Source organism: Petromyzon marinus, chromosome 14 (genome assembly GCF_048934315.1).
Source record: "Petromyzon marinus isolate PM22_M1 ecotype Great Lakes invasive population chromosome 14, UKy_Petmar_22M1.pri1.0, whole genome shotgun sequence".
NCBI classification, from domain to species: domain Eukaryota; kingdom Metazoa; phylum Chordata; class Hyperoartia; order Petromyzontiformes; family Petromyzontidae; genus Petromyzon; species Petromyzon marinus.
In genome coordinates, this window is record NC_133680.1 from 9,138,582 (window position 1) to 9,206,350 (window position 67,769).

Below are 67,769 nucleotides of genomic sequence, written 5' to 3' on the forward strand. Positions count from 1 at the left end.
GGCGGGTTCCACGCGCGGACTCACCGCTCTCACCTCCTGCTGCTGTGCGGCCCGGTTCCTAACAGGCCACGGACCGGTACCGGTCCGCGGGCTGGGGATCCCTGTTGTAGGATAATTATTGCCAGCAGAGGGCAGACTCGCACAATCAGGTGGCGTTGTGAATACTTTTGAACCACGCGAGGGCGCATTGTCATTCCAACGCGGGTTTAAAAAAAAAAACATTTTAATGTCGTACAATTAAGTTCGTGGAAAATATAAATGGACTTTGATCCGAGGTGGCCGCTGGAGTGGCTTCGGGCAGAGCGCTGAGCTGGCTCCGCTGGGTTGCTGTGTTCGAATCCAGACCGCTGACCGTGATTTAAACGTAGTGAGCTAATGGTATCAGCCTGGTCACCAATTACTGCGCACTAAACGTATCACATTGAATTTGATGTTAATATGTTGGTGTTAATGTCATATGGCGATCCCATAAAGTTTATGGATAAGCGTCAATGATACAAGTTTTTTTTTTCAGAAATACTGAAAAATCTCTTCTGCGAGCGGTTCTCTGACACGGGGTCCACTGCTCTTAAAGTTTCTGAATGGATTATACATCTCGTGACTCGAACCCAATCTAGGCAATACGAATGAATGGTTCAACGATGTTTGAAATTTCGTAGAACACGACTTAAGCTGCTGCAGATAGTCGTAAGTGTGCGTTTGTTCAATCACATTCTTTGTTGAAGAACTGTACACGTTCTAATAACGCTAGACTTATGTATTGCTTATTCACCCACACTGGACGTTTGTGAATAGGGGCTTCATTGCTCATCGGAATTCCTCCAGTCTACGGATTCTGGTGTCAAAAACAGGGCAGTGTGTACACGTATCCCTATCGCCTCTTCACGTACGTACCAGTGTGTATCAATAGGCGCTCGCTAACAGCACTTGAACCAACAATCCGGCTAAGTGAAGTCTGTAGATAATAAGTCGGCACTAGCAGGGTTAAGTGATGACATTTGCACGACCCATAAGTTGCCCCTTGACCTCTCGGCGCTTGCTTGAGCAGCTGGGAGGAGGGAGGGCTGTAGGGGGTTCACGTGTAAATGCGCAGCTCGCAGACTCTGAATATTTACACTGGAGGAATCCGGTGAGCTATAAAGCTCTTTTCCGCAGATGGCCAGTCGACCAGAAATTGGTCGCTTAGCGCCACCGCTATTGGAAGGGCCTCTAGGAGAGAGCCCATTCTAGAGGTCATTTAGGCTCATCTCCCATGCTGGACAGACGTCTGTGAAGAGGCGTCAGTATCCACACGTCACCCCACCACAAGAGGCCTGTCAACCCACAGCCTGTGTTGTTGTGTGCCTCGTGATCCTGCGAGGCGGTTTAAGACGTGTGCATTGTTTCACTGGCCACGTCGAAAAATCCAACTGGCGATCCACTGGATTGCAATACAGTCCACATCCTGCGCTCCTGTAGATGGTTCCGAGTTCAAATAAAATACTTGTGAAAGCAGAACTCTTCTGCATCTTCATCAATAAAATACAAATGTTTAGTCCATCATCCTTTTGGTTTTCTAGACCAATGTAAAGTGGGATTTGTTTAAGCGTGATAACTCTGGACCGGGTTTGTCCTCCCTGTGTCTCATCAGCAGAGGGAGTCTTGTTATACAAATGCTTCTGGGTTACCAGATCTTATTGACAAAGGGGACTCGATTGCAATGATGGGGCTCCGTTAAACTCAAGACGATTACCGTTTGAGTAACATGCCGATTGATAGCATTTGCCCGTAAAGGCAAAGGCGGGGGGGGGGGCTGATGGGACTAAGGCACATTGCGTGCGCGTGTGTGGAGCGGCGAAGGGAGCTCAGCTGTACACGTGGTTTGCAACTCCAGTGCGTCGCTGTAGGGGGCTCGCCCGAGACAATCCCGGAGGGGCTGTGGGCAACTGGCCGTGGGGGCGAGGCTCATGCGCCACGCAGCTCATTTCCGAAACGCTTCTCTTTGCTTTGTGAGCCGGAAAAAATAAAAAATCGCCAAGTGAAGTGGCTCCAGTCGCCTTTAATCTCCCCACGACCCCGCAACAAACACCGACGAGGAGTGGGGGAGACATTTCCTTACCGAGGGAAGTGCCAGATCCTCTTAGTAGCAAAAGTAGCTACATATGCAGTAGCTACTACAGATGTACTACAGATGTAGTAGCTGCTACATAAGCTACGGGCCCCGCACTTTCAAGGGTCCGCGCGCTAAATGCTTTCAATCTATGAATTCCGGTTCAGTGATTCTGCACTTGCTCTATTACTGTAGTACTATACTGCCTTCAACTTTTATGAACGACTGGGTGTTTAAGGTTAGCGATTTGTCGTATTATCTGGCTGTATAGCAAATGAAAAAAATACAATGACTATACTATGCAAGTTAAACATTTATGTGTTTGAATATTAATGTTTTGTTTCATTTAGGGCCCCTTTATAACATATGCTACAGGCCCCGCACTAGCTTAATTCGGCACTGACTGAGGGCCGAATGGGACTTTGAAATAGGTTTGACGGGTAACCATACATTAGCCCACGCACCGTAACGTTATACGTGAATAACGCTAGACGTCATTCGGGGCTCATTGTGTGTCCAACGTTGTTGAAAATAACCCCGTCTAGCACCAGATTAGTGTGGCCAGGATGCTTGCAGTGACGGATAGCTGCCGTTTCCCGGACGATTTGGAGGTGGCAGGATCAGAGCTCGTGAACCCACAGGTCGTATGAAACGAAAGTCGCGGGACGGATCTGGCACCAGGGCCGGATTCAGATTTTGTAGGCCCCTGGGCTATAGGTACCGTGAGGCCCCCAGTAATATTTTCAAAAGGAAAACAAAGTGAAAGAAAAATAAAATGTATTTTTACAAGACTAACAACCAATAAAATTCAGCATTCACAAATGAAATAACTTTTCACTTAATCTCTGGAGGCCCTCCAGCTGGCAGAGGCCCCTGGGATGCAGCCCCTAAAGCCCCCCGTGCCTTAATCCGGCCCTGTCTGGCACCCATGGCCGAGATGGGTTCCCCCAGCCCTTCGGAAACTTCATGATAGGGTTCACACATTTTGGGCACGGTTCCTCTACCAATTCGCGAAGGACACGTGCGCGTCCAGTATGACAGTGACGACGTGCTGTGAGTATCGAGACTTGTAGGAGGGTCTTGCATTGTAGACCGTGATTGGATAAAGTCGTAGCCATCCCCGATTTGCTTAACGTAGACAGTCGTTATGACAAGCGACGAAAACGATCTACAGGGAATGATTGAAGAGCTGAACAAGGAAGACCGCAGAGACGAAAACAAGAGTCGTGCACAGTAAGTTCCCTAAACAAATCAATTATTGGAGGGACATTCCCGGAAAACAATGGAATATGCATAGCTAGGTAAATGATTAAAAGCGGATCGGCATCATCGTTAAATAACAATGCGAGTGAGATAAAAGCGGGTTGGACAGCTTTTGTGAAACCAAATTTTATACATGAAACGCAAAAGGCCAGTGTGCCTAGGACATATACGAGGGCGCATCGCCTGCCGTGACATACGGGAGCGGAAACATGAACACTGCCAAGGAAAATGGAACAAATGCCGACAAGTACGCCACCGAGACGAACGAGAGAGAGAGACGCGCGCTGGGGAAGTAAACCCGGAGCTCAAGAGACGGAAAAGCGGAACACGAGGATCGCAGAGCAGCACAAATTAGAGACCTCGTGCCGAATCATGAAGGCCACGTGTGGAGTGTGCAGTACACATGGTGACGTATTCTGGTGACGTAGACTGGTGACTGGTGACGTAGACTGGTGACTGGTGACGTACACTGGTGACGGAAGGGCAAGAAAGCAGAGGGAACGTTCCCGAGAGGATGACCATCGAGGAGATGGTTCAATGAAGATAATGCTCAATTGCAGAAGTGAGATGCATCGTGGCATCCCCAAGTGTTGGGTGTTCTCCGTTCGGCAGTGGATCCACAGTGGCGCAAGTCACGTTGTAATAATGGGTTGACGTAGCAGTCCCGCTCACCAGAGGCCGCTACACTCACGACAATTGTTGAACAAAATCGATTTCTTTCACAAAATCCGCGGTCATGGCTCCTGGCGCGAAGGTGGGGGAGAGGATTGTAGGACGCCCCCCCCCACCCCCCCATGTCAATGCAAACGTTGGAGGTGCGTCTTATAATCCCGTGCGTGACCAAATTTTGACCAAACTGTATTGACCATCGGACACGTGTTTGTTTGAGGTGCGCCTTACTTTCGGGATCGTTTTACAATCCGGAGAATCCGGTCGTGGATTTTATTATTGTGTCTCCTTATTGCGTGAGAATAGCCAAAAAGCGCACTCCGTTAACGTTCGTTGTACAGGGTATGCACTGTTGATTGATGCACCCAGCACTCGCTGATTCTCTCCACAGTTACTCAACCGGTGGTCAGTCGCCACCTTCTAACTCTTCTTTCGCCAATACTATGGCTACTGTGTCCAGCAAGCATGATAAACAAAACAACCACGAGCGTCGCCCTGTAAGGACACAGGTCGTACACCACACATCATATACACGCATCACAAGCAACGTTGCTTTCGCACATCCCATCAGCAGCACGGACATCTGGGAATGCATCACGTCAGCAGCATTGTTGGCTCAACATCAGCGAAACAGAAAAGCCATCTCTCTGCTATTTTTTCGGGCAGTGGTCGACGACTTTTGGAACCACCAGTTCGTCGTTCTGCTTCCAGAAGTTCTTCCTGCACTCTTGCTGAATTCGGGCTGACTCGTGCACCGCCTACCACAACTGGACAATGTCGTTCGTTACGAGTTGCTTGACGTTTGTCGGCCTGTCCTCAGCAACCGTTATAAACAAAACACAAATGTATTTATACTGGAGGAATCCGGTGAGCTATAAAGCTCTTTTTCACAGATGTCCAGTCGGGTGGCCTAAACGTCAGGACACCGGGTAACTCTATTACATTAAGTTTAACACTGGCATTCAAATATTTGATTTGCTTATTATTTCAGTTAATATTTTTTATCTGTTGTCATTATTAATATATATTATCATTCTTCCTGTGGGGTCACTTCAATTCCCTCGTTCACAAAACTCAAAGACGACATCTGTCATCTTTAAAAAAAACTTTCTAAATTAATTTTAAAAGATAATTAATGCCTGCATTAGTGTAAACGGCAATCAGTTTGAACATTTGTTCCAGTGAAAGTAAATCACACAATTCGATGTATTTAAGTAAATATAATAATCCGACGTGTGCTAACTCTTTTGGACAACCATGTAGAAAAACGAAACAAACCCGGCATAAATTGAGAAAAAAAAATGAATGACGTTGCTTTTCATATTCGTGTTTACGCACGGAATAAACACAATGCATGCCGAGGGGACATGATGCTTGTTTTTTTTTTACCGGAGGGAGGAAGTTGTGTGCGCGCGTGTAGCTTGTGGAAGAATTGTGCCACCCCAGTACTTCACTGGGAGGGAGGAGGGGGGTAGAAAGCGTGAGTAAGCGAAGCGTAACACAATCACAATTATATTCACCAGTCTCTCACTTCATCCAGATCAGTCTGGGAACGCCGTTCCGGGAAAAAAAATGTCCACGCCACAGCCATGTCGTCTTTGTGTGTGTGTGTGAATTTTGTGTATGCTCATGCTGCTGCGGTTGGCTTTTTTACGAACATAGACCACGATATGAATAGTGTACAGGGCTTTTATAGATAGGCGGCAACCTTGCCTTACGCTGAAATAATCCCTACTCTAAGCTAAGCCTTGCAGCGTTCCGAAACGTATCGAGTGAGACATTAATCCCTGGCCACATGCATTACTATACTCTTGTGGTTCTTTCGGTAAAGTCACGTGGGTAGAAATAAAGTAAAACAAATCATGACGTTTCGAATGCAACACAAGCGATCCTCATCAGGTGGGACAATCGCAAGCAAGAAAATTCTGAAGTCGGCGGGAGAGCTTCCGTGGCAAGAGGTTGATATGCATTACTGTTTTACCGCGGTATACACATTGGCCAAGAGCTGGTCCCCGCACTGCGTTGTAGTGAACTTCGTGAGAGTGGCGGGCCTCATCTGTTGACGCGTGGAGTCCCATTAGCGGTGAGTAATGTGGGTAGAGGGCGAGTCCCTTGCCGGGCGCAGTTGTTCCCACAAGAGCGATCGGTGCTCTCGTGTTTAAGAAACCAGAGGACGGCCCGTCCTATGGGCAGCATGACGTGACTCTCCACATTGTCAGCCTCCAATAAAACCTGACACCCAGTCACCAGAAAGTCCACAGACGCTCTCCACTCACCAGATAATCACACTCGCCACTCACCAGACGCGCAACAGATGCGCCGTCAACAACTCACCTGACAGAAGACGCTCACCAATAATCACACCACTCACTGAGATGCCCTGGCTATCACGGTTCGTAAAGTCAAAGGTCGTCGCATCGTTAAAAGTTATATTCAATACCACAGGTCCCTGGATTTGTTACGGTCAGAAGGTTCCCTCACTGCACCCCGCACGACAACAATCACACAAGTAAACGATGTGACTGACACAAGGACATGGACAAATACCGTTACTCATTTGGAGGGGCAGATCCTCCCACCGATATGGTGACGTGACACAGCAGTCGCGTGATTTTTCACCAGACACTCACCATTCGCCTGCCACGACGCACCAGAGGATTCACAGATACCGCTCACCAGACATTCGCCAACCACATCGTAGACTCGCCACTCGCAAAACACCACCCACCTAACACCACTCGCGAGATACACGCCACTCAATCACACTCCCCCAATGCTCATCATTATCCATACACTCACCAGACATTGTTTCCCAGTGGGTGTCAAAAGATCCCGTGGCGTAATTCGCAAGAGCAGGCTATCGTGTGCGGGCTCCGTGGTCCACATTGACCAAAGTTTAAATATAACCCGCAGATTGTGGGTGATGATCGCTGTGAATGTTCACAGCGATCATCACCCACAATGCAAGACCCTCTTTCATGTACAGGGACTTATTTACTTGGCAACGAGTTAGGTTCCAAAGGTACTGTTCGTAAGTCGATTTGTTCCTAAGTTCAACTTTACTCCTGTCGATTGCAAACGTGTTTTACGGCATTTACACTACACACGGGGAATGGCTTAAAAAGTTGTATACATCTCCTGACACACTCACCACTGACTCCCCTATTACTGGCGTACACAGACTCACCACGACACGCAGCGCAGTAGCGCATTGTATCCAGCACAAGACGCACATCGCATTGCGATTGGCAATCGGCAACGTTTCGGGCAATGGCAATGTAGAAGGGCCATGAAAAAAACACGTGTTATTGACGAACGTGTTGAGCTTTTGTTCGTTGTATTTATGCACCACTGCCGAACCCGTGCCACTTGCTGACCCGCCCCAACTGGACACGTGTGAAGAAGAGCGTCATCGCTAAACGGATGCCTCCAGTTTTCAAGAAGATTCTGATCGATTCTGAACCAAGCATCGCCAAACAATTTACAATTAGCAGCCGTAAAGTTTTTTTTTTTACACCTCAGTCAAAAGTCCTAGGTCGGATATTGCAGTATGTTAAATCCAATTACAATGACCCCTGCATTTTTCTGATCAAGCCCTGGCTGAGTCCTTTCGGACGAACGCTACTCGAGTAAATGGTGTGGGGCGCCACGGTGTCTGGTATGCAGAAGGTCGTGGGTTCGATTCCCGACCTTGACGTCTGCTGTATATTTGGAGTTTGAATGGTCACCCCGTGATCGTGTAGATTTTCGCTCCGGGTCCTCCGGTTTTTCCCTCCACGTTTAGAAACGTGTTGTTTTTAGAATATTCGACAGCTAGAAATTTTCACATGATGATAAGCCACTTCGTTGCGATATCACTTTTGGCCAGGTCCCTTCTTAAAAAGAGCTATGCTTGCTCAGTGTGCAGCACCTTGTAAAATAAAAAAAACTATATATTTTAGTTTAGTTTAGAGTGACAGTCAATTTAACACGTAGGCTGTCGCGACTAATATCATCCATAAAACCGGTGCTTTTGGTTACCACCCGACACATTTGCTGGCGGGTTTAACGGCACATTTAAATATGTACGCGATCATACAAAAAAAAACTATTACGAGTGACAGTCAATCCTTCGCATGCCTATGGAACCCTCCCATGGGTTCGTGTATTGCTCATCTGCCTCCTCATCCGTTCGCCTTTCATTTGCTCCCCCCCTTCCACCCCCGTTGGCTCCGTCTCTTACTACTGGCACCACCGTTCCCCCAGTGCCGTAAACCATCTTCGTCAAGGTCACTTTGTCCCAGGTTAAGCTCCATATGTTAGACGTGGCTTTTCTTCAAGCCCGCGTGTCTGGTGTATACTGATCGAAATGAGCCCTTCTGTCCGTCCTTCGTGACGCCACTGAGTCGAAGGAATGCTGCCACAATACCGACAATCTATCCTGCGAGCGGTGTGATGGGATACTGTATTCACTTGACGATCAGCATTCAAATTAATCGTATTCATAATTGACTGATTTATCCAGGAAGGCCACACTGAGCCGCAGGAGGTTCTTTCATTGGATTCTAAATGTTAATATATTTTAAGCCAATTAATGACGACTGTTTACTATATACAAGTGGGCGGGAACCAGAGCGCCCGGAGAAAACCCACACACGCACGAGGGAGCAACACGGCCTCCCCGTACAGACGGAAACAGATGGCGACTAGTCCACCTGCTGTAGTGCCTTCTCCCGGCGAGCCAGGGTATGACAACCCCATCGACGCCCACGGGAAGGGAGCTTCACAACATTTTGTGCGGCGATTCACCAACCGTCGCTGCCTCCACAGTGCCGGATTACGGGCCACGTGCATAGCCACCACCACACGGCAGAATTCACGATTCAAAGTCACGAGACAACTCGCCGCTAACCTGACAACCACTTACCAGACGCATCAGCATCAGCCGCCAACAATAATCGTACCGTCATCATCATTAGCAGCAGACATATGTAGTATCAACAACAGCAGTATAAGTAGCAGCAGCATTCCCAACATCATCACGCATTCGCATGCCTTATCTCAGTTGGGAAGCGCGCAGCTCATTTGCACGGAAGCTGTGTTTCTCCCCCCCCCTCTCTCTCCTCTACAGTCTGCTACAGTCTACAGTCCAGCATCGAGGCGACACTACTGCATGAGTAGAGGACACCTCAATAGATGAGGTGGCGCAGCCCTGCAATTCCTTACTCACTGCTGGCGGCAGGGCAAACACGAGAGGGAGCCCTAGAGAGCCCCTCTATGACGGTATGTCCCCCCCCCCCCCCACGCTGCTCACACGTCCTGGAAGGAATTTTAAACGATTGCAATATATATTTTACCAGGTAAGGCCCACTGAGCTATATATATAGAGCTTTTTTCGGAAGCAACCTGGTCACAAATGATAGCTCAACGAAGTGGCTTATCATCACGTGGGCATTTATAGCAGCCAAATGCTCTAAACGCACGTTTCAAAATGTGGAGGGCAAACCCGGAGGACCCGGAGGAAATCCACGTGACCGCGGGGAGAGAAACACGCAGACTCCAAATATAGATCAAGCGTCGGGGTCGGGATCGAACCTGCGACCTCCTGTATACCAGGCGAGGTAGTTAACATTTCGCCACCGCGCAAGAGGTGGGAGTACCCACGTTGTGCCCCACCACACGCTACGGTGTCTCCATCGCTACTGATTGGTGGACAGAGGCGGGGGGAAGGACATTAAGAAACGTGCATTGTTCAATCTGTCGCGCCAGAAAATCGTATCGAACCGGCAACCTTCTGGATTGCAATATTGTACATATCCATGCCCAACCAATATATTGATTTATTTTGAACTTCTCTAACACCGTACGTAGCCCAACCGAGCTAATCGGAGCTGCGGGTGGAAGGATAGACTAAACGTAAAAAAGCGGTTCTAAAGAAATTCGTTTTCAATCTTGACTATTTTAAAGTGCATTGCTCCAATGGCTCCCCGAATATCGGAAGAGCATCCCAGACGGCCACAGGGCATTTAGAAGCGCCGCGCGATGCGTCTTTGTTCGATGTCCAGCAGCCAAAAAGCCGCCGCTGCGAGGATGAGCGGAGTTCGCGTGCTGATGGTTTATGCCCTCATCGAGGTATTGGTAGGACACGAACTGCTCCAAACCCTCATGCAGGATAACCCCCCTTCACCCCCGGCGTGGTGGAGGGCGGGGGGGAGGCAGTGGCCCTCACCTGCACGCGTGCCTCACCACCCCCGCGGCACTCACACAGCCACCGCGCCCCACCGCGACTCGAGACCTCCCTCCTCGCGTCCGGAGCGTTTCAATTGGGTGACCCCCTTGGAGCCAATCATCTCGCCGGGCTGCAGGGCGGTAAAGAGGGACGTGCGCGTTCCTCCTCCCCGCGCGCTTCAAAGTGGACGGCTCCTGCCCACCGACGGTGCTGGCGATGATGGCATCGGCGCATCGCACGAAACGGGAGCTCTGAGCGCCGTTCTGCGTCGCTGCAGGAAGTGGGGTGCGCCATCCACGCTCCGTCAGCATCGCGTAGCGCAGTGAAGACCCCGGCACGAGTAAGGGCACCGCTTAAACTTGCTCGCTCTGCTGACCGTGGTCACCGCACGTGGATGGAGAGAGGGGTTCTTAGGTGAACATCACAGGGGCGCGTGAGGTGGGGGGGGGGGGGTGGCAGATTCTGTAGCGTTACGCGCAGCCACGCCTGCGAGAGGAAACGAAAAACACGCGCCCCTGCAGCTGAGACAGGCAACTCAAGGAAACAAAAAACGCACGAACAGCGAGCGACGTCCCCATAGATATAACCGCTTCATCACCCGTCCCAGGAGCTACCACCAACCCCGGCCAGAGCGTCCTATCGAGGTGAGTGTTTATGCAGCGAGCCGTGTGGTGGGCCGGCGGGTCGCGCACTGCGATCTAAGTTAGATTTACGGTCCGCTGATCACAGACGTCAGCTGCGAGTGGCGTCTGAAGCTGCGGCCCTGGGTCTCCCCGAATTTGAATGAACCTTAAATAAGTATACCTGGTGCGGACAATGGGGAGACAAAGGCGGCCAGGCGTGGTGGCGGCCACGCCACCACCCCCCGGTGCGCCTTGGCGCTCAAGCTCAACTGGAGACTCTATTCACGTGAGTAATTAATGAGACTTACCAACAATGGCTATGGTAATGCGGCATTCAAAACCACGCATAGGCACGTGTTAATGATGGACCTGAATTGTGATGCTAATGGTAGTCACAGCGGCGCACGTGGCGATGCTACGGGGATGGCGATGAGGCGCAGGTGGAAGCTGCGAGGATTTGCCGTCCGGCTACCCCCTGTCCACGGCCTAACACCAGTGATGAGTCCGGTGAAGTATGGTCGAACAGCTATCGCGGCCGACACGGCATGGGGAGGCCTTTATCCACTAGTGGATCGACCAAGCGCAGTGGATCGCATTTTATTATTGATCCGGCACAATTGTGATAACAATTATTATTGATCCGGCACAATTGTGATAACAATTATTATTGATCCGGAACAATTGTGATAACAATTATTATTGATGCGGTATAATTGTGATAACAATTATAATACTGAAATATGTGACGTGAAGAAGGGCTATGGCCAGAAACGTCGTCGATTATATATACTTTTTTTACAGCAGTATTGTTGACTAGTGTGTTGCGTTTTACGTATTACTCGTGCTTAGCTTGATCACCAAATAACGTCTAAAATATAATGAACTGGCGGACTTTATAGCAAGGATGCAGCTCTCTTGCGGGAGTTGGCGTATCGAGGACGGGGTCTTGAAAACAAATTGATGGCTCACTGCTTGATGCGGCATCTGCCTCCCCAGTCCATCATGACAATTGCTCCGATAAGCGCGATTTGAGTGACAGTGCCACTCTGAATGCGCCGTGGTGAGAAGGGAGCGCGTCCTGTCCGCTGCTTTAACGTGCGATTTATTTTCTCCACACCGGGGTCGAGAGATGATCTCGAGTTATGTACATCGCTATGTAACTTCGCATTGATCTGTGACCCCATAGCGCAGACAGAAGGCGCTTCCTTGCCTGTCGGGAGCTGCGGTTCGCTTAAGAGAGCCTGGCTCCTGCTTGATGAGACACTCAGTGTCGAAGCCGGTTCAGGGGGTTGCTTGTCTTGAGCCAATGCTGTTGTGCGAATAATAATGATAGATTTTGCATATGGAGAAACGGGTATGTGAAGGAGAGACAATTTCTGTTTCTTAAATGCTATTTTTTTGTGTTCTCCAACAATGACTACAATGAATAATTATTTAGAGGTGCGGTATGCAAATACGTGCGTCACAAAGTACTGCGTGTGACTTCCAGCCGTCCGTGGCCAACCGCGCTCATCCGCACCTCCGATTAGCGCGGTTGGCTACGTACGGTGCGAAAGAAGTTCAACACACACGCGTACATGCATACGTTCAATGAACGAATTGGGAACGTTTATTTGTTTTTCGAAAATATCTTCATCCTAAACCAACAACATCAAAGACAAAGATCCCCCGTGTCGCCTTAACAGACTGTTGGGGCAAGTGCTGTTAGCGAGCACCTATGAAGGCCGGCACGTCACACGAAGGGGTGGGTGGCCAACACCACGCCCGGCCGCCTTTATCTCCCTATTGGGGATGTTTACACATCGCACCAGGTACTCATTTGAGGCTGAGTCGACCTAGGGGATGGCCCAGAACCTGTTCAGATAAACGTCACTTGGTGTTGGCCGTGAGCGGGAATCGAACCTGAGTCGCCTGGTTCGTAGCGCAGCGTAGCGCTAACCGCTACACCACCGCTCCCCAACATCATCATCATCATCATAATTATTTTTAGCCCTTTGTCAATCGCTTGTGCAGCGGTGCAAGTGGAGTGCACGTTCAAAGCAGCCGCATCACGACCAACCCTTCCACACGGCGCCGTCTCTGTTTATGCACACAAACAGTCCGCACCACGTGCAGAAAGAATCACGGTCCGAATAGTGAAGCGCTGTAGTCTGCATTCGTTGCACAGAGGAGCGATAACAAAAAGCGACTCCACCCCTCCCTCTCCTCCCTCTCTCCTGAGCCCTCTAGTCGTAGCCAGCAGACCTCGACAGTGGCACGTCGCTCCTGGACAAGTCGCTTGCTGCCACACGCAAAAGGATAATCTACACGCGATAGAAAGAGCATTGGGGGTTTTTGTTTCGTTCGGAATAAGTCGTCTTATACGTCGCGTATCACACCAATTCGCTCCAGTACGGTATCATAGTTTGGATTTATGAGCACTGCTATAATTATCACAAAAATATAAACTGCACTGCCCTTTGTTAACCTTCTGCTGGATGAAGTAATTCATTGACAATGATTGAAATATACGTGGCCAATTAACGAACTATCATTTAATCAAATTAATGAATTGAAGGCATCTCAATGCCGTGTCTTTTATTACGGTGGATGCTTTGCCGTACTTCACCACGCTGGCTACAGTGCAGGTTCCTGAAGGGGAGGGGCAGTCAGGACAAATTCAGATGTCACTCATCGTCACTGATGTGAGCCGTTGTCTGGAATACATTTTATGGTCGCCCGGTACGTAGCGCGGTGCGCTAACCGCTGCGCCACCGCTCCACTTTGTTGTTTGTTGGACGGCTTTGTTCCGTGACAAACGCCAGCAGTGAAAAAAGTAAAGCAGGAGCGAAAAAAATCCACCCGTCAGTGAGCGGCTGCGAACGGAAATATGAATCGGTTAATATTTCTGTTCTGCGCTGAACTCATAAAAGGATCAGAGGGACACGCCGGGGACGATGCCGTAGGGGAGTTGACGCGCACACGGGACTTGCGGTCCAGAGGTCGCCGGTTCGATTTCCCGTGGCGGCAATTGAATCGATGGGCAGGTTTCCTTACCACCCCCTTCGCCTCCCCTTTTATCTCTGTTCACCCATCCAGCAGCACACACCAAAGTTAATAACACAAAATCGGCCGGTGGATGAGTTTGCATGCTGTGCTTAGTGGGTGTAAAGCGTGGATACTCACACCTCTTGGAAGACGTCTGGCCAACGAGACTCTAAGAGGGGCTTCTCCAGAGCTTATTGAAGTTGATGAAGGCCCTTCTCTGCCAGCAGTGGCGTGAGCAAATCATCTCCGGGGCTGTACGTTTATCTTCGCCACAGTGACCCCATAATAGAGCATCGCATTACAGTCTATCTATCTCTTCGCAATAAAGGTTTTCATTTTTTACGACGTGCTGTACAGCAAGTCGGTTGTTAACCCATCTCTATATATTTTGAGTGGTTGTCCGCTTCTAAGTGGTGATTATCTCCGGGCATATCTGAGTTTATACCAACGGCTATATGCTGCAAAAGCACGGTGTCCATTTATAATCCACGGTTGATTTTTAAAGAAGCAGAAGGTTTTTTTGTTACCGACTAGAGACGCACGGAGAGTTGAGTTGACCCTAAATTGGGATTTAAAGTTGCAACAATTTCAAATTGAGCCACGGGCTATGGAACAACTCGCCCTATGCCAAGGGAATGTGGAATTTTACTTTGACTTTAAACAAAATCTCAATAGTGCAGTCGTGCACTTCCGTGAAACGGCGCTTTGGAGGCAAGGGTTGGTGGACCACGCAGAGATTGGTGAAACTCCCAAAGCCGCTCGGCTGCAAGGTGGTCGGATGGAATGGGTTCTTCACGGGTTCTTGAATCCATCTGTGGGGAGCTTTAATTGGCACGTGTTGGTTGTCTCTAGATTCTCACGATTCCTCTCACTAGCCACAAGGTAAATTAGCCAAGCACCACAATCGTAGGACCCTCCTGATGATATAGTTTTGAGTCAGTGAGGCTTTTCTGGATAGATACAGGGAGTAATACTTACGTATGGCCCTTTGACAATCCACTGCTGGCTGAAGGCCTTTTCGTTCTGTGTCGGTCATAGGGCTAGTTTGATCATACTTTACCACGCCAGTCAGTGGGGGTTGGTGAAGAGCAGGAGCTCAGCACCAGTACAGACATCTGATGCCACTGATGTTAACTGTGGCCGAGAATCTAACTGAGGTGGCCGGTTCTTCGGGCAGCACGCAAACCACTGCGTCACTCCACCGCTCCACCCGGTTCTACGGTGGCGAGATGTTAACTACCTCGCCCGGTTTACAGGCGGTCGTGGGTTCGAACCCGACTCTGACGCTTGTATATTTGGAGTGTGCGTATTCTCCCCGTGGTCGCGTGGATTTTTCTCCGGGTCCTCCGGTTTTCCCTCCACATTTAGAATCAACGTGTTTTAGAGTATTTGGCTCTTGCTATACATTTCTACGTGATAAGCCACTTCGTTGACCTATAAAATTTCGGTCAGGTCGCTTCTGAAAAATTGCTACATAGCTCAGTGGGCTTTACCTGGTACAATACAACTATTTTAGTTGATAGCTTTTACAATCATGAATTCAATATAACAATTTACAGCGCTTTGTCAATCCACTGCTGGATGAAGGCCCTCCCCACGCCATTTCAATCACGAGGGTTATTCGACCATGATTCACCACGTTGGTCAGTGCCGGCAGGTGAAGAACCCAGAGGCCTGTCCAAGTTTCACTCGTCACTGACGTTAGCCGTGTCCGAGGATAGAACTTCGTTGCCGCTTTGAGCACGTACGCATGTCACAGCCCAAGTCATCAGACAGATCAACTTCGCAGTGTTGCGATAACAATGATTGCGTCATATTCTGCAGCAGCACCGCTCCGACAAATCACTCGCAACAATTCGCTTCATCTCGTCAGATCTCGGAAGCTAAGCAGGCTTGAACCTGGTGGGCGAGTGCTTGGAATGGGCGAGCGCCGCCTAAGAGCAGTTTGTTGAAGGCGCGCCTTGGGAGGTTGCACTGTTGTGCCGGGCAGCAAAGGGGCAGTGTAGCAACAACCCAATGTCGGACGGTACTTTCTATGCTCCCGCGTGTGTGGCTTTGGGTTTATTTTGTTTAACTATGTGAGATCTTCAGAGACCATGATAAGCCTAATATGCTATAGTCATCTCGGCCATGATTTCTGCTGTAATTGTGGGTGACTTTCAAATTTGGATTTTTTTTTACCACGACACCAGCACACAATGGCCTAACCCTTCCGAATTTACATCGAGGGATCTTTAATGTCCACTGTGAGGCAGGCTGTTATAAGACCCGCGGTAATAACCAGGGCGGCCGCTGAATACGAACCGTGAACCTCTGCAACAAGCGGCGAACGCGCTATCGCCAGGACTCGTCACCGCACCAAGTGCGACCAAATAAAACACCGTAACTCGCACGGCGCGGGGAGGCCCTCAGCCAGCAGTGGGTTGATCATGACCGCTGATGATTGCGATTCCTTTTGCAGGCGGGGCCCCCATGGAGGTGATGGTGGAGCACCTGGCTCGCTGGCATGGCAGCCCCCAGGGCACGGGGGTGCTCGAAGCACCCCCGGGGCTCTCGCATGGATATGGGGATGCGAACCCGCTCCTGGGTGCAGCTGTGCCGGGGCAACTTCACGGCAACCTCCATCATCACCACCACCATCAGCAGCAGCAGCAGCAACAGCAGCAGCATCAGCATCATCAACACCAGCAGCAGCATCAGCAGCAGCAACAGCAACAACATCATCATCAGCAGCAGCCCATGCCGCTGCACAGTGAGGATCTGGAGGTGTTTGTGGGGCTGCTGGATGCTCAGGGACATCCGAACGTGTCTGGGGCGAGTGCGGAGTACAGAGCAGCGACTCACGGTGAGAGACACGGGGAGAGATGGACACGGGCAGAGATGGATACGGGGAGAGTGGGGCAGGGGGAGAGTGACACGGGGAGAGATGGATACGGGGAGAGATGGACACGGGGAGACATGGACACGGGCAGAGATGTATACGGGGAGAGTGGGGCACGGGGAGAGTGACACGGGGAGAGATGTTTACGGGGAGAGATGGATACGGGAAGAAATGGACACGGGGATAGAGGGACACGGGGAGAGATGGACACGGGGAGAGATGGACACGGGGAGAGTGGCACGGGGAGAGATGGACACGGGGAGAGATGGACACGGAGAGAGATGGACACGGGGAGAGATGGACACGGGGAGAGATGGACACGGGGAGAGATGGACACGGGGATAGAGGGACACGGGGAGAAATGGACACGGGGAGAGATGGACACGGGGAGAGTGGCACGGGGAGAGATGGACACGGGGAGAGATGGACACGGAGAGAGATGGACACGGGGAGAGATGGACACGGGGAGAGATGGACACGGGGAGAGATGGACACGGGGAGAGATGGTCACGGGGAGAGGGAGATGCGGCAAGTGGGGCAAGGGGAAGGGAGAGCAATGTGGGGAGAGGGTCACGGGAAGAGGGAGACACGGGAGGCAGACAACTTAAATAAAACAATGCATTCAAATGTAAAGGCGCAGCCCCGAAATTCTTCGCTCACGCCACTGCTGGTGGAAGGGCCTCCACTCGAGGGAGCTCTAGAGGCCTCCTCTTCCACGTAGGCCATCCATCTCTGAAGGGATGGGAGTACCCACAGTTTAACCCGCGACTGTCTGGCGTAACCATTTACACTGCTGGGCAGACTCAGTGGATTTCAGACATTTGCCTATGAACCGACAACCTCTGTTATCCGTATTTCCTGTTGTCTTTTCCTTCTGGTGTACATACACAGCCCAGTCTCAATCCACTGCTGGATGAGGGCCTCTCCCCACGCCGTGAGGGTCGTTAGGGTTATTTGGTCATACTTCACCACGTTGGTCAAGGCGGGAAGTATAAACGTTGGACCATATATGTAACAGACAGTATAGTACAACAGTTGCGGCATTTTAAATGTGCGAAGTAAAGGCCTGCAAGCCTCACAACAAGCAGGTGATGTCGTCTTAACATGCAAAGTATGCTGGCATACATATTTTGCAGCTATATGTACTGCTTACGTGTCGTGAACATTTAAACTAAATAAATAAATTCGCGTTTCTCTACGTGGCAAGACGGATACGGATTTGTTAATTAAATTTCCCCACAAGGCTCGCGATCATTGTGCGTGCACATCAGCGGCGGATGTCGCAGCTGCGACACTCGCCAGCGCTGGTCCGTCAAACGCGCTTCGCAGTTGAGAGCAACAACACTCAAAGACAGACGCTCAGAATTTGACACCGACGTTCGTAACACGGAGATTATTACAGCGAGACGAATGCACATCACTGGGCTCTCGCGAGCTTAAATAAAGGACGTGCAGGACTTAAAGCAGCTCAGTGGACTCTCGTCTGGTTGAATACGGAACGTGAATAAATAATGAATGTCAACGGGGTATCGTGGTTAAATAAAGGATGCTGCACCTCAGCGCGCTCTCGTGTGGTTAAAGGACACCCAGAAATGATGCATCTCAATGGTCTCTGATATGGTTAAATACGGGACATTAATGAATAATAAATCTCGACTGGCCATCGTGGTTAAATGCGAGGACAATGCACGTACAGTCCATCTCAGCGGGGTCTTATACGCCTAGATTAAGAGCATAAAGCCACGATATGATACTCAACACGTTTGGGGCACGCGTGAGAGAGACATTGAGGAATGAGGATGGATGAGTCTCTGGACACGAGGCAAGGGAGGCACTGCTACTGCTGCCTGGCCTTAGCATTCCCGTGTAGGGGACATAGCTTGCTGCTGCTGCTGCTGGGACAGCGTAAGGGCACCGTTGTCGTTCTTAAGCAGCACGGTGCTGTCCTTCACAAAAAAATGGCACAAGTTGAACAACTCGGGGACAAACACATTTCACGCTATACTCTGTGGTTCTTTTGGTAAATTCACGCAGGTAGAAAAATAATAATAGATCGCGACGTTCCGATCGCAACGCAAGCAATCGTCATCATCGATGTCACTCTCCCCGTGCCCCACTCTCTCCCCGTATCCATCTCTCGTCATCATCAATGACGAGAGATGTTTGTGTTGCGATCGAAACGTCGTGATTTATTTAATTTTTTTCTGCCTGCGTGACTTTACCGAATAAATCAAAGAGTTTTTGATTCCCGCAGTCACGAAAGCTTCAAATCAAGATTAAATTGTTGCACGCTGCATGAAAAATAATAATAATAATAACAATAATAGGTTTTACTCCTTTTTGGCAAAAAATAGGAGGTGTTTTAAGATGTTCAAACACTAAATAGATACCTTTTGTAAAGGAATCAAGTACCGCATCAGCGACACGGCGATCGTGCAAAGGAAAATTAAGGTCCCGCGATAAACGGGATTGTACTAACAGTTAGAAGTAGTGTTACATAGAAATCTGAATTAAATAGATTATACTCTATCATTATTAAAGTCCCTCGTGCCATTTTTCACTCGTCTAATTTCACCAGCCACCGTGAACAGCCGCTGGCATCACGCTGTGCCGCAATTTGCCTCCCCAGCGCTGATGCTGGTGCACCGCGCCTGGTACAGCGCTCACTTTAGTGACCGAGTCGAGCGGTTCACAACGTTCGTCAACCGATCGATGCTGGCCGTGAGCGGCCAATCGGAACGCGCGTGGCCGTCCTCGCTGGGTGCAACGTGACGACGATTTGCCCCACCGCGATTCCACTCGACTCGGTCCAAACACGCGCACACTCGCAAATGGGGCCGTCCATAAATGACGTCACGTACCTGGGGGGGGGGGGGGTTGGGTGGTCAGACATTTGTGACGATGTGTGCCGAAGGGGGGGGGGGGGGAGTGTTTGAGAAATGTGACGTCACATCAAAATGCGCAACTTTAAATAAATATAGAGACAACACGTTCTACTTAAATAGACTTTTTAATAAATGTTTTTTTCCGACAACAACATCAGAGCGTAGCGCCACATGAAAAACGCACCACAATGACAATAGTTTAAAGCGATTTGAAGCGTGTTTTTTTGAGGGGGGGTGGGGGAGGGGGCAGATCTTTGTGACGTCATATTTGAGGGGGGGTCTGACTTTTTGTGACGCCGTGTGACGAAGGGGGGGGGTCACAAATCGTCAAAAATCGCGTGACGTCATTTATGGACGGCACCCAACCTGTGATGTTGGCGGCGGCGGCGGGTGAGACGATGCCAGGAAACGAGCGAGCAGCGGGACAGCCAGGACACGCGGTGGGACACCCGGGGGCTCCAAGGCAAATTCGAAGGCCCTTCTTAAACTGTTGACAAACGACGCTAGCCAGCCGAGCGCCCTGCGGCGAAACCTCCACCCCCCCCACCCCCACCTCATCCGCGGGGAGGTCTCCCTCCCTTCGCTGCGGTGCAGCAGCAGCAGCCAGCCTCGCGTCTCTCTCATCCGACATTCCCTCTCAAGGCTGGCCCGAGCTATACCTCGGCGCTCTGTCGATTCGCGTGAACCGTGGCGAGTTGTCGGGCGTGCCTGCCGAGGGAGCCTCTGTTCGGTGGGCGCGTGCGCGCCTCTTACTCCCTCACTCGCACGCGCGCCGTCTGATGCCGCTGGCACGCAGCATCATTACTCTGTTGCCTTCCGTTTGTAATTACACGTTGAACTTTCGCACCGTGCGCGGACAACCGCGCTAATCGGGGGCGCGGAGGCTCACCCACACAGTCGAGAGACCTGAGCACCAGTATGCCGCGTGCTACATTTTGTCTTCATTACTTTTGGGGGGTGGCGGTGTGTAGTTGTTGTTGTTGTTTTTTGGATGCACGCAGGATGTTACTTTCCTCGGGGTGCAGATGTTGGCCAACTCCGCTCGCTCGGCTGCCTGTCGTCGACTTCTCCTGTGCTCGCACTTTTCCCAACTTTTGCCCGTTCCCCCCCACCCCCCACTCGTTTAGCACAAATTACCTGGCTACAGTACACTCTCCGCTCACCAACTCCATCCTCAAGATGTAAATCATCCTGCCAGTCACGAGACGTGACGAGATCTCGCTGTACAAACGTAAGAACAATCCTGTATGATAGTATAACCATCAGCAACAACAGGCGAGATATATCCACTATTGGTGAGATTTATCCGCAAGCCATCATCATCATCTCTTTTATGGACTTGTGATGCAACAATCAATCTCCTTCCCGCACGCGAGCGAATTTTAATCCCTCCATCTCAGCGTGGGGTCCCTTCCAGGACGCGTTGTCTCCTCCATTAGCTGCCGTTCCATAGTTCTGTCTCCGTAGCGAACATGTTTGTACCGTTTCACTGTGGAGAAGTAATACGTATTTGTTTCTTCCGGACACAATGTGTCTACGTTGAACTTCTTTCGCATCGTACGTAGCCAACCGTGCTAATCGGAGATGCGGGGGAAAGACAACAAACTTAACCCCAAAATTCAGTTTTAAATCAATTACTTTTCAATCTAAAATTTAAAATGCGTAGCCACAGTGGCTTCCTAACATCGGAAGGAAGAGCGTTCCAGACGGCCATCTGAAAGCGTGCAATGCGGTGACCGTCTTTGTTCGATGCCCAGCCAAGAGCCGCTGCTGCGAGGATGACCTAGTTTTGTGAATGATTACATCTCGCGGTATTTAATATCCACTTTACTAAGGCAGACAGCACACTTAGTTAATTCTCAGTAATTTGTGGAGTCCTAAGTAAACATTTATGTTAAATCTTTAGTCACATCTCGTTGATTAACTAAACATGGAGCGGCTCTGTAAAGGACTTAGGCATGAGGCCCATCGCTGATTAACCAAGAATGAAGATGACCAAAAGGTTTTTAATTTAATTTGTATGCAATGCCATTCTACTTGTGCTGTTCGGTGTTACGAGAAGAGGTGCCCACGAGTGCAGTCCAGAGGACATAAGCAGATTTGACCAAACTTACGAAACCCCTTCGAGTGACATCTTGTTCACCCCAGGAGGAGCGCTTTCCCATACATCCCGCCGTACACATAAATGTCCACCGTGTGGCCATCAGTGATAAATGTAATTCTTAGAGTGATATGTTTTGTTGAAATGGAGTGAAAACTTAGTCTGCTCTAAGTTTCGTGGTGGGCACTTTATGATGGCTGTGCCGAAATAAATTTAGTTTTTGTCACTTAGTTTGGGTAAATTCCGTGCAATGAGCATTTCACTGTGGGCTAGGGGACATGGGAATGTTGGTACCCAAGTGTGGATGAGAAATGATCTCATAAGTTTAGTGAAATCTGCTTTTGCTCACTAAATAGGGTGATGAACTCAGGATCTCCGTGGTGCAAGATCAGTGCCCTTAGAGTCTCAGAGGGCACGAGTGGGATTCGCCCTTTGTGCTCTGAAGCCATCAGCTGGATTTACGACTTAAACATCAAAGAGAGAGAGAGTGTACTCGGCCCTCTTGTCCACCTAGACAATGACCGCAGGTTTTCACTGACGGTCGCGCTGCTGGTGATGCCCCGTGGCCCGTGTGTTGCAGCTCGTCTGGCCGGCACGGCCCACCCCATGTGCAGGCCCCAGCTGCGATTTCCGTGGCTGCAGGAGAGCGGCGGCAACTCGTCCACTCCTGCTCCTCCGCACCACCACCTCCACCCCCACCACCACCTGCACCACGGCCACCACCACCACCACCACCTCAGCCACCTGAATCAGCTGAGCCACGCGGCCGTCACCACCGCCTGGGCCCTGCGCGAGCCTCTGGCCAAGGCGCGGCCGTCCCCGTACCCCCACGCCACGCCGCTGGCAGCCCCGCCCGCCCGCGGCGAGCGGGGCTTCCCGTTGCCCCCGACGCCGCCAAAGGAGGGCGGCGGCAACGGCCGTAACGGCGGCGCCGGCGGCGAAGCCTCGCCGGACACGGATCCGGGGAGCGGGGCCGAGGGGGCGGGGACGGCAGCGGGGGCATCGCCGTCCCCGCGGAGCGAGGGCAGCCCGGGCCCCCTGGGCCTCGAGGAGCGTGGGGAGCCGGCGGGATTCCCCGCCGCGCTGGGCGCCTACCCGGCGTGCCTGCCGGGCCACCCGGACGGGGACGACGAGGAGGGGGAGGCCGGCCGAGGCAGGGGCAGGGGCCGCGGTGGCATGGGTAAATAGGAAGCCATGCACGCACGCGCGCACACGCGGTTGTCGAAAATATTCCAACCGTTAATTAGATTTTTCATTCCAATTCCGAACGAAGGCCTCACCCACATCGTGTCGATTTCTGGGCCGGTATTTGACCGTACTCGCCCAAGCCGGTCAATGCGGGTTGGTGGTGAATGGTGGTGGGTCGCCGGCCAGACGAGATGCGACGTCGACTCGCCACCGATGTTTGCCGTGACCGGGACGGGAACATCTATTTTCCACCACAAAACCGAGCCGTGTGTGGGGACAATGCCAAGTCAGCTCAGAAAGCGCCAGGTTCTTTTTTTAAATCCACGAGCCATTAGCCCCCGTGCTCCCCCGGCGCTACGTGCCCCCACCGAGCTAGATTTGCACATCTTGGTAGGCCGTGTTATCACGGTTTTTGGTTCCAGCTCGGCATGGCAAATAGCCAGTGGAAAAACCACGCGTACCACGAGGGCCCCTGTGCCGGCTTGGCTCGTGACAGTGGAAAGAGGAACACGTGTTAGTTTAATACGTCCTATCATTATTGTTGTTGTTGTTGCTATGGAGCATTGTGTAATGCAGTATACAGCGCCTTTGTCAATCTACCGCTGGAACTGCTCAGGAGTGTTAATGCCAAAATAGTTTGGGAACATTTGCAGTCCTATATTTGAGATTGAGATACTGAAATAGTATGAAGTAATATAAACAAACGATCATGACGGAGTGCAAGCGTCACGGATGTAAATGTTCTTAAAAGTAGAAATCTTGGCACAACTAGAATATATAACGAGAAAAAATTATAACGGGAAAAATCCGAAAACCAGAATGTCAGAGATTGGGCCCCCATAAATTACGATTGTGATTACACTCAACGCGCAGGTTCAGCCAAAGATTCGAAATTGCTTTTTAAGTGTCGTGCTCAATAAACACCCACAGATGTATGCTCCCCATCATCTGTGAAGAAAGTAATTCACCTTCCAGATTCTATTTTCATGTAACACAATTTGTACAATTTAGACCACCATTCCAGATTCTGTTTGCTTATTTATGAGGGTGCTACTTGAGATGTTTGACCAATCTGTTGTTCAATACATTTGGTGTGTGGTTGGAAATCAGAGTAGCTGCAACAACAACAACAAATACACACAAGCCAGCGTAGAATGCTCAAACATTCACATTAAAAAAATAAGCCCACACCCTCCGTTCTGTACCACAATATACGAACGCTCCTCCTATATGTTACAGTTAAAAGTCTCACATAAATTCAGCCTTACTGGGTAGGAATGTCAAAATCGAGTGAAACAAAAAAACATCCTTATTTTATCAACGCAGAGAGATGACGCATGAACGAGATGTCTTTGCTCACGGCCCTGCTGCAGCATCACCCAGCTCACACACAGACCAACGTTGGGCACAGGAAGGGAGTTTGCAGGAGTGTCAAGTGGATGATGTGCATCGTCACTCACGAAGATAAAGCCCCCGCCCCCCGCTCCCATATACAGCCTTAACAGGCTGTTGGAGCAAGCCCTATAAAGGCTGGCACAGTGCACAATCGTGTGGCATGGCCAACACCACACGCCTGGCCGCGTTTGTATCCCCAATGCTGATAATGACACACCTGCATCAGGGACGTATTTAAGGCTGAGTTGACCTCGGGGAGGCCCACGAACCTGTTCAGACATTTGCCACTGCGATGTCGAACTCAGGTGACCAGGTTCGTCGCACAGTGCGCCAACCACCGTTTCTACACAAGACAAAGATCCCCCGTATAGCCGTGACAGACTGTTGGGGCAAGTGCCGTTGGCGAGCACGACACGCACGTGTGCAAGATGTCATTGTGTCAGCCTTGGCTTGCACTGCAGCACCACAAGCCTCAGTCCCCCCGTCTCGCCCCCTCCCCGTGCGTCAGAGGGCCGTGAATGCGCCAACTGCGGAGCTACGTTCACCCCGCTGTGGAGGCGGGACGCCAACGGACACTACCTGTGCAACGCGTGCGGCCTCTACCACAAGATGAACGGGCACAACCGCCCGCTCATCCGGCCTAAGCGCCGACCGGTAGGCACCGCGCACGCACCCACACATGCCCACACGCACGCTCGCATGCACACACGCATGCTCACGCTCACACGCACGCACACACGCACGCACACACGCACACGCGCACGCTCATACGCACACGCACGCACACATGCACGCTCGCATGCACGCACACACACATGACACACACACGCACGCTCACACGCACACACACACATGCACGCACGCTCACACGCACACTTACGCACACACGCACGCTCACACGCACACGCGCGCACGCATGCAATCGTATATGCGCAGAGAGACGCGCAGACACATGCGCACGCACTTGCACACGTGCACACACACACACACACAAAGACATATACGCACGCAGAGATGAACACATGCAAGATGCAAACGCATGCATTGTGTGTGCACACAACAAAATCAACGTTCGGCTTCCGTCTGTTTCCTCTTACAATGTGCGTGAGTAATTGCTCGTCGCTCATTTGGGAAGCGCAAGTCTTGATCCCGTTACTGAATTGATCCAGACGTGTCAATGCAGTGAAATCTAACAACGATAACAATCACCACGTTTGTCAAACAACACTGAGGGCTTCAAATCAATAAAGATATAATAGGCGACGTTCCGGGCAATGGCCCTACTGCGTAGCACACAAACGATGCAGTGGTGTTGTCAAGCAGACCCGTTCGACGCTGTGTTCCCCTGTTCGAGCAGGTGCTGTTAGCGAGCACCCAATTGCAATCTTCAAAGTCCTCGTCCAAGGGTGGCGTTCCGGGGCTTCGGGCTGCGTGCTGAGCATTTCCACCGCCGGGGCTTTTCCCCAACGTGCCAATGTGCGGGGCATCGTCAGGAGTCGCGTGTCATCCCGCACAACGCATTCGACCATCCCGTGACGTGTCGCCGAATCTCTGGGGGGGGGGGGGGGGGGGTTGAGTGAGCGAGTGAGTGAGTGAGTGAGCGAGCCTCTCCCCCACCTCCCCGAACGTTTTTTGCCGACTCCGCCACTTTGCGTGCAGTCGGCGGCGCGGCGCTGCGGCACGGCGTGCTCCAACTGCCAGACGAGCGCCACGACGCTGTGGAGGCGCAACGCGAGCGGCGAGCCAGTGTGCAACGCGTGCGGCCTCTACTACAAGCTGCACAACGTGAGGCGGCCTGCTCGCACGCGCACCCGCGCACACCCCCGGGTTCACACGCACGCAGATGTGGTGCCGGTGCACGACGATTTGCCCTACCGCACGCGTGTGCCCCGGTAAAACGGGCGACGTCGGGCGAACCGTTCCAACCGCTTCAAAAACGTTGGCCCGACGTTGCGCGGTGCGTAAGCCACTGCACCGCCACTCCCCGCAGTACCCGAGTACACGCAAATCCATGCCTCTAGTCGCTCTGATGTTAACAGGCAAATGGTGATCAGAGCGACGAGCCCACGGAGTCGTGCGGTGCTATTGACCGACACGCACCGCAGCAACGACCATCTGCCGCGACCAATCTACGGCCAATGCCGTGGACATCCCCCTCACGTTCCTGCGATGCCGCAATCCATCCGGGTTCTAAACGCGAGCGGATTTCGCCGCTCCATCTCCCCGGTGGACGTGCTTTCCTCGGGCACTTTCCCCTCCCTCGGCCGCCAACCCCCATCCTCATCCTTGCCCATTGGCCGCCGTCACCCCTTCTGGCGTCGCTTAGCCACGCGCGCGGTTTGTTGTCCTTTCCCCGCACCTCCGATTAGCACGGTTGGCTATGTACGGCGCGAAAGAAGTTCAACGTACATTGCCAGTGGCTCTGCGCGAACCGTCGGCTGATTTTTTTTAAACTAAACTATTTTTTTTATTCTACCAGGTAAGGCGCACTGAGCAAAACTTTTCAGAAGCGACCTGGCCACAAATGATAGCTCAACGAAGTGGCTTATCACGTGGCGATTTATTGCAGCCAAGTACTCGAAACGCTTGGCGATGTTGATTCTAAAATGTGGTGGGGGGAAAAAAACCGGAGGACCCGGAGAAAAATCCACGCGACCACGGGGAGAGAGACAAACAAACTCCAAATATACAGCAGGCGTCAGGGTCGGGATCGAACACACGACCTCCTGCATACTGAGACGCCGCTGTCGTTCCCCCCTTCCCCGCCGCGCACAGGTGAACCGCCCAATCACGATGAAGAAAGACGGCATCCAGACGCGCAACAGGAAGTCGTCCGGCAAGCCGGGCAAGCACGGCAAGAGCCGGCGCTCGCTCGCGAGCCCGGGCCGCTCGCAGACGCTGCCGCTCCTCGCCGGGGCCTACGACAGGCCCCGCGCCATCGCGTTCGGCGGCGGCGCCCTGCCGCCGGCTCACCTCTCGTCGGTTCACCTGGCGGGCGCCGCGCACGCGCTGCCTTCGCTCGCTCAGCTGCACACGGCCGCATCGTCCCTACCGCTCGCTCCTCACCTCCACAACCATCACCTGTCGCACCATCACCTCTCGCACCATCACCTGCAGCAGCAGCAGCATCAACAGCAGCAGCATCAGCAGCATCTTCTTCACCAGCACCAGCAGCAACAGCAGCGTCATCATGAGCAACATAATCACCTTCAACACCAGCAGCATCATCATTTGCAGCTTCATCAACAGCAGCTCGGTTTGCAGATGCCCACAGGTATGGTCTCGGCTCTGGGCTAGTGGAACTTTGCTCCGAGTCTCTTGTTGAGGATGATGGGCTAGTCTTGGTCACGAGGCTACAATGGCGTAGGCTGTTTGATATGGGCCCTGGTGTGAATAATCACCATGGGGTCCCCTATTAAAACTCTCCCTTCGTAAGGCCAACACCTGGGCCCCTCTGGCCTGTGGGCCCCGGTGCAGTCGCACCGCCTGCACACTCGATAGCTACGCTGCTGGAGACTACGGAGATGAGACAAACCGGTGTCTGGTGCAATTATCTTTTGTGGTGTTGATGTGACTTTTTTTAAAATGATAATCTTTCCACCCCCCACCGCGTCTTCAACCCTTTCCAAAAAACATTTTTAACACTGAAGAATTTGTTTACTTCACACATATTGACATTCTATTTTGTCAATGTGGTTAAAAGAGAAAAGGTGCAATTTGTGCCCAGTCTCATCATCATCATCACCATCATCGTCATTATCATCATCATCATCAGCCATGGTCAATCCACTGCTGGGTGAAGGCCTCCCCAAGCAGCCGCCACCTCTGACAACCCCGCGTTGCAACGATCCACCCGGCCCCTGCACCCGAACTGACTTCATCGCTGCGTCAGTGCCGCAAGTGCCTTTTTCTGCATCCCTGGTATAAAATCATCGCAATTCCCCACTTGAAGAACTGTGTTAAACTCTAAACCGCTGCTCACTATTTTGGAGCAGCCCTCTCAATGCAAGCTATTAAAAATATTGACGAAGAAACGCAACGCATTCGTCAATAAGACTGTGGCCTTAAAAACATCTAAAATCGGCAACGTTGCAGGCAATGGCCCTTCCTCAGCACATAGACAGGCCAAATGAGTAGAGTGAAGGTTTGACGGCTGGAGTGCCACATCTGGTTTTCAGCGTACGCTGCAGGAAAACGTACTTTTAATGTGAACTTTGGTGAAGCTGTGGACACTTGAGGGGGCCATTTCTCAACGCTGCTACTGCTGCTGCTTGTCGTCGTTTGCTGCCAGAACGAAAATGTGAAAAAAGAGGGCTTCATATTTTCTGGTGAGCAATCGACTGCCCGCCACGACACATTCATTAGCTGCTCGCGAGATAACTGTTGGCGACCATAAATTGGACGGAGCTGCTTTCCGACAATCGCAACAACATATTTGCGTCTGGGGCACGACACTACTACATTTGAAAACGAAGACAACGTTCCTTATCGCTGTGCCGCGTAAGCACGGTTGATAGGCGACTACATGGTAAGATAAAATTTAAAAATAAACATGATTCAACTCGACAGACCTCAAGGTCTGCTTGACTAAATCTACACAACTACAGAGGAACCCTCCTCTCAGTCCGCTGGTGGATGGACTACTTCGTAAACCGCTCGAAAGTTTGGAAATATATTCACCAATATGGTTCCTTTTTCTATACCTTATCTCAATGTGTTTTTTTACTTCCTTACCCTAATAATAGTGAAATGAAAACATTATACAGCACAGTATTTATTTTGTACCACCGAAGTTTAACCCTGGCACCCAATCACCACTATGGTCATTGGTCGCCAAAGACCAGAGCCAACTCAATCGATTGGGTGGCGGTGTGCACGCAGCAATCAGTGAGGTTAAAGGCGCAGCCCTGAAACTGCCTGGCTCACACCCCTGTTGGCAGAAGGACCTTCACCACAGGAAAGTTCTATGACAGCCTCACTTAGAGGGTCGCCTACTGATCCACCTTGGCCAGTGTTGGGAATAAATTCGGATTTGCCCGGAGGTAACCCTCCCACTTACAAGTTGGTTAACGTAAAAAAATACGTAGAGGCATGTTTACAACGTTGTTGCTGAACAGCCTGTCGTCAAACAGAACTCCATTACATAGAGATAGGTAGAACCCAGTCAAAATGAACAGGTAGCGACTGCTTTGTGTAGATCTCTACTGCAGGTGGAAAGGCCTCCACTCTAAGGATCTCTGGAGGGCCTGTCGATCGACTATCTATGGTCGACAGAGGCCAGGGGCATTTAAGAAGCCGACACCTCGTTTCATCCGCTGCACCGGGAGTTTGAACTGGAGCTCTTTGGATAGCATGTTCAGTGTGCGCTGCCCATCGCACCATGACAGCGTGCTAGACGACTGGCAACGATAGCAGCAACTGCCATGAATCAAGTGAGATGCAATGAAAAATCGCGTCTCTCTTGCAAGGGAGACCCAAGGGACCGGTATATACCCCGATGCGAGCTGGGAGAAGCAAAAGCTTGGCGTACATCCCGACTGCCTTGATTAGCTCTCCAGTGTGTCTCACGGCTGTTCCCACAATGCCGTTCGCCATCGATGTCCGACGGTGGGACCTGGCCCACGTCGGACATCGATGCCGAATGACATCACGGTGCAGCCAGACAATGCGCCGGAGAGCCGCAACGGAGCACGATCGCGAAGGGCTAGGCAGTAGTACAACTGCCTGAAAAGTCCTAAGCGGTAGTACGACAGAGAGAGCACGTTCAGCACGAACCAATCGTCGGGGACCAATAATTGATTACGTTGTGTGCAATAAATTAAGTGCCTTAAAAAAACCCGATGTATTATCACCCTGGCGTTGCCTTTCATCGGACTGCACAAACTTCGGCAATAAAAAAGGGCCCTGCCTTAAGTTTGTTGAGTCCGCGTAGAGCTTGAGGTTGGGTTTTTTCACCCACTTCAAATCTTTCACATGCCGCCTCTTTCTACGATGTTTGTCTTTTTGGTGTTCGCCGGCCAAAGGCTGCGCTCAACCTGTCTCAGAACACCAATAGAACACTCGGTAGAAGCGCCCCATTGCCATTCGCTCGGTCGCCACTGCTAAGTCACTGAATGCAAAATGACTTGACGTTTAAACGGCGGTGAAACGTAAACCAACTCAAAGTTGGCTCGCTTTTGCGGCAATGTATTTCTTCTGGTCCTGAGATATGTGTGGCCCAATATTTTGTACGTTAAGGCACGTGATGCTTCCCCAAATGCTGCGATTCAAAATACATTTTTAGTAAAAAAAAACAAACACGTCTATATTTTGCCAGCATCAAGATATTGAATGATTAAAAAAGGCTTTATTATCCTTTCTGGCGTAAATACAGGAGGTTGTTACATGGCATTATGTCTGCGTAACCGCACAACGCTTTGGTAACGTACGCATTGCCCTTGAAACGTATTGGCTTGCCTCACAGAACAGCCTGTTTTATGGCCTTGTTTTACCAGCGCTATAGACCAAAGGCTGCCAAAAGGAGGAAAACAGTCCAAAGACAATGCGAATGCCAAAGCATTCATAGTTCGCGTTACGCCGTTATGTCTTTGGAACCCTTATGCCAGTATCAAGATATTGAATATTCCAGGAATGGTAAAGCGCCGAAGAACGGTCGTGTGCTGAAATTGGACGTGCGATCAAAACCAATTCAAATAAACGAAGGCGGTTGTTTTCATAGCGGGCGCTTTTGTTTTCCACAAGTGTCGTTTTTTTTACGAACCTATTTTAAAATATTGTGACTGCAAGTGTTGTTTTTTTCCAGATTTTTAAGTAAATATATCTGTACATAAAAAAAAAAAATAATCTAGACACAATCAGCGACGGGGTTTGTTCAAAATATAATGTTTAATTGTTCCTGTGCTTTACTGCGTGTGTAAAACCTGTTATTCCGCTCGCTTTCGTTTGTTTTTATCGATGTAGTGTGTCCCGTCCTGTACAATAAAGCCAATGACTACGCAGCATTTTGAGGTCACGGTGTGAAGGGGCCTGAACGTGATGCAGTGGTATCCTCCATCCCGACACCACGACGCCACTGAAACCCACTCAGGCTCAGGTCAAGTGCGACCAACACTCGGATAGACGAGGAGTTTTGTGTGTTTTCTCATCAGATTTGTGTGTTTTCTCATCAGATGTGTGTGTTTTCTCATCAGATGTGTGTTTTCTCATCAGATTTGTGTGTTGCTCATCAGATCTGTGTGTTTCTCGTCATGTGTTCTGGGTAAAACACTCTCGGTTGATCGCCGCTACTTCATCGTGATCCAGCAAAGGAGCCACGGGTGTTCTACGCAGTTCGAGGCGTGCGCTTTTATTCACTCCCACGGGGAGATTTGGGACATTTGGCACTCGCGCCATTCTCAAAAGCGCAAGGCTAACGCGTGGACGCTTCTGCATTCGCTAGGGGAGCACATACATTGTGTATCCCTTGCCTCTGGCAACCCACAACCGGGTGAAAATATCCCTTCCCACGCCGTGTCGGTTATGGGAGTGCGTTTACCAGACTTCACCACGCCGGACAGTGTCGACTGATATCTACAAGCACGAGGTGTCTGTGCAGCAGAAGCTCCTCCTGACCTCCAGTTGCGACGTGTGGAAATTCAAATGGCTGTCGCGTGTTTTTTCTTTGTTAATACAATCACGATTTTAAAAACATTCCCATTTCTATAAATGACGTCACGCACCTCGGGGTGGGAGGGGGGGGTCAGACATTTGTGACGTTGTGTGACGATGGGGGGGGGGTGAGAAATGTGACGTCACATCAAAATGCGCAACTTTAAATAAGTATAAACAACACGTTCTATCTTCTTTGGTTCTTTCGGTAAAGTTTATCAATTTATTATTTTATTCTCATTCTACGTGACTTTACCGAAAGAACCAAAGAAGATGAATCATTGCAGTCACGAAAGCTTTAAATCGAAATTTAACACGTTCTACTTAATTAAATAGATGTTTAAATGAATGTTTTCTCCTACAACATCAGAGTGCAGCGCCACATTAAATACGCACTACAATGACAATATATTCTTGGTTCTTTCGGTAAAGTCACGTAGAAGGGAAACAATAAAATAATAAAAATATAAAACAACAAAATTCTCACGACGTTTCGATTGCAACACAAACAATCATCATCAGGTGTGAAAACCTCAGCTAGAAAATTTGAAAAAAGTAGCTACTTTTTTCAAAACGTCGTGAGAAATTTATTGTTTTATGTTTTGATTATTTATTGTTTCCCTTCTACGTGACTTTACCGAAAGAACCAAGAATATGAATCCCTACAGTCACGAAGGCTTTAAATCAAAACAATGACAATAGTTTAAAGCGATTTGAAGCATGTTTTATTTTTGAGGGGGGGGGGGGTTGGAAGAGCTTTGTGACGTCATATTTGAGGGGGGGGTCTGACTTTTTGTGACGCCGTGTGACGAGGGGGGGGGGTCAAAAATCGTCCAAAATGGCGTGACGTCATTTTTTGGACGGCCCCATAGCAAACACGTCGGAAGAGCGTGGGGAAGTATGACCCCATGACAGCGCCACCTCGCGGTGACTCGTGAGAAGTGGCAATAACGTGAGGCGTCCCCCGAGCAGAGAGAACAGCAACAAGGCAATAACACAATACGAACAACGACTAGTGTACGAACATTAACAAACGTGGTGCCTTCACAAACCAGGTTACTTAAGTTGCTTTAGTTTGGCTGCAGGAGCCTCTGGCATTTACACTAAATAATAAGAACGTTAAACATGGCCACTTGGGGAGTCTAAGTGGCATGGATTTTTTTTTCTCCTGGCCCTCCGGTTCTTTTTTTACCTTCACATTTAGAATCAAAGTGCGTTTCGAGTGTCTGGCTGCTCTACATGTCCACATGACAAGCCACTTTGTTGAGCGATCATTTTTCGCCAGGTCGCTTCTGAAAAAGAGCTACATAGCTCGATGGGCCTTACCTGGGGAAATAAAATAAAAATGAAACATAAACTAAAGCAGCTGATCGGAAATACGATGAGTAGCGGGAGAAACGTCCCAAAGCGTCACTGCGTGGCTCCCTTATTCATTACTCTTTGGTTCTTTCGGTAAAGTCACGTAGGTATAAAATAAAATAAATCACGACGTTTCGGGCGCAACACAAGCGTCCATCATCAGGTGGGAAAGCGTGGGTCTGCTGCTGAGGCAGACTGTTTTAAAAGGTTTGAAATGGGTGTAGCTCCAAGGGTCTTTAGTTCTGCATGCTCAGTGGACACGATTAGCGCCTCTGTTTGGGCTGGTTTTGCAAACGTGCAAAGCACGACATCAACTTCTCAGAGTACAAAGTTTCAGATAAAATAATAATAATAAATATATATATTCTCCTTGCCAGGATGCTCAGAGCGCAAGTGTGATATTGTTTAAAAAAATACTTGCTTGGATTTACGGTAAACTACATAACTCTAAACCCAGAGGCAAGCACACAAACCACAAAGCACAGCCAATCACCACTACAATAATACAAGCTCTATCAAATGTTTTACATTGTTTTTATAATTTTTTCCGTAACTCGAAAACACTATGTTTCTGTGCCACGGGGAGGGAAGAGAGGATGGGAGTTTATATGGGGTGGGGAGGAAGGTTTTAGTTTCACAAAGCCAACATGCTCTCCTCCCATCGTCAGTTGTTTCTCTCCCTTATGAGATTGAATTCATTAGAAGCCATCATTAGCGAGGGAATGGCGTTAACGTGCCGGTAACACCCTCCAATGTTACCTGCAGATTCCCTGGGGTTCCATGCTCTGTTTGCGTGTGTGCGCGGGTGCCAGGTGGATGGTTACATGGCAGGATCGTGAGGGTTGGCGACAGCTTTGACGGAGGTCTTCATTGATGCGGCAGTGGATTTGATCACGGTTGACACCGATGCGCTTGATGTTAACGACGGTGCACTTTGTGCCAGATCGACCTTTCCCTGGCTTAGAGGCCAGTTGTTTGGAGCACTTTCAGAAGACCTTGCTGTGAAAAATCCCACGCTCCCCAAAAATAAAGATACAAGTATAAACCTGAGCTGGGAGAGCGGGTTGGAGATGTGTGTAGTGACCAGGTTGGAGCCGTGGTTAGTGTCTGGAGTAAAGTGAAGCTTGGCGTAGCCACGACTTAACAAGGGTTGGCTGTGAGTCACTGGGAGAGAAGATTCCTCATCAGACAAGAACGCGTGTAACCTGCTGTCACCTGGCCCGCCCCGAACCCATCGCGTTATATTTATTTGTTTAAGACAACGCTTCCGCTCAAGAAAAAAAAGTGCTTTTGACACCTGCGCTTTGTATTGCAAGCGGTTAAGAGGAAGCTGTCAAAACTTTTACAAAAATGATAAATTAAAAGTGTGTGGTTTTATCGTACAGTGTGTGTATATATATAACATTTATGTTTATCTCTCAACGAAATTTTTTTTCAATTCAGCCAGCAGCATTTGTTTAAGCAAGCAAACTCTGGACTGGTTTCAACATTTTGGGTCTCATCAATATTCGGGTTTGTTAAACAGATCCTGCCGGGTTCCCCATGTGTTCTTGCCAAACATTAATTTCATAAGCCTGACGCTACTGATGAAATTGACAAGGTTGAAACCGGTATTTTGCGTGCGTCCACTTTTGTCTATTAAATGTTAGATGTTTTCAGCCAATTTGCACGTGTTTATTATACATGCGAGGGGGCAACACTCTATCCCGTACAGAAGGGACAGATGATAACAGTCCACATTTTGCTGTGCTGTGTCCTGCTGGTAAGCGAGTGTATTTGCACTTCGAAGTCCACGGGAAGGGAGTTTCACAACACCTGTGTGTGTGTGTGTGCGCGTAAGACACCAACCCTCAACTCCGCAGTGCTGGACTACAGGACACGTGTGTAGCCCCCAGCGCCCGGTGGGGCTGGGGGGTGGTGTAGCCCGGCCCACAGGTGGGGCGGAGGGGGGGGGCATCGGGGCAGGGGGTCGTGGGGGGCTGCGGGGGCCGTGTAGGTGGTGGGGGGGGGGCTGTGAGGATTGCGCGTGTGTGTGGGGGGGGGGGGGGCTCCGAGCGGGGGGGTTCCTTCGCGGCATTTGGTGGTAAATTTGTGGTGCTTTGTGGGAGTTTGGCGGTTTGTAATTAATTGCCAGTAATTTGTGATACTTTTGCGGTAAATGTGCGGTAGTTTGTGATCCATTTGTGGTACTACACGGTAGTTAATGGTCCTTTGGGGTACATGTCTGGTAGATTGTAATCCATTGGCATTAATGCGTGGTAAATTTGCAGTAGTTTGTGGTAAATTTGCATTACTTTGTGGTAGTATCCGGTAGATTTTGCGGTAGTTTGCAATGCATTTCCGGCCGATGATGATAGGTTAAGGTAGTTTGTGTTTACTTGCAGGACATTTGCGGTAGCTTGTGGCACTTTGAGGAAATCAGTAGGACCCATTAAATGAGTTGCGCCTTAACATTTGACATGGCATGTGTTTTCGTTGTTGAATGATATAACCAATAAACTGATGATGACTTTTCAGAATCAATTATTGATTCCTAAAGTCAGGAACAGTTATAGTAATGCAACAAAAGCAATTGTATACTCTGGTACATCAACATGCACTCGACGAATACAACAATACGTTTTATTCGTACAGTAGTTTCCATCTCCAATTACCAAAATGGTTGTGCACATTTCTTGTCCACAGCCTTAAGCCAATGTGGTGGAAATTCCACATTCCTATGGTGAGTCACTGTCGAAACATGTACGTACTGCATTACAAAAGCCACACATAGGTCAAAATGTGGCTACATCAGTGTGTACATGCCTCCAACCGAATTGCCCCGAATGTGCCCTACTCGTTTCAGAGCCTCGGAGGGCTAAGAAAAGTCGAGCCTGGTTAACGACGATACTTTGATGGTTGACCGCCAGGGCTTGCCAGGTGCTGTAGGCGTGGGGTTGTTAGGTTTGGCCGGGGGATGGGACTGCTGGGTTGTCACCCCCTCGAATGCAGCGGTGCCATTCTGGGTTTTCTCCAGGGTTCTCCGGTTTCCTGCCACGCAAAAAAACAACCCCTCTCTTAAATTTTGATTTAAAGCTTTCGTGACTGCAGTAATTCATATTCTTAGTTTTTTCGGTAAAGTCACGTTGAAGAGAAACAACAAAATAACAAAATATATATAATAAAAAATTTCTCACGACGTTTCGACCATAACTCAAACGGTCATCATCAGGTGTGTCGGTTTGCATGTAAACCGACACACCTGATGATGACCGTTTGAGTTATGGTCGAAACGTCGTGAGAAATTTTTTATTGTTTTTATATATATTTTGTTATTTTGTTGTTTCTCTTCAACGTGACTTTACCGAAAAAACCCCTCTCTTATTTACGAATGTAATTAATGGCCACCGATCCCAAGGTAGCAGTGTCTCTTCCTGACAAAGAGTCTTGAGACTCGGTGAGGCTTTGCGAGGTGAATAGCCGGCATCTTTATACTTTTGTGAATTACACAGCAATTATATACCTACAACATGTAACCCGCATTTAATTTACATATGCTGTGAAGATACAGACGCATTCATACCCACGTGTATAAACACACACACACACGCACGCGTGCAACACTCGCACAGCTCACTGAAAAGCAAGCCATGCTAAATATTATGAACTTCAGAAATGAAAACACAACGGCTTATATAAAAAAAAAACAACGTAAAAAAATACCAGGAGTGCAAAACGCCAGCAAATGCCTCTCCGGTTGTTTTGTGTTATTGTGCGGTGCGCGTTATTTTATTATTTAATTCCCGTAACTCCGCCAGCCGCAAAAGGCAGGACCGACACAATGTGTGTGCCACGAGCCTGCGGGTTGTGTCATAAACAATCTACAATGGGGGCAACTGTGGACAGATGATTTCCTACTGGCGATTAAAAATAGCCGGGAATCAGCAGTGTGTGTGTGTGCGCGCCGCTTCCTAAGCCTTGACGCCAGTATTCCCGCTGCCTCGACGATTAAAACCAAACAAGTTTCTTCCTCTCCCGTTCCTTTCTGTCCCCCCCCCCCCCTGCGCACCATTGCAAGTGGTTGCCCCAGCCTGTATTCACAGCTGCTGCTGCTGCTGTTTCGTAAAGCGTTGATTTTTTTGTATGGGGGGGTGGGAGGGGGAAAATCTGAAGGTAGCGAGCATAATCCTCAGTTAGATGAGTGAGACTACAAGGCACCGCAACGCGTCTACAAAAGTGCCCTCCTGGGATTGCTGGCTGGCTGACTCGAGGGAGGCCTACACTCGCCACGTCCTGAAAATAAAAATCACCGACGCAGAAGCGATCGTGAAGGTTCCTGGTTTTGAGCGGAGAGCGGCAAATGGATAAAAACTGATAGTCACCTTATTGGCGATTCGCGCCCCTGTTGGCGATGAAGACATTGGCGATCGTTGACCAGTAATCGGGTGAAAAGGAACCTTCGTCATTTGTTTTAATTGGTCACTGAATGGTTTGTGTCGGTTGCGTAATAATACGCCACCCAAGATTGCACTGAAATGTAGTTATTCCTTCTTCCTCGGTAGAGGAATGCTGTGAGTCTGAGTGAGGTGTGGGGGGGGGTGCTGGGAGTCTGAGTGAGGAGTCGGGGGGGGGATGCTGGGAGTCTGAGTGAGGAGTCGGGGGGGGGGTGCTGGGAGTCTGAGTGGGGAGTCGGGGGGGGGGGGTGCTGGGAGTCTGAGTGAGGAGTCGGGGGGGGAGTGCTGGGAGTCTGAGTGAGGAGTCGGGGGGGGGGGTGCTGGGAGTCTGAGTGGGGAGTCGGGGGGGGTGCTGGGAGTCTGAGTGAGGAGTCGGGGGGGGGGGTGCTGGGAGTCTGAGTGGGGAGTCGGGGGGGGGGGGTGCTGGGAGTCTGAGTGAGGAGTCGGGGGGGGGGGGGTGCTGGGAGTCTGAGTGGGGAGTCGGGGGGGGGGTGCTGGGAGTCTGAGTGAGGAGTCAGGGGGGGGGGTGCTGGGAGTCTGAGTGGGGAGTCGGGGGGGGAGTGCTGGGAGTCTGAGTGAGGAGTCGGGGGGGGGGGGTGCTGGGAGTCTGAGTGGGGAGTCGGGGGGGGGGGTGCTGGGAGTCTGAGTGAGGAGTCGGGGGGGGGGGTGCTGGGAGTCTGAGTGGGGAGTCGGGGGGGGGGGGTGCTGGGAGTCTGAGTGAGGAGTCAGGGGGGGGGTGCTGGGAGTCTGAGTGGGGAGTCGGGGGGGGGTGCTGGGAGTCTGAGTGAGGAGTCGGGGGGGGGGGTGCTGGGAGTCTGAGTGGGGAGTCGGGGGGGGTGCTGGGAGTCTGAGTGAGGAGTCGGGGGGGGGGTGCTGGGAGTCTGAGTGGGGAGTCGGGGGGGGGGTGCTGGGAGTCTGAGTGGGGAGTCGGGGGGGGGGGTGCTGGGAGTCTGAGTGGAGAGTCGGGGGGGGGGTGCTGGGAGTCTGAGTGGGGAGTCGGGGGGGGGGTGCTGGGAGTCTGAGTGAGGAGTCGGGGGGGGGGGTGCTGGGAGTCTGAGTGAGGTGTGGGGGGGTGCTGGGAGTCTGAGTGAGGTGTGGGGGGGGGGGTGCTGGGAGTCTGAGTGAGGAGTCGGGGGGTGCCGGCTGGGACGTGGCAGTGGTGCCAGTCTGCCCCGGATTATCGGGCTTCTGGAGCCAGGGACTCTCTTAAACAAACAGCTATTGTCATTAGTGTGGCACCGCGTGTGTGTGGGTGTGTGCGCGTGTGAATGTGTGTGAGTGCGTCATAGACTCGCAGTAAACTTGGTGCGCCTTTTCTCCCATTACTTACCGCCTTCCACATTTGCACGAAAACCACGACACGTGGAGTCCGTCTGTATAAAGCACAGAGCTCTTCCCACTGCCCACGACGGACTGCTGCCTCCCTTGCGACGGGGACTCCCACCACCATGCCTGGATGTGTGTGGTTGTGCTCTATCGCTCTCCGATGTGTTTCGGGTTGGACCGCATGTTTTCGTGACAGGCTGGAAACACATCGGAGAGAGCGCTGTATTCCCCCTGTTTCTCTCCACCATGATGAGATGCAGTCGCATTTAGAAGCCATGTAACCTTTCCATGCTATGTAAATCCAAACTGTAAATATTAAATCACGAAACACTTTATGTTTTGGTAAACACACAGATAAGACCATGCAGATGAGACCCAAAAGATGAAAACAATCGTCTGAGTTGCTATTCTGGATTTTTAAACAAAACCGCCGAAGGAACGGGCACTGTTCGGTATCTTAGGTCTGTGTGTGCCAGGGTGCCTGGGTTTGCGACTCAGATCGGGGGCGCTGGCAGAGTGGTAAATGGACTGCACTTTGAACCCCGTTCACTCGAGTTTGATTCCTGGCCACGTTCAACATTAGCATCGAGTGGTGTCTGAAACGAGTCCTGGGACTCCTCCCCCCCCACCCCCTCTTGTCGGTTTAGCCTGACACGATTACCTGACACGAGTACCGGGTGCGGTGTGTAAACATCGCCACTGGGGAGACAAAGGCGGTCGGGCGTGGTGCTGGCCACCCACCCCCTCGTGTGCCGTTCCGGCCTTCATAGGTGCTCGCTAACATCACTTGCCCCTACAGTTTGTTAAAGCTATATGGGGGATCTTTGTCTTTGGGGAGCGTTGGCACAGTGGTTCGCACGATGCGCTACGAACCTGGCGAGCCCAGTTATATTCCCGCTCACAGCCAACACCAGTGACGATTATCTGAACCGGTCGTGGGCCTCCCCTAGGTCGACTCAGCCTCCAGTGAGTGCCCGGTGCGGTGTGTCAACAGCGCAACTCGGGCGACACAGGCGGCCGGGCGTGGTGCTGACCACACCCACTCACTCGCGTGCCGTGCCAACCTTCGTAGGTGCTGGCTGACAGGACTCGCTGCAACAGTCGATTCAGGCTACACCGGGGGATCTTTGTCTTCTGTGTGTGCGTGCGTGAGAGAGCCTTGAGGACTGGCAGACAGGAGCGGCTGAGCCCGTCGTCTGCGTGGCGAGCTGGTCCCATGACCACTCGTCTGCTGCTCCACATTCCCGGTCCAATTGAGAGCTCGCACAAAAGCTGCCCAACTCCTGGGTGTGCACACACCATCAGCAAAAAAACACAGACACCCCCCCCCCCCCACACCGTATAGCCGACACAGGCTGTTGGCGAGCAGCTATTAAGGCTGGAAAAGGGGCAAGCGAGGAGGTAAGTGTGGCCAGCACCATGCCCGGCAGACCCTTAGCATCTCCAATGCTGATGTTTCGCGCTTTCAGATGCGCTCCTGCGGCCGTCTGGAACGCTCTTCCTTCCGATGTTAGGAAGTCACCGGAGCTGTGCACTTTTAAATGATCTAGATTGAAAGATTATTCATTTCGAACTGCTTTTTGCAGTTTAGTTTGTTGTGTTTCCCCCATATGTAGTTGGCTACGTACGGTGCGACAGAAGTTCAGCATATAGATTAAACATCGCACCATGTACTGTACACATTTATGGCTGAGTCGACCTAGGGGAGGTCGAGGACCGGTTCAGATATTCGTCACTGGTGTTGGTGGCCGTGATCGAATCGAATTCGGGCGGCCGAGGATTCGTAGCGCGTGTTGCTAACCACTACAACTACCGCTCCCCATACAAACACAGACAGCACTCACACAGACACACGTGCCCGCAGACAGACAGACATACAGACACACGTGCACGCAGACAGACACACAGACACACACACAAAGGCACGCACGAAGTATGCCAAGCAGTGAAAGTGAAAAACCCTGCACTCAACACGCCATGCGCAGCTGAAAACAGAATTGAAATTGGGAGTCAGTTTTATTTAAATCTTCCGAGAGTTAATTAACGATATTAATACATTATTTGTGAAGGCGACTGCTTTGTGTTTGTTGGTATGGGTGGAATATAATTGTTTCTTTGTTTGCGGCCACCAGTACAGTGGGTTACTTTATTTATTTTGTTGGGCCCACCTAGAGCCATGCCGCCACTTTGTTTGCTGTGTAAGAATGGCGTTTATGAAAATCAGGAAATATACTCTGAGCGAGTTACTTTGACTCAAACAAAAGCGATTGTAGTCAACAGAATGATGTTTGAGTCCCATTTTTACAGATTTTCTCGCGTTGCGATTTGTGCTTTTGCTGGCAAAGCTGGTGAAGGCGCAGCCCTGAAATGTCTCGCTTGTGCCACCGCTGGCGGAAGCGCTTCCACGCGAGAGAGCTGTATAGGGAGCCCCTCTCTGTAGGGTATTTTGCCTACTCTTCCACACTAGCCATAAGTATCGGTCGAGGTGAGAGTACGCACACCTAACCCAACCGCACCGGCCAGCCATCGAACAAAGACGGTCACCGCATCGCGCTTCTGCGGTCGTCTGGAACGCTCTTCCTTCCGATATTAGCAAGCCACTAAGACTATGAGGTTTTAAATCTGAACTGAAAACTAATTTCTTTAGAACTACTCTTTATTGTTTAGTTTGTTGTCCTTCCCCCGCTCTTCCGATTAGCGCGGTTGGCTACGTACGGTGCGAGTTCAACATAGATGCAGCTGTGCGTTTGTTAAGACTGCAAACATTTCTTCATCATCGTTTTAGCTCAGGTAAGAAACTAGAATTGCGGTAAAGGATGTCGGCTGTGCTGGCTCATTGCTTAAGTATGTGAAAGCGCAACCAAACATTTCTTGCAATAAAATTTACGATAAATAAGCAGAGTTACACTTTTGCCAAATATTGGGATCTCCTTAAAAATAAAAAAACATCGCATCTGTTACTTGCTGCACCACTTTGGCACACTATTTGGATGGAGCCGCTCATAAAATTGTAACCAACAAGCAAACAAGTAATTAAAGACACGCACACAAACACAAAGCCCCTTAAATAAGCGCATTAAATAGCCCTAGCTGCACCCTTCCCCAGTGGCCACGCTTAGAGCAAAGTGTGCAATCCAACACACACGTAGACGGGAATGTCCCGTGTGTGCAGTCGTCTTGGGGAAGACAAATTCCAGCCAGTGCTGTGACAGATGCCCTCCCCGTCTCCCATTCAAAGGCCAATTAGACGCTATCAGCATTTCTGCATTTTCAACAATGCAGTTTCGCCCGGTTCTTCTTTACTCTTTATTTCCCTTCCATCTTATTTAAGACAACGACGGCGAATTAAATCTTTCCTACATCTTTCTTGAGCGAGCTTCACGGCATCCTTCACTGCTCATTATTCCTCTCCATCCAGTAGGCACGGATGATTTCCACTTATCAGATTTGCGCTAAAGACACTGCGATGCAATTATTTGTATATGCACAGCCCTTTTGTCAACCCCACTGCGGGATGGTGGCCTCAGCCCTACGCCACGTGGGTCGCGGAGGTTATTTGTTCATACTTCACCACCCTGGTCATTGCGGGCTGGTGAAGGTGACGACCATATAGATGTCAAGTAAAATCATCGATGTTGCGACACTGCCCACAAGGTAGCCATGCAGGCCGTAACAGCTTGTGGTGCATGGTGGTGGTGATGATGCTATACGGATTAGGGGCGGCAAAGTGTGGCGCAGTGGTATTACTAGTGCCTCACAGCAGGAAGGTTCCCCAGTTTGATTCCCAACTCTGGACCCTTTCTGTGTGTACTTTGTAAATTCTTCTTCCTTCTGCATGGGGTTCCTCTGGGTTCTCTAATCGCTAAAAAAAACCACACACACGCAAGGTAACGGAGTATTGGTCAAGCATGCCCAATGATAAAAATGTGTTACTGCAAATTGCTCAAAATGGGGATTACACTGACCAACATCGCCCCATACTGAGAACAAACTCGGCAGGACCCTGCCGTAGAAAGAGGCTGAAAACTCACGGGAGACCTTTTCTTGGCAAACAAGCGGGATAATGAACAATACATGGGTCACATTACCATAGTCACATAATGGTTTACTGCTGGGCTCGGCTGGTCACTGTGGACAGCTCGCAGCCCGAACAGCGAACAAGCGAGTGGCGGTGGCATTTGAGCCATGGAACGCTTGCGTCAGCAATGGGACATGGCACACTTCACTTGCGATGCCAACAAAAAAAGATGAAACGCGATGATGAAACACCTAAAAATATAAACTCGCGACAAAGGACTTCGAAATGGATGTTTTTGCTGGGGAAATGAAAGAAATCATTATTCGAGGTGTTTTATTGCAGCACCATACGTTCACGAGAACGGATGTTCAAGACTAATTGTCTCATTTACTTCAAGTGCTTAATTAGCCTATGAAGAAATAATTTACGTGTAAGGTTTTTTTAAATTCTGAGAAGCGTTAAATGCGCGTATACTGCCATCGTGCGCGTGCGCTTGAACAAAGGGCCAGCGTCGCCTTGCCTGTTTAATAAGTTATCTCTGTGTGTTTCGGGGAAAAGTCGTTTTCAGCCAAACACGTTTAATTAACACCGAACGCAAACTCGCTATGCGTTGCCGTGGATCACCGTGGCTAAAAGGCAAACGCAAGTGGAACTCTCTCACAGTGTTGCCTTGTTTTTTTGCACTCAACAGGGTTCCATGTTTTATACGGAGTGCTCTTGCCAATATCGGCTGATAATGCAGCAGAATTTGTCGAACAAGCCCGACTCGGCTGATGAGGTCCAGAATGGTCGAAACCGGTCCAGAGTTCACTCGCTCAAACAAATTCCGCTTGATGGTATTGGTCTGGAAAGTCAATAAGCTGATGTGACTCAAAAACATTTGTTTTAATTCACGTGACAAACATTGCTCACAAGCACCACGACCATTATTGCAACAACGAAGCTCTCTTAATGACCAGAGCCACCCAGTCTCCTAAGTTACTTGATCTAAATCTTGACTTAAAGCTTTCGTGACTGCAGGAATTCATATTCTTTGGGTCTTTCGGTAAAGTCACGTAGAACGAATTTGTATTTTTTTTGCTCGACGTGACTTTACCGAAAGACCGTAAGAATATTACTTTATCTATTTCCTATTTCCTCGTCCGACATGTAACCTGTCATTGTACTATGTTGAACTTCTTTTGAAACCGTATGTAGCCAACCGTGCTAATCGGAGGTGCATTCTTGCGCGTACATTTCCACAGCTGTTTAAAAGTGAAGCACAAAAATTAAGCTTTTCGCAAATTAGAACGGTTAATTTGTGTGTGTGTGTGAGAGAGAGAAAAAAAACAATTACTACAAAGACTGTGGCATCACATGGCTGCATTGTGCAAGAATCAATGGTCTCTCGTTTGGTTAAAAAAATAAGCACTCAAATGAATAATCCTCTTTATTACCCCAGTGAACCCCCCTCTAACCCCAACCAAACACCCACCTCATTCTGCCCAGATTGCTGGATGAAAGACATGTCAGCATTCCATCACAGGCTGGCCTGTTCCGAACCAATATCTTGTCTCTGTTTCTTGTCACTCATTAAGTGGCAAAGTTGACTGAGTGGCAGGGTGGCCACGGAGTGAAGGGTTCACAGGTTTGAGTCCCGCAGAAGTTGTGCCCAAATGCAAGCACATTACAACTTGCTTAAACCTCTTCCATCCCACACTTTGCTGCCTCTGTCTACTCAGCAGGCCACGCGGTTAGCACGGATGGCTACGTACGGTGTAAACGAAGTTAAACATACATACATAGCGGGGTAAAGCGTCGGTACTCCCATCTCTGGAAGAGGAAGCCTAAATACCTCCTTCGAGTGGCGGGCGGTAGCAGGAAATTGCAGGACAGGGCCTTTGCCTTTGCAGGCACATAGATGTAACGCACTGTGCCATCAACATTTTATAATTTTAATTTTAATTTACGTGTGCTATGTATGTAGCCAACCGTACTAATCGGAGGTGCGGGGGAAGGACAACAAACTAAAAAAAAACAAAAACCTGTTCTAAAAAGAAATTCGTTTTCACAGAGCGCTGCAGACGGCAGCAGAAGCGCATCTGACTCCTGTGGCCCGTCGCCAACTCACAGATAAGGCGAATAGCCCCGACATAGTGGCAAATCGTTCCTATAATCCACAGTTATCCCAATGGACAAGACTTTTTTTTATAAAAGTATGCTGATAATAAGATCTCTGATCTGTGCCCACGCATTGCCACGGGTAAGAGGAATTGCACGGCATCGATAACAGCAAAGCCACGCAAATCCGAAGTTGCCCCCGTGTTCATGGGAGTGTGGAGTGGCTCTCGTCACCATCGGTGACTCTGAGCCAGTGGTGGAAACTTCACATTCTCATGGCGAGGGTCGGTTATCTCTTTCAGCATAACGATTGTTGACTTCCCTCGAGTCGGCCTTCGATGGAGCACTGCACTATCAAGAAACGGCGGTGACATTACCAGCCATGGCCACTTTTTTGTTCTTTTTTTTTTTCTGGCGGTGTCATCGCAGAAGTTGTTATTAAGTCACTTCATGAGGTCTATCATTATCCACACTAGGGTCACACAGGCTACATCCCTTGCGAAGTGTGTTCGTGGCGTGAATGAAAGTGTAGTTTGTAATTCCCAGAGAGGAAATTTGGCAAATGAAGTGAAAAGTAAAATTGAACGCGATGGGATTTCTGTGCGTGCAGTGATTGGTGTTAACTGGCTAAATTCTAGAACCCAGTCCCGACCACGTGTGGCCGATTCAAACCCAGGGTCATACTGGGTCAAGCTCAGTTGTGCTCTGACATGTCTGTTTTACAGCTCATTGTCAAAGCACTTCTGGATAAAAGCCTTCTCATGCCATGTCAGTCATAACCATACTTCACCACGCTGGTCAGTGCGAGTTGGTGAAGAAGGCGGGCGGGGTCACAGAACCGGTTCAGATATCACTCACCACCGATTTTAGCCATCCTGTGAAAATTGAATTCAGGTCGCCAGGCTCTGAGAGCAGTGCGCTCAGCATTAATTATGCACAGTCGCCAGGAATCCCAACATTTGAATGCGTCGAGCTATCAGCAAGGTATCCGTTTACACAGCAGAGATTTGCCCTCACCTCCAACGTCTCTCCCCATCACTCCCACCCATCTCTCCTCGTAATCCCCGATACCCATGCAACGCAGATCTCTAAGCCGGGATCTCGTGTGCGCATCACAGGCGCTGAATGAAGGCCCGTGGGGTCACCTGTCGGACAAATCCTCGTCTGTCAGTGAGGCCTGCTGCACGGTGGATGGGGAGAGGGCTCAGGCAGGGGAAGGGAGCAGGCGGTGGGGGGGGGGTGCAGAGGAGGTTGCTTACGCCTCGAGGGTTGTGTTATGGGGTCCTCAAGTGGCTTGTTGTTTGATGCCACTATCCAAAGAGCAAACCACCATGTTAAGTGAACACCAACTGATGGCTGAAGTGGGGAGCGGGTGAGTGTGGGAGGGAGGGAGGGGATGGGAGGAAGGGATCCCCCCTGCCTCGGAAAGCTCTCATGCGACACTTTGGACGCTTCTAAATATTCTGGAATTTCACAGTGAAGAAAATTGTAAAAAAAATCATAGCAATCCGAATAATACGGAAGCGGTTATTGTTTAATAAACTAATTATTTATCAGTGTAATAGAGTGAATGATTTGACACGTAGATAAAACTACGGTGTGGAGGTATAGGTATACACACCGTCGTTACCATCCCCGCATCTGTGTGAGTAACGTCCGACTCCTCCACGGTATTTTATGATCATTTGTCCCTTACTTAGACAGGCGGAAATGTTTTTTTTTCTCTCTATCGGTACGTACGTATGTACAGTACGTTGAACTTCTTTCGCACCGTATGTAGCCAACTGCTAATCGGAGGTGCAGACCTGAACTAGAGCCGGAATTAGTTGACAAACTATGCCCAGTTGAAATCCCACGTCATGATAATGCTAGCGAGGTGTCTATGAAGTGTGTCTGAAGCATATGCCTCAGATGAGCCCTGAGCAGTTCTCCATTTTCATCGGAGGCCCGGAGCCAGTGGTAAAGAAAACAATCCCCATTACTATGGCAGGGCTGGTTTATCCATAAGACAAGCAATGCTGACTTCCTACAAAGTTCAGTGGCGGGTCGAGCCGAGCCCTGCCAAGGATTTGAACTCTCAACCTTCCGATTGTGAGTTGGGCGCTTTGCCACAGCATGTGGAAATTGTGGAACCCAACAATGGCGTGCTGATGAAGCCTACGAGAGCCGTCCAATTGTGGAACAGTGGAGCCGACTCAATCGTTAGAACAATTGGCAATGGAAAAATATTATTCCAGAAGTCCTGTTGGAGAGAAAAAAAAACATTGTTTTTCCTTTCAGTGAGTGTTTCATTCTGCTATATTTAAGCTCCTGCATGTACCGTATGGCCAATGCAGGCCATTCCAGGTCATTCCCCCAATAGCATTTCAAGTTAAACACGGGAGATATGAGAATGTTTTTGGCCAAATCTAATCAGCCGAGTCGAGTCCTGAGCGAGATTTATCTGATGAGCACAGGGCTTGGCGGGCAATCTGGAGCAAGGGACAATGGAACATGCTCGATGTGATCCCTGATAGCGGTAATAGCTGCGTTTAAACCCTGCAGAGAATCCACAGATGCCAACGTGTCCTTTGCCGTTGGGGATCTGGGGTTAATACTGGACATGAATGAGTGTTCCAATTGACAAGCATTTTGTCAAAAATTTACAACTTTTAGGCGACACATCGAAGCTTCCTTTCGCACTCAACGCAATACGAAGTGAATCTACAGGGTGGTCCACTTGTATTGCGACCCCCATTTCATTCTCTAATACAAATATTTTTTTCGTTTTAAGTAAGGTCGATTTAAAACATAAATTAACACGCAAAGGGAAAATATGTAAGGGGTCTATTAATTTGGGGGGTCACAAGTAATCTGGCCCACCCCGCTGTGCATTGCGTTTCCATGCAGCCCCATCTCAAGATAGTTTACAAAAAGCAGACAACAAGTGCATTGTGGGAGCACGAGAGAGACACACGCACAAAGAGTCCCTCTCTAGCCTGTATAGCTTGGGACCTCTTTGCCAGTATCATATATAGATTGCTGGGGACAAGTGCTGTTAGCGAGCACCTATTAATGACGACACGGCACATGATGAAGTGACATGGCCAACTCCATAGGCAGCCACTTTTGTTTCTCTCGGGACTGATGTTTACATGCTGAAGTAGGTACTTGTTTAATGCTGGGTCAACCTAGGGGAAACCCGGTACCAGTTCAGATATTGCCACCGATGTTAGCCTTGGGCAGGAATCGACTCGCTGGGTTCTTAGCGCAGTGCGGCCCGATTCCATCCACAGACAAACACAGACAAAACACACAGATCCACCGTGTAGCCTTAACAGACTGTTGGGGCAAGTGCTGTTCGCGAGCACCTATGAAGGCCGGCACGGCATACGAGGGGGTGGGTGGCCAACACTACATATGGCCGCCTTTGTCTCCCTCGTGGCGATGTGTACGCGCCGCAGCTGGTACTCATCTGAGGCTGAGTCGATCTAGGGGAGGCCCAGGACCGGTTCAAATAATCGTCACTGGTGGTGTTGGCTGTGAGCGGGAATCAAACTCTGGCCGCCGGGTTCGTAGCGCAGCGAAAGCGCTAAGCGCCACACTACCGCCTCCACCAGCACAAGCACACATACAGAGAAGCTAAATCAATAATACTCGTCACCAATTCAGCACCAAATGTATTTGAATCCACGTATGTATGTGCGTGGGTGCGGTAGTGTAGTGGTTATCGCACCGCGCTACCATCCCGTGACCCGAGTTCGATTCCCGCTCACAACCAATAACAGTGGCGAATATTTTAACCGGTCCTGGGTCTTCCCTAGGTCAACTCAGCCTTAAACAAGTACCTGGTACAGTGTTGAAAACATTACCACTGGGGAGACAAAGGTGGTCGGGTGTGATGTTGACCTTCACAGCTGCGTGCTAACAATACTCGCCCTAACAGTCTATTATTGAAGGCTAAACGAGGGATTTTTTTTTCTTTGGGTGTGTGCATTTAATTAGAGTGTTGCGTGTATGGCCTCGACCATGGTAATGTGGAATTTCCACCACCGGTTCAGGGATGCCAGTGGAGATGAGCTTCTGACTTGGATGTTTACTCTGTACTATACTCCATACGAGTACATATGGAGTATATTATATACTTTCGCACTTGCAAGCATGCAAGTAAAGAAAAATCATCGTCAATGCTGCTCTATCCACTGCTGGATGAAAGGCCTCCCCCCAAGCTGCCCCCAACTCCCCCCACGATCCCGCGAAGATGTTCACGCACCACTCCCGCTACTCATTAGCGTAGCAATCCATCTCGCGACGGCACCGGAGCGCAATTCGTCGCTCCATCTCTGCAGTGGAACCAAAATAAAAAAAAACCCTCGGGCGCGTCTTCCCTTGCTTTGGCTACCGCTGCTTCGTCAGTCTCGACCACCGGGCATGTCAAGGAAGTCCGTTTTAAATATAGAGGAGCAGCGCGCACGCCCACAACGCACGCGCATTCACTCTCAATTGCAGGCCATAGCACAAAACAGCTTCAATAAAACTCACATGGCCTCACCGTGACGGGAGACAGAGCCCTCCCAGGCTGGCAGTTTCCTGCCAAATGTGCCCTGCCGTGTCATTAGAGCAGGAGGAGCACACCTTTGCCTCCAGTGCTGTGGCCAAAGTTTTACTGGAAACATGACCCCGAGCTAAAGTGATGCAGACCCAGGCTTTAATAACGCACCATTCAGACCTGCCTGTCCTCAGAGCAAGCACCAGTGACAAGACATGGAGTTTCAATGAATTGCCCTCTATAGTTTGATTGTGGTGCAGTGGTTTTGTGCACTGCGACCTTAGTTTGATTCCTGGCGGAGCCTATCAGCAGTGTTGATCTCCACGAATGGCATTTCATGGGAAGATCTCCATCCAACAGTGGCTTGGCAAAGGGCTGTAAATGATCATTTCTGTTATTTTATACGTTAAGTTGGTAAACACTGTATATGTTTGCATTAAATTTTTGTTGGGTGTTTTATATAGTGATTTTTTTTTAAGATAGGTAAATACCTAAGACGTAAAAGTCACTAATGGGATGTGGTCATTGGCCAGCTAGTAATTTATGTTGGGCATTATTTTCAAAGTATACCCTCTGTTTGAAGGTGGGCATTAAAGTTAGATAGATAGGTAGATGGCGTTTATGACCAGTTACGACAACAAGACAAAGATCCCCCGTATAGCCTTAACAGACTTTTTTGGAGCAAGCGCTAGGAGCACCTGTGAAGGCCGGCATGGCACACGAGGAGGTGGGTGGCCAGCACCACGCCCTACCGCCTTTGTCTCCCCAGTGGCGATGTGTACTCACCACACCAGGTACTCATTTGAGTCTGAGTCGACCTAGGGAAGGCCCAGCACCGGTTCAGATGATCGTCACTGGTGTTGGTCGTGAGCGGGAATCGAATGAGGGTCGCCGGGTCTGTAGCACAGCGTGCTAACCGCTGCGCCACCACTCTCCAGGTAAGAGCCCACGAAGATAAAGTTTATTTTCCAAGGGAAACAAGAGTTTCATTGAGTACGGCAAATCTGCAAATTCCAAACTACAAACACCAAGTGAGATTACAGTATTTCTAATGACAGATGAAAGTTTGCCAGGATATAGCCCCAAGCCCAAACTTATCTTCATCTTAATAAAACCATAACTGAACCACTGTGTCCCTAAGGAAAGCATTCATTCCCAGGTCTTTATTGTAGATAAAAAAACAGAGAGATTAGAAATCTCAGCAATATACACCTTTTTTAGAAAGTGGCGTTCAATTAAATGTGTCATGCCATCTTGGGAGTACGAGATTAACTTGGATAAACCTGTCATGCCACTTTTTTATTAAAAAGCCATGGGGGTGCAATTTCTCACTCGATATTTCCCAGAACGTTGCTAAAGGCTGCCTTGGGGTGGGCATCGTCGGCATAAGGCACTACCACCCGAAAAATAAGGTACGCATCAATAACAATCCTATATTATGATCCTATATTGTTATACCCTGTATTCCTATAACCCCTATGAAAAGGCTCATATCACAATAACAGAATTATTCGAGGTGGATGTGGCGTGCAAAACGCATTCCCTGATGAGCGTCCATAAAAAAAATGGTCCTGGCACACGATCGGGGTTGTTTCACCTCCAGGAGACAGCTGGCATGTGCATGTTTTTGTTCATTGAAGATCTGCATCACGAACAGCAATTGAACCTAGGTCAGTAGGACTGTAGTGGAGTGCATTACCCGAGACCCTCTTATCATCCACTCCCTAACAAATATACAAAGATCCCCCTCATAGTCTTGACAGACTGTTGGGGCAAGTGCTGTTAGCGAGCACCTATGAAGGCCCGCACGGCACACGAGAGGGTGGGTGGCCAACACCACGCCCGGCCGCCTTTGTCTCCCCAACAGCGACTTTTACTACACAGCGATGATCAGGTACTCATTTGACGCTGAGTCGACCTAGTGGAGGGCCAGGACCGATTCAGAAAATCGTCACCGGCGATGGCCGTGAGCGGGAATCGAACTCGGGTGGCCGTGTTCGGAGCGCACGCAAGCGCAGCGCTAACCGCTGCACCACCGCTCCTCGCAAAGCACTCCCTACACACACTCACTCACTCGCACACCCAAGGGAGCGAGATCTCCGGCTCTGCTTGGTTATCTGAGCCACTATCTGACTCAATGATCCTGCAGATGCAGCAGCCGCGACCCCCAACCTACCCATCCCCTCTCATCTACCCACGTTTCCCCATCGACACGACGTTACCCAGCGCTTACCCCTCTACACACACACACACCCCTCTTCATTTGAGTGCCTTTAACAACATTTTTTTGTTATAATTTACTGTTGGAGGTTTAAAGAACGAGTATGGCAGATGGTAATCTTTATGCTGTACACGGGCTAACAGCCCCCAGGAACATTGTTTACAGATGGTTGCTCAAACCCTCGGCACACTCCGGATTGGCTCACGCGTGCACACACACACACACGCAAAGACAAAGATCCCCTGTGTAGCCTTTAACAGACTGTTGGGGCAAGTGCTGTGAGCCAGCTCCGATGAAGGTCGGTGCCGGGTAAGGGGTGGGTGGTGTGGCCAGAACAATGCCTGGCCGCCTTTGTCTCCCGAGTAGCGATATTAACACACCGCACCAGGTACTCATGTGTGGCTGAGTCGACCTAGAGGAGGCCCAGGACCGGTTCAGATGATCGTCACCGGTGTTGGCCGTGAGCGGGAACCGAACTCGGGTGGCCAGGTTCGTAGCGCACCGCGCTAACCGCTACACCACAGCTCCCCACAACTCACACACGCACGCACACACGCACACACGCACACACGCACGCACACACGCGCACACACACGCACGCACACACGCACACACACGTATGCATGCTCAAGCACATAAAAATTCCCCATTTAGCCTTATAGGGTCTTCAAGGGTCCTGACCAGGATGTTTGGTTAATTAACTTTTTGAACCATTTTTTGGGGGGGAGTGGTGGGACAGAGAAATTGAGTGCCCGAAGATAGGTCATGGAGAGAATGCTCAAGCGTCACACAGATTCGGGCAATTATGCGTATTTCATAAATTATAGACTGAACTACATTCATTTATATGCATGGTTTCCAGAACACAGCGGTGGTCGAAATGGAAATTTGGACGTGGCGGTAATGAAAGCTGTTTGTCCTGCGGCCCCGTGTTACTTCCGAGTTGGAAACGTTGGACGAACGTTAGCCCGACGTGGACTCAACGTTCCGCTGACAGTATCACTCTGCAGACACATCGCAGAATAATTTGAGAAAGGAACGGTTCTGAAAAGTGGCGACAAACGTTTGGTGTTGTGGCTAGTTGCCTGCAATGTCGTGCCACCTAACACCAACCAATTTCAACCACTGCGAAGTACATTGGGTCGGGAGTTAAAATAAAAAAAAATAACACAGAAGTCACTTCGACCTGTTGGGGCAAGTTCTGTTCGTGAGCACCTATCAAGGTTTGCAAACTCAGTGAGGTAGCATTTCCATACTCTCTGGTTCTTTCGGTAAAGTCACGTAGGTAGGAAAAAAACAGTAGTATTTCCAGCAGCGTTAGCATCCAAAAATTGCAACGACATTAAAAATTAGCAACATTTATTTTGTCTTCTCCGTTGCTGATATGGAGCTGAGCGCCGCACCAGGTACTCATATCAGGCTGTGTCTACCTACAGGAGGGTCGGCTTAGTGTCCGAGGACAATAGCCACCGTTGTTGCGCAATGTCCTGAAATCAAACCCGTGCCACGTGGATCGTAACGCAGTGAATACCTCACACACACACAACACTCAACCATCTAGTACACACACACATCTAGCAAACACACACATCTAGTACACACACACCCATCTAGTACACACACACACATCCATCTCGTACACACACACATCTAGCAAACACACACAGCTAGTACACACACGCACATCTAGCACACACACACACCCATCTAGTACACACACACACCCATCTAGTACACACACACACCCATCTAGTACACACACACACACATCTAGTACACACACACACAGACATCTAGTACACACACACACACCCATCTAGTACACACACACCCATCTAGTACACACACACACACACCCATCTAGTACACACACACACCCATCTAGTACACACACACACCCATCTAGTACACACACACACACACACCCATCTAGCACACACACACACATCTAGCACACACACAAGCATCTAGTACACACACACCTATCTAGTACACACACACATCTAGTACACACACACACACAACCATCTAGTACACACACACAACCATCTAGTACACACACACACATCTAGTACACACACACACAAACATCTAGTACACACACACATATCTAGTACACACACACAACCATCTAGTACACACACACATATCTAGTACACACACACACACATATCTAGTACACACACACACACACCCAGCTAGTACACACACACACACATCTATTACACACACACACCCATCTAGTACACACACACACACATCTAGTACACACACACACACCCATCTAGTACACACACACACTCATCTAGTACACACACACACACCCATCTAGTACACACACACACACATCTAGCACACACACACACATCTAGCACACACACAAGCATCTAGTACACACACACCTATCTAGTACACACACACACATCTAGTACACACACACACAACCATCTAGTACACACACACAACCATCTAGTACACACACACATCTAGTACACACACAAACATCTAGTACACACACACATATCTAGTACACACACACAACCATCTAGTACACACACACATATCTAGTACACACACACACATATCTAGTACACACACACACACACCCAGCTAGTACACACACACCCATCGAGTACACACACACACACACATCGAGTACACACACACAACACTCAACCATCTAGTACACACACACACATCGAGTACACACACACAACACTCAACCATCTAGTACACACACACACCCATCTAGTACACACACACACATCGAGTACACACACACAACACTCAACCATCTAGTACACACACACCCATCTAGTACACACACACCCATCTAGTACACACACACAACACTCAACCATCTAGTACACACACACACATCGAGTACACACACACACCCATCTAGTACACACACACACACACATCTAGTACACACACACCCATCGAGTACACACACACAACACTCAACCATCTAGTACACACACACCCATCTAGTACACACACACAACACTCAACCATCTAGTACACACACACACACCCATTTAGTACACACACACACATCGAGTACACACACACAACACTCAACCATCTAGTACACACACACATCTAGTACACACACACCCATCTAGTACACACACACACCCAGCTAGTACACACACACACATCAAGTACACACACACATCTAGCACACACACACACACATCTAGCACACACACATCTAGTACACACACACACCCATCTAGTACACACACACACACATCTAGTACACACACACACACAACCATCTAGTACACACACACAGACATCTAGTACACACACACACCCATCTAGTACACACACACACCCATCTAGTACACACACACACATCTAGTACACACACACACCCATCTAGTACACACACACAACCATCTCGTACACACACACATCTAGTACACACGCACACACCCAGCTAGTACACACACACACAACCATCTCGTACACACACACACCCATCTAGTACACACACACACCCATCTAGCACACACACACACCCATCTAGTACGCACACACAGACATCTAGTACACACACACCCATCTAGTACACACACACAACACTCAACCATCTAGTACACACACACACACCCATTTAGTACACACACACACACATCGAGTACACACACACAACACTCAACCATCTAGTACACACACACACACACATCTAGTACACACACACCCATCTAGTACACACACACACCCAGCTAGTACACACACACACATCAAGTACACACACACATCTAGCACACACACACATCTAGCACACACACATCTAGTACACACACACACCCATCTAGTACACACACACACACATCTAGTACACACACACACACAACCATCTAGTACACACACACAGACATCTAGTACACACACACACCCATCTAGTACACACACACACCCATCTAGTACACACACACACATCTAGTACACACACACACCCATCTAGTACACACACACAACCATCTCGTACACACACACATCTAGTACACACGCACACACCCAGCTAGTACACACACACACAACCATCTCGTACACACACACACCCATCTAGTACACACACACACACATCTAGCACACACACACACCCATCTAGTACGCACACACAGACATCTAGTACACACACACACCCATCTAGCACACACACACATATCTAGTACACACACCCATCTAGTACACACACACATCTAGTACACACACACCCATCTAGTACACACACACACACACCCATCTAGTACACACACACACACACCCATCTAGTACACACACATACACCCATCTAGTACACACACACACCCATCTAGTACACACACACCGATCTAGTACACACACACCTATATAGTACACACACACCCATTTAACACACACACCCATCTAGCACACACACACACATCTAGTACACACACACACCCATCTAGCACACACACACACCCATCTAGCACACACACACACCCATCTAGCACACACACACCCATCTAGTACACACACACACACCTATATAGTACACACACACACATTTAACACACACACACACACATCTAGCACACACACAGAGGCCGTGTTTACACACAACAGGTGGCTGGGGTCGCAGGTAGAAGGCGACACGGGGCCCGCGCCTTGAAGGCTGCGCTCTGGAGGAAGAGCCGCCCCATTATGTGGCCGTGTGTACGGATCTGAGCAAAACAACAAACACGGGGTAGGGGTCACACGTGGGTCGGGGGGGCGAGGGGAGGGGCGAGGGTAGAGGGGTGAGGGGAGGTGGTGAGGGTCGGGGGGTGAGGGGAGGGGGGTGAGGAGAGGGGGACGAGACTGACCGGCGCGGGGAAGTATGGCCAATCACCTGCACTGACCGGCGTGGTCCCAGTGATCATGAAAGGTTGGGCCACCGTTGGCATGTGGTTGGAAGCTTTGGACCAACGTTGACCCAACGTTCCATGTTTACCAGGGTGAACTCTGGTCCACGAACCACCCTCACTGAGCGGTGGGGTGAAGTATGGTCAAGTAACCCCCATCACCACATGGCTCTGAGAGGCCTTCATCCAGCAGTGGATAGACAGGAGGGATGTACTTGTACATTTGGCACAGACACTGACTTATTTCAGCCGGAACAGTCCGGAACACTGTTCCGGAAATGATGTTGGAGCGCCATCCATTCCATCTCGCGTGCCGCGGTGTGTGCCGTGGTGTGGTGTGTGGGTGTGCGTCATAGTGTGTGTCGTGGTGTGTGTCGTGGGGTGTGGGTGTGTGTCGTGGTGTGTGTGTGTCGTGGTGTGAGGGTGTGTCGTGGTGTGGTGTGTGGGTGTGTGTCGTGGTGTGTGCCGGGGTGTGCCCCGTGCAAATCATGTGCATACTAATGCTGAAGTTCACCAAATATCCTTGTAGGACAGTACAAAGAGTGTTATGTGTAGGAGTACTTCATACTCTTGTGGAAGAGCAGATCAGTGTTCTGGACAATATTAGTGACAGATTAAGCCTTGAGCAGAGGTGACTAAGTCCATAGCTGCAAGCCACGGCACTATCCGCAACTCAATCATTCTAAAACTGCAAACCCGTTGAACATTGCCGCTCCCTGTGCGCCAAATCGCATCACTCCTACCCACCATGAATCGTCAGTGCGCATGGTCCACCCTAAACCGCATCTGTACAAACCGCGGCAGACGCAGATACCTGATGCCCGAATGGAACAACAACACAATGAAAACTCTCCAACGTGCCACTGTGGTCGTCCAGAACAGATCGTGCAACATCTGCCCGATCCACGAATACGAAGGAGACACCACCACGGCTTCAGACGCGCTCATCTGGCTTGACCACCTGAACGTGAAATTGTAGTCCATGCTCTGCATCGACATCAGCCAGCCGTGCGAAAGTACGAGAAGAAGTCAACAGGCAGGAATGTCAGGCGAATTGCCCGATGATGCTGGATGTAATTACCAGCGAAACGTCGTACTCAAACTGTAAATGTTGTGGATTCACTCTTCAACACACCGGTGGGCTAAAGTAGTGAACTAATTGTCTTTTGTCAACGTGACACTTTATTTTGCTGATTGGCCCTGTCGGGTGGTGGAGGGTTTCGACACATTTATAAATAACGCGATCTAACCCAAAAACCTTTATTATGAATGTCAGGCTGTTTTGTTGTTGTTGTTGCCCGTGTCCCCTCTAAAAACCCAGCACCTCTACATCAGCGGTTGGGTGGCGTGCAGCCCATGGAGGCCCTCGTGGTGGCCTGGTCTCGCTGGCTCGAGGGTGGTGCATGGGAGGGGGGGGGGGTCACGAGCACAACGTGAAGCTTGTGGGCCCACCGAGGTGAGGGAAGGTCGCTCACGTGGCTCAACTAACTCGTCTAGGGCTGCCTGTCACTGGTCTGCAGCGTTTCTGATTTTGTGTGTTGAAATTAGAGCGATATTTTAAGGTATTTTTTTTTTATTTTGTCTCAAGTATGAGGTCACATTACAAAAAAATAAGTTGTAATGTTATGGGGGTCTTCAGGAACAGTAGAATTCGCGTCACTCAGTAACGTATATTGACAGCTCCCAACATCCATATTAAATGGATAGGTGCAATTTTTGTGTATACATTCAAATTAACATACGTGCGGTGAACTAAGTAGTATTAAAAACAAATATTTGACCGAATATTTAATAATTATTTAGCCATTCGGTCAACTTGATTCCGAATCGTAACACAACTCACTCCCTGCCCTCCCTCACCTCACTCCCTGCCCTCCCTCTTAACTACCTCACCTGGTATACAGGAGGTCGTGGGTTCGATCCCTACCCTGATGCCTGCTGTATATTTGGAGTTTGCACGTTTTCCCTGTGGTTGCATGAATTTTTTTCTCCTGGTCCTCCAGTTTTCCCTCTCCACATTTAAAATCAACACGCGTTTAGAGTATGTGGCTGCTGTACATTTCCACACGGTACGCCACTTCGTTGGGCTATCATTTGTGGCCAGGTCACTTCTGAAAAAATAGCTACATAGCTCAGTGGACCTTACCTGGTAGAATTAAAAAAACAGTTTAGTTTAGTGACACTTACCTTCCTTCACTTCACTCACTGCCTTCGCTCACCTCACTCCCTGCCTTACCTCACCGATCATTATTTTTACAAGGTACGCCTGTCCATAATAATAATAATATATTATTGTACCATATATCTCTATAATCCTAAGAACAGCTTTATAGGAATATAGGGTACAATGGTGACAAAATAAGGCGAGACGGATGCGAGGTGCAAATATAATTACACGGAACGGCATTCCAGACTGTTCCAGCTGATATCAAGCATCGTTTACAGGATTTAAATGGGGGGGGGGGGGGGGGGAAGGGGACAAGAGTATGCAGTACAGCAAACAGAGGTTGGCAACATTCGTGCCAAACATTAGGGTATTCACAAGAAAAACAGAAAAAGCATCTACAATATCTCTCACTATATCAATATACACGGTGTGTCAAGTTTAAACTGTGCGTGTGCGTGCGTGCGTGCGCGTGCGTGCGCGCGTGTGCGTGCGCGCGTTTTATATTTCGGCCGTCTGTGTTCCTAACCGCAGGGCTACGCCACAGGGGACCCGGCACCGTCTTCTTGCCGACGCTGCAGCAGCAGCAGCTGCCTTTTGTGAAGGCAGCAGATTCATCACCGGCGACAAATTGTTGCGCGAGAGGTGTTTCCCTGGAAGTGGCTGACGGGGACACACGACAGGGCCTCTGGGTGTGAAAAGCAAAAATAAAAAGAGGGCTTCACGTAACGAGGTGGAGGTGGGGAGGGGGGGTAGAGAAAGGGGTTAAATTATTGGGGAGGAAAGTGCGGAGAGGAGTTTAGAGACCTACTTATTATTTGTGGGGGGGGGGGGGAGTTCTTTCAATAAATGTTATTTTTTCACACATTAAACATTTGAGAGAATTGTTAAATAAAGTTTTGTAAAAAAAAACACATTCTATGGTTTTTACCGTTTTTATTTGCTTGATGTAACTCAGCTTACATCGAGCACTTGCAAAAGACCAATGCTGCACGTGTGAACTTTCATCTCCTGGTTAAACACAGGATACTACTCCTGCTTGCTTGCCAACTCTACCGATTTAAGTGGTAGCATGCCGAATCTTCAACAATGTTTAACCCATACCGATGTTCAATGATTATCACGGTACGCATTTTTTGGAGAGAAAAAGAGGCAACTTTTCCTTTGAAATTCGGTTCGCGGTCAAACGAGTTTAGAACTCACCAGCCTACCGTTTAAATCGGCAGAGTTGGTCAACATGTTTGAGGTAAAACACATGCTTATTCTTTTAATTTCAAAACTAGCCTTGGACTGCAGAATTCTTTAATTTAAGAAGCTCAACGTGCTTAGTTGGCATCCCATTGCTGGATGAAGACCGGCCAGTGCTATGTATATCATGTCCATCATGGGGCGATGTTTGACCATACTTCACCATGCTGGTCAGTGTGTGTTGGTGAAGATGGAAGCTCAGAACAAGGTTAAATGTCCCTCACCGACGATCTTACTTGTGAATCAAACTCAGGTCACCAGGATTACAGTGAAATGTATTCACTATTGCACCACCGCTCCCTAAACGTTCATAAATTATTATCCGTTGACAGTTTCTTTTCGTCTATATCTCTGTGACATAATTAGCCTCCAACATCTGCTTTTCAGGATTAATGTGTGCATCTTTCCTCTATAACTCATGGCTCGTCAAAACAAATGATATCTTGAGGACAATTGGAATACCTATGTCACTGACTGATGTTGAAATATAGACGGTGTATGGTGCGCACTGTCTTAAATCTGCCTGGCGACACAGTCGTGAATTATGAGACTCAGAGAGCGGACTTGCCATCTTGGTCTCCAGACTCTTGATGAGTCACGAGCCCTCACACGTGATGAAGACCTGCTCTTATCACTGGACAATCTCTAACCCCGCTGGCTCGCTCACTCTCCGTGTGGAGGCTGTGCCCTGGAGGCCCGGGGTGTGGGTGAGGATGGAGAGAGGTAATAAGATAGGGGGGGGGGGGGAACAGACGAGTGAAGATTGGGTGACCTCCGTGTGACCCTAATTGCTAAAGACCCCAAACCATGCGTTCGTGAAGCAACTCCATTCAAGTCTCTTTTGGCCAAGTATGGTTAAACTTTTCTTCTCTATTTAATGCTAACCCCGCTGATGAGACCAAAAAAGTCTAAACCGTCCAGAGTTTGCTTGTCGAAACAAATGTTGTTGGATAATGTTGGAAAGCCGATAGGCCAACTGAAAAAAAAACTGTTTGCAATTGTATGTGGAGGCATAGAACATAGTTATGCTCATATTTGATTTTACCCATAACGTATCCACAAGTTATATATAAATACATAATACTCGGTTTTATTTTCGCACGGTGAGACGGAACCTCGTCTGCTTATTTATTCATTTACTTCTGCTGCAAAATTAAACATTGGTTCGGACGGCCCATAAGCCGATGGCCTAAAATGTCACTTACTTCCATTTTCACATCATGAGGCCGACCATTATTTATGAATGTGCTTTTCTATTTCATCAACACACCGTGTTTCATCATTGCCAGTGGGATGCCTGCAACACAACAACACGATTGTACAAACATATTTTGTTTTATTCTGTCCTCCTGTACTGGATTGTGGTAAATACAATAATAAACAGGTGTCTGTTTCAGCACGTACAAAACGTACAAACAAGACACAAATAACATTGACCTGTTAAACAAATGCCATCCAAATGGTGTTTGTCGAGGTTTTCTTGCCACTTACTCCACCAAAAAACACAACAGCACTCAGCAGAGCACACTCTCGTCCACTGATGAGACCCAGAAGGTCAAAACTGGGCAAGAGTTCATCTACTTAAACAGATGCCGCTGGAAGACATCACTCCAAAAGATCCATAGGCTCAATACAGAAAACATTTTATTTTTACACGGAGAAAATGACCCTTGCTTGAATGCAACTTTTTGTCACACTTAAGGCTGAGAGCATTTATTAATTAGAAATGTTTGTCTGTTCTTGTGTCCATCTTAATTGGCGGGGGGTGGGGGGTGTTTGCACGACTCTCGTACAAAATATTTGACATGAAAACAACTTTAGCAGAGAGTTTTTATGCAACGAGGAGCGTACCCGATTGAAAACTCCCAATTTGCTCAAAGGGTTGACTTAAACCGTTGCTAAAATGACTTTTTGCAGGCATGCAAACAAGGCTTTGCCCCGACAACTTCCCGTCAGCTCCCGTACTGCTAACCGTGCGACGGAAAGCATTTCAGAATCCACGCGTGTGCATGGTCCTTTTTCCGCACGCGTTTAAAGATGCAACACCAATGTGCGATGTCTGTCGTGGGAGACATTTCATTACTCCCGTACTGTATCAGATCCTGGGTGCATTGTGCAGCTGAAACACTGGAGACATTAAGCCGATCAAATTCACCCTGAAGCATTCAGCAGGGATTCTGATGCACCACATTTCCGTGAGTCGCAGAACTCGGATATGCACTCGAGTTCTGCGACTCCCTTGGGGCACTACGTTTTCACGGTTTTTTTTTAGTCAACTTCAACCAGCCCGATGTGACTTGGCGTAATCGGCATTGTAATTCCCCGACGTCGTAGCTGGTGGCGAGTAGAAGCGACAACTCAAGTCGCTCAGAATCTTCATTTCGGCGAGGCCACTCGGATGTGTCCATCAACTCGACTTCTGGGAGAAATCGGGGGGTAACACGAGGGCACTCGCGTCGGCTCGAGGCGGCTGTCCACGGACAAAGAGCGATGCGCGAGCGCCTATTAAGGCTAGGCAATAGCCACAGCATGCGATGGGATGGTGTGGCCACCACCACCACCACCACACACGTCTCTTTCTCCCGAGCTATGATGTCAACGCATCACATAGCCGAGGCCTACTCAATTTGGACCGAGTTAAGCTCGGGGAGGCCAACGACGTTTCGGATATGGACTCTCAATAAGGGTGTGAGTGTGTTGTGGCCAGGAATGGAAATCAGGCCACATGATGCGCAAAGACCACAACCACAAAATTGCGAGGCTCATCCCATCGGACACACGTGTAGTCAAATAACCATCCTGCCCACACCGACAGTATAAAAGAGACAATGATCCCCCATATAGCCAAACATGCAAGTGCCTTTAACTAGCATCCAACAAGACTGGCATGACGCACGAGGGAACAACGTGGCCTCTGCCATGCCCAGCTGCCTTTGTCTTTCCAGTGTTGAGGTATACACAGGTACTCATAAAAATTGTGGCCAGCACCATGTCCAGTCACCTTTGTCTTCCCAGTGCTGATATTTACTCACCATTTCAGGTATTAATTTAAGGCTGAGTCATCCTTGGATGGTAATCGAACTCCCAAAAGTACCGTATAACGCACAACCGATCTCACTCGCACACGCTGCTTTGCCAGCGCAATAAAATACAACGCGTAGCGCTTCGTCAACGACCGTTGATGAAGGCCTCTCCACACCATGTTGGTCGTGGAGGTTGCATGACCATACTTCACCACGATGGTCAGTGCGGGTTGGTGAAAACGGGCAGCAAAGACGTGGGAGCATAGACGCACAGTACAATTATGTTTTTTTTTGTACTGCCCTCCGCTGAACACCACACACATCACAGTGCTGCAGCTGCCTATGACAACTTGTTGGCGTATGGGACAGAGTGGGGGGGTTGCAAAAACCGGTTCAGATATCACTCGCCACTGATGTTAACCTTGGCTGGGAGTCGAACTCAGATCACCGGGCTCACAGCGCGGCTCGCAAAATAATTCCCCCACCAAAAATGAAGTTTGCCGGGCCGGACTTCAAACCCACATCCTCCACTGCCCACAGAACCTTGCTTTGTTTGGCAGAGTGAGGCCCTCCCCCGCCTCCCCTCTCCCACCCTCCCCAGCCCAGCCCCGTCCAGCAGCACCACGGACCGCAAACCGCTCCCTTCCTCGGGGCTGAGAGAGCGGCTCCACTCGAGCCGCACCCCCGAGAGGGCTCTGCCATTGAGGAGCCACGCAGAGACGTCGACCAACCGGGGACGGTTTGCAGTGCTTGAGTTTACGATTCCTTATTAGATTTGTCGATTTATTTCGTTCAACAACTCGCTTAGAAATGTTGCGATCGCCATCAAATCACGAGATGAAGGAGTTTCAATGCGGGACTCTCGCATCGAGCAGTGCACCACCTTATGCCAGGGAATTGCCGGGAAAGGTAATCTCAGCGAACTACATCTGAGGCTGCTTTATCAGCACGAATGCCGCGCCTGAGATGAGCGTCACATTTCCATCAAGTCGAAACGTGTTTTTTTTCTCATAGCTGGAATAAGCTTAATCAGGTGAAAACTGACATTTAATGATGATTGTTTTGTTGTTGTTGTTGTTGCAGGTAACGGTAATTGGGCAGAGACAAACAAACTCGCCACATTTGAGAACCCAGTTTAATTACAAATTGCTGCCCGGATTTAAACCCAGGATTCCAGTGGCGCTGACTCCGTGCTCTGAAATGGAATTAGCCCCTGAGCTACCCGATCACGTCTCTCTGTGTGCGGATCATTTCTTGATAGACGCGTGGCCAATGTGGGCCGTTGACGTCTCACAATAATGGCTATTGTTGGTAAATCACGTAAAACCATTTTTGAACGAATCGTGTATTTGAAATATAATTACACATTACTTAAAGTATATCATTTTAGACATGAGCAGAAGACAAATTCAAACTGTGTTGAGGAATGTGTATGAAAACCATTATTGTAAATAATACAACAACATTTTTTAAAATTGGCTAAATAACAGCAATTACACAGCCACTTTGTGAAAAACACACCGCACTTTAGGCCACTGTAGAGAAATGACAAATGTCAACTTACATAAACAAAAGCATTTTTTTTCCTGCTTTCCTTAAACAGTTGTTTTTATTCCCTCTTTTTAAAACCAGTTCATTTCCTTTGTTACCCTTTCAGAGGCGGCCTTTTAATATCCTGCTTGTCTTGTTTACCAAAGGCTCCCCGTCTCTTACCACCCCCACCCCCAAACAGGAAGGCTGCCCAAAATGCCGCATGCCCCTGGGAATGCCCCTTCCATGCCCCTCCCTGTCTGCCCTGCCCTTTGATATATTCCGAGTGGCTTGTGTATGCCACGCATAAATATCTCTCTCTCCAAGGGGCGGATTCCATAAGAGGATTTTCTGGGTTAGATTGCGTAAATATAAATGTGTCGTTAAATCCGCCACCACCCGACACAGCCGAGTTGTGGGTTTACTCTCCAACACACCGGTGTGCTGAACCAGTAACCAAGTGGCATGTTTTGTCTACGTGAGAAACCTTGCTAATTGGCAGTGTAGGGTGGTGGCGGGTTTAACGACACATTTCTATTTACGCAATCTAGACCAAAAAGATCTATTATGGATAATATTGGTTGTGAAAGCCTACGTGTTAAAGTGAAGATGCAGTTGATGCAGTCTACCAACCAACTAAAACACTCACTGCGTACTGCAAGGTTGTTCCACGTGGACAAAGACGCTCAAAGCTAAGCATGGGACAGTTCACCCTCCCTGGCAAGCTATTTGAATTGTCACTTATTTGAGGTCACCTACTTGGGTCGCCACGATATGGCGATACTACGATAAATAGTACAGCGTACAATCCACAATAATTGTATCGTCCGTTTTTGCAAAAAATATCGTTGAAAAGAATGTAGCTATAAAGCAACACAATGTTTACGAATTTAACAAATACAATAATTAAAACACGTAAATAAATGGCTGTTACATGAAATGCGTTTTTTTTTGCAGCATCAAAACTTTAAAAGCCTTGACAATTGTAGAGGCTCGTTTAGAAACAGATGTCCTCGTGGAACTGACAGCGTGCACTTTATAAGCGTTCTGGGGTTGTAAAGTGCACGATGATGAGATTGGCTGTTTTTTGGAGAAGCGTCTGTTGAGTGAACTGCGGCCGAAGGACTTTAAAGTCACATCTTCATTCGCAGTGCAATAAAGACGTCAAGTACAATGGCACAGTTGTGGAAAACTGACATTATGGTAATCGTCACATGACTAAAAAAACACTGTCATAGAACGAGTTGTATCGTGACAAATTATATCGCCGACATTTTTGTGTCGCCTTAATTTAGAAATAATTATTTTTGCTTGTACTGTGATCTTACATTGTTCGTTTTTCGCAGTTCAGTCTTGTTCGTTATATCCACCTAACGGAATATTAACGTATCATCATTAGCAAAGATCGTAATTGTTCTCACTCGCACAATCGGATGCGTGTATCGTTGAGCGTAACATTCTATTTAATAAAAACAGATCAACGACCGCCCTACAAACTTTTTACACCTTCACAGTCAAAAGGGTTGTTTGACCATACTTCACCATGCTGGTCAGTATGAGTTGGTAAAAGGGAGGGGGCGGAAGGGGGTGCAGGCCCATTTCCGATAATACTCGGCACCCATGTTAGCCGTGGCCCGGTATTAAACTCAGGGTTAAGTTAAATTGTGATTTAAAGCTTTCGTGACTGCAGGGATTCATATTCTTGGTTCTTTCGGTAAAGTCACGTAGAAGGGAAACAATAAAATAATAAAAAATATAAAACAATACAATGTTCACGACGTTTCGACTGCAACACAAGCAATCATCATCAGGTGTGAAAACCACAACAAGAAAACAAGAAAAAAATATTATTTTATTGTTTCCCTTGTACGTGACTTTACCGAAATAACCAAGAATACAATGACATTTTTTTTTGCAATATTTTTTTTGTAAAAGAAAATTTAAATTCAGGTAGACTCTGATATATTATTTTTTGTTTTATCTTATTTTTCTACCTACGTGACTTTACCGAAAGAACCAAAGAGTACTGATTAAATAAACTATCTAATCTATTACTTGTAAAGATGTTTTTAATATTGACCGTTTTTGTGAAGGATCTATTGGGTACATGGAAAATTAAAGCAAATCTCCATTCTGCATCTCCACATATATGTAAAATGTTTTATTCCATCAGAATATTAATCCAGAGCAATATCATCACACAACATTTATTTATGGAAGCACCACTCTTGATGGGGTTCGACCTGTCGGGTCTCATCAGCAGTCAGACTAGCCAAAGGCTAGCTATATGAATGCTGGGGGATTACCACATGTTATTGGCGAGAGCGCTCCACATAAAATATGGGGCCCCGTTTAACACAGAAAAATGCAACACAGGTACACACGTTGACTCGATGAACCCATCCCATTGTCAGATTGCCTGCACAGTAAAATAACAGCCGCGGGCGAGTCAGGCACGGAAAGAAATTCTTTCTCCCCACTCGTAGCTCCAGCTGTCTTTATATCCGAGTCTTCTAACAGCAAACATCCTCGTGAATGTCTCGCATAGCGCACGGCGAGGCGACAACAGCCGCACCCACGCACGCACCCACGCACGCACGCACGCACCCACCCACGGACGCACCCACGCACGCACCCACGCACGGACGCACCCACGCATGCACCCACGCACGCATGCACCCACGCACGCACCCACCCACGGACGCACCCACGCACGCACCCACGCACGCACGCAACCACCCACGCACCAACGCACCCACGGAGCAACGTGTGCGCTCACTCTCGATGCTGGACGATTGGTGGCATTTGAGGAGCTTAGAGTCTCTAAGTGTCACCCAATGACTTCCCACTGTGATTTTTTTCCTCTCTCTCTCCCCTTAATTTAAATCAAGATCTGGATGAATATTTTACTATCCAGGGATGTTGCTGCGTTGTAATGGTAAGGGCACTGGACTTTGAAT

General features: G+C 49.2%; 1 protein-coding gene across 2 annotated transcripts; it reads left to right on the top strand.

Moving 5' to 3' along the window:
* Nucleotides 1–9,927: 9,927 nt before the first annotated feature.
* Nucleotides 9,928–59,796, top strand: LOC116942259 (endothelial transcription factor GATA-2-like). Of its 2 annotated transcripts, XM_032953954.2 has the most exons (8): nucleotides 9,928–10,873; nucleotides 16,341–16,724; nucleotides 22,327–22,926; nucleotides 24,838–24,983; nucleotides 25,989–26,114; nucleotides 27,105–27,603; nucleotides 58,166–58,300; nucleotides 59,543–59,796. In XM_032953954.2, exons 2-7 carry the CDS (start codon nucleotides 16,352–16,354, stop codon nucleotides 58,279–58,281), a joined length of 1,860 nt encoding a protein of 619 aa, XP_032809845.2. In that variant the 5' UTR covers nucleotides 9,928–10,873; nucleotides 16,341–16,351; the 3' UTR covers nucleotides 58,282–58,300; nucleotides 59,543–59,796. The 2 variants fall into 2 exon arrangements, with proteins under 2 accessions (XP_032809845.2, XP_075923194.1); XM_076067079.1 differs by lacking the exons at nucleotides 58,166–58,300; nucleotides 59,543–59,796 and having other exon boundaries at nucleotides 9,930–10,873; nucleotides 27,105–31,330.
* The last annotated feature ends 7,973 nt before the right edge of the window (nucleotides 59,797–67,769 follow it).

Coding starts and splice junctions, on each gene's coding strand:
- LOC116942259 (XM_032953954.2), top strand. CDS start 16,352: ATGGAGGTGATGGTGGAGCACCTGGCTCGCTGGCATGGCAGCCCCCAG. Junction 22,927..24,837: donor CAGGGGCCGCGGTGGCATGG/GTAAATAGGAAG, acceptor CCCGTGCGTCAG/AGGGCCGTGAATGCGCCAAC. Junction 24,984..25,988: donor TCCGGCCTAAGCGCCGACCG/GTAGGCACCGCG, acceptor CTTTGCGTGCAG/TCGGCGGCGCGGCGCTGCGG.